This window comes from Rhinolophus hipposideros, assembly GCF_964194185.1.
Source record: "Rhinolophus hipposideros genome assembly, chromosome: 5".
Lineage (NCBI taxonomy): Eukaryota > Metazoa > Chordata > Mammalia > Chiroptera > Rhinolophidae > Rhinolophus > Rhinolophus hipposideros.
The window spans coordinates 27,868,391-27,929,338 of record NC_138051.1 but is presented as its reverse complement, the minus strand read 5'-3'; the positions used below and the strand labels follow the sequence as shown (position 1 = coordinate 27,929,338).

The 60,948-nt window shown below is 50.4% G+C and overlaps 7 protein-coding genes across 8 annotated transcripts; 3 read left to right on the top strand and 4 right to left on the bottom strand.

Annotated features, from left to right (window-relative positions):
• Window positions 1-2,868: 2,868 nt before the first annotated feature.
• DHRS1 (dehydrogenase/reductase 1) lies at window positions 2,869-10,706 on the bottom strand. Its single transcript, XM_081048481.1, has 9 exons — window positions 10,469-10,706; window positions 9,878-10,051; window positions 8,070-8,213; window positions 7,839-7,918; window positions 4,963-5,095; window positions 4,497-4,643; window positions 3,877-3,946; window positions 3,451-3,531; window positions 2,869-3,264 (listed from the first exon to the last, which is right to left on the bottom strand). Exons 2-9 carry the CDS (start codon window positions 10,025-10,027, stop codon window positions 3,128-3,130), a joined length of 942 nt encoding a protein of 313 aa, XP_080904607.1. The 5' UTR covers window positions 10,028-10,051; window positions 10,469-10,706; the 3' UTR covers window positions 2,869-3,127.
• A 70-nt stretch (window positions 10,707-10,776) lies between these two features.
• NOP9 (NOP9 nucleolar protein) lies at window positions 10,777-15,892 on the top strand. Its single transcript, XM_081050548.1, has 10 exons — window positions 10,777-11,131; window positions 11,322-11,780; window positions 12,470-12,580; window positions 12,826-12,967; window positions 13,081-13,273; window positions 13,894-14,034; window positions 14,438-14,563; window positions 14,725-14,961; window positions 15,164-15,269; window positions 15,617-15,892. The coding sequence occupies exons 1-10, from the start codon at window positions 10,885-10,887 to the stop codon at window positions 15,772-15,774; spliced, it is 1,920 nt and encodes a 639-aa protein (XP_080906674.1). The 5' UTR covers window positions 10,777-10,884; the 3' UTR covers window positions 15,775-15,892.
• A 130-nt stretch (window positions 15,893-16,022) lies between these two features.
• Window positions 16,023-18,627, bottom strand: CIDEB (cell death inducing DFFA like effector b). The gene is made up of 5 exons (XM_081050549.1): window positions 18,496-18,627; window positions 18,072-18,216; window positions 17,003-17,152; window positions 16,592-16,782; window positions 16,023-16,428 (listed from the first exon to the last, which is right to left on the bottom strand). The coding sequence occupies exons 1-5, from the start codon at window positions 18,534-18,536 to the stop codon at window positions 16,296-16,298; spliced, it is 660 nt and encodes a 219-aa protein (XP_080906675.1). The 5' UTR covers window positions 18,537-18,627; the 3' UTR covers window positions 16,023-16,295.
• A 3,940-nt stretch (window positions 18,628-22,567) lies between these two features.
• Window positions 22,568-23,770, top strand: LTB4R2 (leukotriene B4 receptor 2; the record flags this gene model as incomplete). The annotated part of the gene is made up of 1 exon (XM_081048751.1): window positions 22,568-23,770. Exon 1 carries the CDS (start codon window positions 22,628-22,630, stop codon window positions 23,768-23,770), a length of 1,143 nt encoding a protein of 380 aa, XP_080904877.1. The 5' UTR covers window positions 22,568-22,627.
• A 3,504-nt stretch (window positions 23,771-27,274) lies between these two features.
• Window positions 27,275-28,324, top strand: LTB4R (leukotriene B4 receptor; the record flags this gene model as incomplete). Its single annotated transcript, XM_081048511.1, has 1 exon — window positions 27,275-28,324. One exon carries the CDS (start codon window positions 27,275-27,277, stop codon window positions 28,322-28,324), a length of 1,050 nt encoding a protein of 349 aa, XP_080904637.1.
• Window positions 28,325-29,534: 1,210 nt separating this feature from the next.
• Window positions 29,535-44,870, bottom strand: ADCY4 (adenylate cyclase 4). Of its 2 annotated transcripts, none has more exons than XM_081048625.1 (26): window positions 44,715-44,870; window positions 44,226-44,430; window positions 42,784-42,981; window positions 42,492-42,653; window positions 41,708-41,857; window positions 41,169-41,317; window positions 40,982-41,093; window positions 40,165-40,292; window positions 39,848-40,006; window positions 39,451-39,583; window positions 39,104-39,277; window positions 36,681-36,724; window positions 36,455-36,541; window positions 36,186-36,255; window positions 35,732-35,829; window positions 34,944-35,028; window positions 34,713-34,850; window positions 33,992-34,102; window positions 33,559-33,743; window positions 33,269-33,353; window positions 32,643-32,801; window positions 31,197-31,343; window positions 30,786-30,893; window positions 30,555-30,669; window positions 30,131-30,255; window positions 29,535-30,048 (listed from the first exon to the last, which is right to left on the bottom strand). In XM_081048625.1, the coding sequence occupies exons 2-26, from the start codon at window positions 44,382-44,384 to the stop codon at window positions 29,896-29,898; spliced, it is 3,234 nt and encodes a 1,077-aa protein (XP_080904751.1). In that variant the 5' UTR covers window positions 44,385-44,430; window positions 44,715-44,870; the 3' UTR covers window positions 29,535-29,895. The 2 variants fall into 2 exon arrangements, with proteins under 2 accessions (XP_080904751.1, XP_080904750.1); XM_081048624.1 differs by having other exon boundaries at window positions 40,853-41,093; window positions 44,715-44,825.
• Window positions 44,871-45,837: 967 nt separating this feature from the next.
• On the bottom strand, window positions 45,838-49,831 carry RIPK3 (receptor interacting serine/threonine kinase 3). Its single transcript, XM_081048000.1, has 10 exons — window positions 49,641-49,831; window positions 49,301-49,441; window positions 48,879-49,188; window positions 48,261-48,406; window positions 48,081-48,127; window positions 47,704-47,871; window positions 47,509-47,594; window positions 46,922-47,269; window positions 46,709-46,805; window positions 45,838-46,179 (listed from the first exon to the last, which is right to left on the bottom strand). The coding sequence occupies exons 1-10, from the start codon at window positions 49,658-49,660 to the stop codon at window positions 46,031-46,033; spliced, it is 1,512 nt and encodes a 503-aa protein (XP_080904126.1). The 5' UTR covers window positions 49,661-49,831; the 3' UTR covers window positions 45,838-46,030.
• Between the last annotated feature and the right edge of the window lie 11,117 nt (window positions 49,832-60,948).

The following is a 60,948-nucleotide window of genomic DNA, read 5'->3' as shown; positions in this document are numbered from 1 at the left end:
CAGTGTCCCACGGGCTAACCTCAGAGGGGGCATCTCCTTCACAGCTCAGGTCCACGCTTCCTTTATGCTGGCTGCTGCTTTCGGGTCCTCCGTGGGAACACTGTAGTCCTGCTCTAGCCTCACCTCCCTTCCCACAGGTCCCCAGTCTTTCGACTCTGTCCCCTGTCATCTCTCCTCAGCCCACAGCTCCACGGCCATCACTTCCTGGATATGGTCTGGCGGCTCTTCTGATGCCTGCTTCTCCTTCCTCTGGTCCATCCTCTCTATACTGCAGTCCCAGTGAGCTTCCTAAAATATAAATCTTATCACACCTCTCCCGCTTAAATCCTCCTGTGACTGGCATTGTTAGTGCTCTGCACACATCCCCGTGGATGTCCTTTTCCATGTTTGTGGACAACGCCCCCTTCAGTGTGATTTCAAGGTTGACACCTTTGGCTCTTCTTGGAGGGCTGTGCTTGGCCTCATGAAGCTGCTTTACCCCTGGGCTACAGCGTAACCTGTGATTGACCTCGGCTGGGGCTACCTGAAGCCTTCCATTCTAGAGCGGTTTGAGTGGCTGGCTTGCTTGTCAGCCCCCACTCCCAACTCACCTACGCACTGGCCTCCCCTGGGAGCACGCCCTTAATAGGGTCACTCATCACCCGGCACCTAAGATGAATCCCTCAGTGGGAATCTATTGCCCACAATTTAAATTTCAATAATCTATCTTTACACATCTTTCTCTCTGGAAATATACATAGTCCACATCACATCTACGTTTCAGCCACACCACACTTCTAGCTGTTTTGCCATACTTGGTATCTTAGTACTTGGCTTTTTTTTTAATTAAAAAAAAAATTAAACCTCTTTTCTCCCCTTCTTGCCCCATTCTTTTAAGTCGCTGGTCAATATTATTTCTTTCAATTTTCTAATGGAGCTAGATGCTTCCTCTTGTATTCTCACAATACTCTGTGTAAACTACTATAGGACCCATCTCACCAAATTTAACTAATCTTCTCTGCTGCCTAGCATGGTGCTGAGCGCAGAGTAGGCATTAAATAAATGTTTTTTGAATGAATATTGATCCTCGAAGTGTCCTAAGACTCTACCATTGGGCTTCTCAGTCTTGCATCTCTTCTACGTCCAATCAGAACTTACTGTCTCCACTTCATTGTCTTGGAGCTCTGTACTCTACTGTTTATGTTGCTAAGATGAATTAGATCTTGCCAGAGGGAAGTAGGCGCTGGACTACAAAGAACACTGTTCCTTCTGGTTTCTTGGGATACCCAAAGCTCAAGGTCTAACTCTGTGTGGTGTGCACTCTTGGAGGCCCAGTTTGCTCACTTCCTTCACTAAGTGGAAGGTCTAAATGACCCCTAAGATCTTCCAGGGCTGAATGCAAGTCTTTTGTGGGCTGGGTCCTGGTCTGTCTTCTTCTTTGCTCTCCCAAAACCAAGAATGGCGCCTGGTGCCGAGGATGCTCTTAAATATTTGTTGAGAGAAGGAATCAACAATTTCAATAGCTACATATTGCATGGCACTAAATATATGTTATTTCATGTAATTCCCACAGTGGTGGAGTCAGGATTTATATGCAGATTTGGATGACTTTGATACCCATGTTTTTCCCATCATACCTTGTGGGCTTTAGGATTCGTTCCATCACACAAGGATTCGTTCCATTGATGGCTTTTAATGATGGCTGTGGAGGGCTGGAGGAGATCATGAGGCCCTTACTTTTCTTACTATAGAATATAGGCAACTGCCTTTGCCCCTCTCCAACCTCAGGGGATAACAGGGATTCAGGATGGTGTGTGGAAGCGGGTAAGAGTGTGATGAGAAAATCTGATCATTGTGATCTAAATGGGGTGCCTGGGCAAATGGTGGAATCTAGGTACATAGTTCCAGTCATGTGCTGATAAACCAGCTCTCTCGCTCTCTCTCTAAAAAAAGGGGGCCTGATTGGTAGCTTTTGTTGACTGCTGTGGTATATATACTCTCACTATGGCTGACTTCAAGTAACTAACATGGTCACTGACTGCAGAGTTGGCAGAACTACGCAAAATCCGCTCTCACAAGCCAGTGAGCCACCCCAGCACACCAATGGAACAGGACCTCGGGGCTGTCCCCAGAAAGCCACAGGAAGATCACAGCTGCTGTAGTCACTATTGGCAGCCTTGGGAAACCTCAGCTCTCGCCCCACCTTTTTTGAAGATTGGAAATCATCTCTGCTCCTCTGATTTCCAGCAGCCATCCCACTACCTCAATGGCCATCTAGGTTTCTGGCTGGAAGGCTCCCTAGGTAGTGGCCCTCAGCTCCTCTTTGGTATACACCCTCTGCTGCCTTGCTTCAGGCTGGGATAGTCCCCAAAGCAGGCAAGCCAGCCCTAACAGGGTCTTGCAATTAGTTCTTCAGAAAGTGATTCAGGTGGTATCACCCCCAGAGGAAGGATGAGAGTATGTCAGTGCCATCAGTTATTCCTCTGCCCCTTACTTGAATGTGGGCAGTACTTTCCTCCCAAATTCAAGGAAATCATCAATACCAAGGAAAGTGCCTCATTGGATCAGGCCTCACTCGGAGATCAGGCCCAGCTAAAGAGACGGTGCAATGAGGGGGCAGAAAAGCAGTGTGAGGGGGTGCCTACTTCTGGTCGGGGAGGGGCCGTGCTCCCCAGCTGTGGCATGAGAAGCAGGCCTAACAGCCAAAGAGCAGGCACCCCTGAGATGGACCGTTCTCCAGGGAAGCGCAGGAACAGCTATGGAGGAAAGGGATCTTGTCCCAGGGATGGAGTGCCTTGAGAACACAAACATTTTATATAGACTTTGAGTCTTTTTCTGAAGTACTTAACAGTTGGCCCAGCACAGAATCAGCACTTAAAAAAAAATGGCTGAAGGAGAAATAAGACCTTTATTAGTACCCAGAACATTTTTCAATACAAACATGAAAAGTAAAATGTAGGGGGCAAGGAAAACCAAGGCACAAAGAAGGACCTATAGGGCCCCCAGGGCTCACCAAGGACACACAGTTGAGGCCTTCTCTTTGTATCAAGGGTATGCGGGAGGCAGGAAAGGCTGTCTCATTCCACTGAGATAGGTCCAACCACCCAGCCCAAAAGACAAACAGAGGGGTGACGTCAGGCCAGAAGTGTTAGAACTTGCCACTGTACAGGGTCATAATCCATTTGGGCATACGGAGGAAACCAGGCATGTAGGGGGCCAGCCAGCCCAGGTTAGAGGTGTGGGAGAGAACGGAGCTCAAAGACAAATAGTCTTGGACAGGGCGGCCTGCAGACAACAGAAAGAGAAGGAGCATTAGACCCTTGTTTCCCACTCCTTGGACATCTTCACCTTGGCTGTAGAGAATGAGTGGGATGTGAGGGAGGAAGGAATAGGGAAAGAGTGAGAGAGAAGGAGTGAGCAGGAAAGAGAAGGAAGGGAGGTCCAGGCTGGCTGCTGGACCAGAGCTCTTACCATCCACATCCTGAAGGCCATAGCGTCGAGCGAGGTCGCAGGATGGCAGCACCTTCCCGCTCAGGCTCAGGATTTTGGGGTCTGTGGGCACACATACAGCTGAGGTGGCATGGGAGGGGTGCAGGGTGACAAGGTTTGGGCCTAATGGGACAGGGCACCCCTGAGATAGGCTTAGGAGCCAAGAACTGTTTCTCGCTGTTCTTAGGAAAGTTCTTGGGCCTCTGGCATCTGGCCACACCTTCTAGGGGCTAGTTCCTGAAGCTCCCAAACCTCAAATGGGGCATTCTGACCTCTGGGTATCCAGAAGCCAGAGAAAAGAAGCGTCTGTTCCTCAACCATCTCCTGAGCCAGGACCCAGAACTGGCTGCCACCACCCTGCAGACCCTCCAGGCCCTTTCTTGTTACCAGCTGCCCCAGCCTCTTCACCTGTTGCCAAAGCCACCACACATCTGCCACTCATTTCTGTGGTCTCCCCAGATGGGAAATGAAATCTGAGCTGAAACACAGGAGCAGAGAGGTGAAGGGTTAATTTCCCAGAGCACTGCCCAAGTCTCTTCTGTGCTTTCAGTTTCTGTTCCCCAAGATGGACCCTCATCACTGCACCTGTAGGACTCAGTGTCTCAGAAGGTGCTGGAGTCACTTCTCCACACATCGGGGTGAGCCTTGTACCCCGGCACCAGGACCCACTGCCTTTCCTAAGTGGAAGGACGTGGGAAGCCAACTCTGCCTGGACCTCTTGGTTAGAGCAGTGTTGGGGGTCAAGAGCATAGGCTTTGGAGCTGGACAGCCTTCCCACTTAGGGCTTCCGTGACCTTGAGCAAGTTTCTGAACCTCTCTGAGTTTCAGTTTCACCATATGTAAGATGGAGATATTGTCTCTCTTCGAGGATCAGCAGCTACAACGTGCGTATAGTGCTGGGCCACACAACCTGCCATAGTGAGCACCCAGGTACTCACCCCTCGCTGTTGCTGCTGTCTTGACATTGATGCAGAGGCTGATTCCCCTGCATTCTCTGCCACCCTCGCCCCCCCCCCCCCCTTGCCAACCTGCTTAATCTGGGGATCCTCAGCATTGTCATTCTTCTTCATATAGTCCTTCAGCAGTTCTGTCTGCACCAGCCCTGGCCACAGAGACACGTAGCTGACCCCGTGCTGCCGCAGCTCCTGGGCACAGTCAGCAGCCAACCTGTCGCACTGCAGAGGGGCAGAAGGTAGAGCGAGAGCCAGGGCACCTGGCCATGTCGTCTTCCTCCCCTGCCCTCCTTGCTTCTTCTGAGGATGTCCTAGTCCCCTGCCCTTCCAGGCACCCTGTCTCAGCCGCCCACATTCCCCAGAGCACTGCCTCCTCTGGCCGGCTGAGAGGAGCCCAGGCGAAGGAAGTGTCCACGGAGGGGCAGAGGGAGAGGTGATGGCCGGTTGGCCTTACCACTCTACGACTGGGGATTTACCTCCTGAGCTGTGGGTACTGTCACTGTCCTATACCTTCTCAACCCCCGTGCCACGGGGTCCTCACCGCAGCTTTGCCCACGCCATAAGGGACGTTGAATAAATACTGCAGCCCCCCAGCAGAGGAGATGATCACGATGAGCCCCCGGCCAGCTGGTACCATCAGCCGTGCCCCATACACCGAGCAGAAGTAGTGGCCTCTAGAAGGTGGGACAAGGAAGGGAGGGACCCTGTTTAGGGCTGGCCTGGGTGCTGTAGCCCTGGCAGCTTCTTGTGCCCTCTAGTGGCTCTAGTCAGCTGGGAGAAGGTGGCGTAGGGGCAGCCGCAGACCTGGGGAGTCAGGGGCTTGAGGCCACCTTCTGAGAGGAACACTAGTAAAATTAACCACCAAAGGATGAGAAATGGCATCTCTAAAAGATGTAATTGAAAAAAAAAAAGCACTGCCATAATAGCAATAACAAACCTAAAGCAGCTTGGGGAAAAACATAAGAAATATATAAGATCTACATGGAAAAAACTATAAAATTCTGTCTAATAAAAAGAACAAGTACAGACAATTTATTCAGAAGAATCAACATGTAAAACATCAGTTCTACTTAAATTGATCCATAGATTCAGTCAATTTGCATTATATCTCAATAAGACTTAGAGGAACTGACAAAATTATCTAAAGTTCAATGAGAATAAACACATTAGAATAGCCAGGAAAATTCTGAAAAAGGAAGAGTAATATCTCTGCCCCAACCCTGCCACCCCACATTAAAATGTACAATGACACAATATTTAAAAGAATGTACTACCAGTATAACAATACACAAATAGTCAATGAAACAAAATAGTCAATAATTAGATTCAAGTGTAAATGAGAATTCAGCAAATTATACAAGGGAACATTTCAAATCAATAGGGAAAGAGGGACCATTCAGGATATGGATTTGGGACAGCTGGCCAGTTATTTGGTGGGTGGGATGACTCTCTGCCTCATTTATTATTTCAAAATGCGTTCCAAAAGGACAAAATATTTAGACATAAAAAATGCACAAAAGCACTAAAAGAAAAATATGACAATGTGTTCATAAACTTGAGGTGGAAAAGGCTTGTCTTAGTATCACATCAAGATGGAAACTATAAAAGACTGACAGATCTGACATATATATATATATATAAATGTACATACATCTATACATGATAATATATACAGAGAGAGCTGAGAGAGCATGCATGCAAAAAAATGAGTAATGAATTGGGAAAAATATCTGTAAAACATATGATAAAGGAATTTATTCCACAAAGATCTCTTACAAATTGATGTGAAAAGAATAACTTAACATAACTCACAAAAGAATAAAGAGCCAATAAATGAATGAAAAAAAAGCTCAACTTCACAAATAACAAAGAAGTGTGAATTGAAACCACCTTTGGATATCTTTGGCCTGTCAGAGTGGCAAAGCTTGCCTGACTGTGTGGCCTGATATTGTCTAGCACAGTTGAGGAGATGGGGAAAAAAAATTCTCCTTCATTGTCAAGAGTTTATAAACTGGTGGGATCTTTTTTGGAGGACAGTTTAATAATGTTCGTTAAATCTTTAAGAAGTATATATTTTTCCCCCAAGAATTCCACTATTGCAATAGATAAGGAATTTGATAAATAAATTGATTCAAATATTTGATTCAAATATTTAAAAGAATGGTAGACTATACACTAGGCTATCAAAAGTAGCCATATCTCAGTCAAGGGAGGAAGGGGTGGCGATGAGGGGAATAAGGTCATACTGATTTTCAAATTTTTCCATAATTTTTAAAATAACACATACAAATTCGATAACCAGAAAAAATTTCTTTTGCATAGGAAACAGGACCCTCCAAATGAAAACAAGTAGAGAGAGTTTCAAAAGGAAGCCCAGCCTAAGGCCATGCAGAGGAAAGGTACAGTAAACGTGCATGTGAATGTGTGTGGGATAGGTGAGAGGAAGTGTTGGTGGGCTTCTATGGGCTCACCAAGTGTCCTTTACCTTGGAGAATTCATCAGGGATTAGGGGCCAGGGGCTGGAACTTTGTCTTGTAGGCTCAAAACCCTGACCAGCAAGAGGTGCTAAGGATGTGGGCACTGCCAATTGCCAGCTGTTTGGCTTTCTTTTCTTGCCTCTTGGCTAACCATCTCCCTCTGTCCTCACACTCTTTCTTCCACTTTTGAAATCACAACTGGATTCTAATCCTGCTTCCTTGCCACTAAAAGCCATGGGTGTTCTTAAACACCTTAGACACAGATTTACAGATAATATCTTGGTTACTCCCAGAGGTGCCTGGTTACATCCAGGGACTATAGTTTATGAGAGCGTACCATAGTTCCAACAATAATAAACACAGGCAATAACTGGTGTATATCATGCTGGAAGAACTCTAAACGCTGTGTTTCATCTTACTCCTGTGCCAGATGTATATGTAACCCTGTGACGTACCTGCCTTCCCAACAATGACCTGGGAGTGCCCTCGCCTTTGGGTCTGGAGTGAGGAGGTGCAGGCTAAGATGGCTGGCACTCACTCTTTCTTATTGGCCTTCTGTTGATCTGAAACAAAACAATTTCTTCCTCTAACAATTTTTGGAAATACCGGCTATGGGTGGTGTGCATTATTGAGGAAAGAAGGCTCCCTTTTGGGTCATGCATTTGGATGGGCAGAGAGTGAAGCAAGAGAGAGGTGAAGGGCAAGGTCATATGAAAATTACTGACAGAAACAAGACACAAGTTGACGTTCCAGATACAGATTTACCTGGATGGAACTTCTCCAGAGGTAAATGGAACAAATGGGACAGAAAGGTAAAGAAAGAGATGGGAGGTCAGAGGAAAAAGGAAAGGGCATATGGTGAAAGATCTGGGCCCTCAGCCTGACTAAGTGAGTGAGGAGAGAGCCCAGGCCCTTGCAGCAGGGCAAGGGGAACACCCACCTGAGTCCGACATCGTTGATATCATCCCAAATGGAGGCAGGGGTTTCCCAGAATGCCTTCTTAGCGTTGTCCATGATTGCCTGGAAGGCACAGAGATAGTGCTGAACTGGATGGTCTGAAAGCAGGAAGTATGAGGGGCTAGATAATGGAAGGAACAATGAGTGGGGATGAGGACTCAGGGGTCAAAGGGGGAGGTCAGGAGTGGAGCTGGGACCAGAGTTCAAAGAGTACCTGGACCCCAGCATAGGCATTGTTGACCAGAACATCCAGACGCCCATGCTGTTCTCGATCCACCTGCTCAAACAGGCTTTGCACTTCACTCTCCTGGCTTGAATCGCACACCACAGGCACACACCGGCCCCCTCGGGATTGAGCCTGGAGAGAGACAGAAGGGATATAAGTTCACAGTCACATATGAGTGCGAGACAACACAGCTGCCCTCAACTCCCAGCTTGAGAGCTGAGAAGGCCACCCCAGGAATCAAAGCCATCAGTTGGCAATACCGCCCTCTGATGTCTGTGTGAAGAATTGCAGGACTGCTTGATCCTCTTCACAGAGCAAGGTGGTTTGGGATCTCAGGGGTAAAATACACATTTTCTGAGGCCTAACACATGCCAGGTATTGTACTCTGCATGTGGAGGGTAAGGGACAAATAAGGAATGGATGTTGCTCTTGATAAATGAGTATATATCTTTGTTCTTGTCCTTGGTCACTTCCATTTACCTGCCTTTAGTTCCCACCCTTCACCACTCACGTGGAACCCCTGCTCAATTTCAGCCCTCTAACCCTCACTCCACCTGTGCCGGGTAACGAAGAAATCAGAGCTCTCAGACACAAACTATTTCTACTTCCCATTCTGCCTCAAGTCCTACAGATGTGCCCCATCCTTTAACTTCAGAGGAAGAAGATTACCTTGTTCAAAAACAAGCCTCCTATTCTCCAGATCCATGCTCTAAGTCCCACCCGATTACCTCCTTGCCTCTTAACTGCTCACCTGACCTCCAGTCTTTCTGCCTTAAATGAATTATTCATACTTCAGCCAGTATGAACTATCTAAAACACAAACCTATTTAAACTATTCCGGGATCACCATCTCTCAGAGAATAAAGCCAAAGTCTCTACCAGGGTCTTCCAAGACCCATTCCCTGTTTCCCCTTCAGCCTCTTACCTACCACTCCTGCCTTGTACCTATATGCTCTGGAATTCTTTCTCACAATATCCACTCTTTCACCATTGTGCATCTGCTCGAGAAGTTCCCTTTGCTGGAATGGCCTGTCTTAGCTTCTTTGACCTCTTACTTTTCAACACTCAGCTCAAGAACCACTTCCGCCAGAATGCTTTCCTTAACCACTCTCCCTTATCGTCTCAATGCCCACCCCTCGCACCGAGACTCTTTCTCACTTACCATATTCAAATTAATACTTACCATATTCAAATTAATACTTACCATATTCAAATTAATCACTTCCTATATTCAAATTACATTGAAATGAAACATTTCTGTTGCCGGTTTCAATCTTTAGTTGCAGGGGGCGCAGCCCACTATCCCATGCCAGAATTGAACCAGCAACCTTATTGAGAGCTCGCGCTCTAACCAACTGAGTCATCTGGCCGCCCCTACACTATAGCTTTTAAAAGCAGAAGTTACATCTTATTAATCCTAGTGCTTCACCCAGTGCCTAGAAAATCAAGTGTATCCAAGTATTTATTTAACTGAAAACCAGTAGAAAAGTCAAGTAAAAAATGTCCAGTTCAATAAAAGCTTGCTTAAAATAGAGGAAAGCACAGGTCCACAACTCTTTAGTTGCCATCCCCAAATCCCTGAAGCTCTCAAACAGAACGTGTTTTCATACAGCTCACTTGGTGGCAAATTTGACCTGATCTGAGGTTATTGGTGGGGTTCATTGATCTCACTTTGAGTAAATATTCAGGTCTTGTTGGGGAATATTACAGTTTCTGGTAATGGACTGGAGGCGTGGGTAACGGGAAGGGCTCCTTCAGGTGCTTTCTGCCCCTGTGGTCCCAGAGCAGGTACTCACATCCTGAGCAGCGACCCGCAGCGTGTCCAGATGTCGGCCAGTGATGTAAACGGTGGCACCTGCTTGACAGAGCTGCAAGGCGATGCCGCGGCCAATACCCCTGGAAGCACCCGTCACCACACACACTTGGCCCTTCATGGGAGCTGCCATGACTCACAAACAAAGGGGTAAAATCTGCGGAAGCAAAGACTTGTTCAGAGGGAAGCCTGCAGACTGTGGACGTGAAGGGGGACAATCATCGCGGTAGGAACGCGCGCCATGTTTGGGGTCCTTGGAGGGGAGAAAAGTTGCAGAGAGGGACACCTGGTGACAGGCCCCAGGGCAAGGCAGCCTGTCGCTTTTGAGAGGCCCGGAGTGAAGACGGGGTGGGGCTGTCCAGGGCGGGGCACCCACTGGGACTATCTGAGTGGGGCTGGCCGGCTGGGAGGTTCTGGAGCCGCAGTCCCTCGCGACGCGCCCACGTGGAGTCCTGGGCTGAGTGGACCTCCGGCCCCGGCCCTGGCCCAGTCATACCGAGCTCGGCTTCTGGGTCGGGGGTGAGCCGAGATCCCGTGACCCGGAGCCCTAAGTGTCGGGAGCTCGCTCCCTTACCTGTCACCTAAGCTGCCTCTGCAGTCCTCAGCCCACTTCACTCGCCAAGTTCTTGGAATCGCGAACTTTGATTCCGATCGCAGGAGCGGGGCGAGGTGACTACGGCTTAAATATACATGTGCGGGGATGCAAGTCCGCGTTCTGGCCGGGTTTCGGCGGGCGACGTAGACCGCAAAGTCTGAGACCACACCAAGTACTCCGGGGAGGTTCCGGGCGAGGCCAGGACGCGCACGTGGGGGCGGGGCGACCTGGGGACACACCCACTCCCGCCAGGCTTGGGCGGTCGCGGGGTTATGACGTATGCGCTGCGCTCGCCGGAGAGTCTGCGCTGTGTACGGAGTCCGCCCGCACCTGGCTGCGTGCTGTCCCGCTGCGGCCGCGGGAGCCTTCGCGGGCGGAGAGGGCCCAAAGCACCCATGGGGCTGGGTCCGCGCTCCCCCCATAAGTCCCGGCGCGGGTTCCCAGCTGGTGGCAAACGGGGGCGTGGGGCCAAGGGGTCGGGGCGTCCTCCATCAGGACGCCAGCAACAATCCTGCCCGCCTCCGGACGGGCGCTCGGAGCTGGCTGTAGATCCGCAGCCTCATCTGAGCCCCGAAGCGCTGGGGTATTTCCGCCGGGCTCTGTCGGCGCTGAAAGAGGCCCCGGAGAGCGGAGAAGAACGAGGTAGGGAGCATCTTCGGGGTGGCACCAAGAGAGGGACTTATTGGGCATAAAATCCGAGACAGGCAGGGAAATTTTGGTGGGTTCCCAGGGCTCATCTCCGTCCTCACTCCCAGCCCCTTGGTTAAATGATGGCACATAACCTTATCCTCCTCTTAGTCTCTTTAAACTACTTATGTAATTATCTTTCCAGAGCTGATGGTGCACAATGTTTTGAAGGAAGTGGAGGCTCAAGCCCTAGCCTTGGCCACAAACAGGACTGGCAGTGAGATGCTGCAGGAACTGTTAGGGTTCAGTCCTCTGAAACCTCTGTGTCGAGTGTGGGCTGCTCTGAACTCCAACTTGCGCTTTGTGGCCTGTCATCGATGCGGGGTCCACGTATTGCAAAGTGCTTTGCTGCAGCTGCCTCGATTGCTGGGGAGCCCGGCAGAGAAGGAGGCGGAGGAGGAGGAGGAGGAGGAGGAAGGGAAGGATGGTTCCTTGGAGACCCTGGAGGAGTTGGTCCTGGGACTAGCCTCTGAGGTGTGTGATGATTTTCTTTTCTACTGTGGAGACACACATGGCAGCTTCGTTGTCAGAACTCTGCTACAGGTGTTAGGAGGGACTCTTCTGGAGTCTGAGAGAGCCAGACACCGTGGCTCCCAGTCACCTGGTAAGTATTACAAGGGAAGGAAGCGGACCTAGAGGAAAGGAGAGTTTAGGAAATTCAGAAGGAGAGAGTAGCAGAAGACTAATTCTTATGGCCTTGAAGCATTAGCAGAGAAATTAGGACAGGGCTTTGCAGGCCAAAGACTGGTTTGCACAGCAGCCCCCAGTGAACATGCACAGGTGTGTTCAGGGGACAGCGACACATGACTCAGCATTCACTTGTATTCATACACATACTGGATTCAAGCAAAAGTTCAGGAAATAATACCCTTACTATATGCATCTCACTCTGATATTTTCTTTCCTTTTTAATTTTATTCTGTCCATTCCATTAAAAAGGTGCTGGTTGAGGCCCACTAAATTGATTTCATGATGCACTCGTAGTCAGTGACCTTCATTTTTAAAAACTCTGGGAAATAAGGTTAGTGAGTTTAGATGAGGCCTGATCTGGGAACACCTTGAATTCCTGGCTGAGGAATTTAGACTATTTCCTATGGATCATGGGAGAGCTGGTTGATGTTGCTTAGAAAAATTAAAATTGAAATGTAATCTTAATTCAGTCATCTAGCTGAGGAGAGATATTTAGTTGTGTACTGCCTCTCTAAGTTGAGTCCTTATTCATCTGTGGAATTCTTCTCCCTCCTGGATAGTAGTTTGTGATCTCATTGCTGCACACTCTTGATCTTCCTTCAGAAGCACAAAGGGCCCCAACTCGGGAAAGTAAACCAACTGACTTCGAGGTTCCCGAATCTTTCTTGAAGCGTCTTCAGGACCTGAGCTCCTGTTTTCTGAAGGACATTGCTGGTAAGGAGGGAAGTAGGAGAGTCTAAGATCTACTTTTCTAGAGGTGATTATCTTCAAACAAGGCCCTTATTTAGACCATCTTATTTATCTTCTTTTCAAATCTGATCTGATTTGATGTTGCAAAGACTCTTTATAGACCCTTTGTGTCCATAATCCCTTGTACCATGTTGCTTGAGGTTTGAGGTTGTACAGGTTGTCTGAATTTGGGGGAAGGTGCTTTTATTATTTCTGCTCTCTCCCCACAGTGTTTATCACTGACAAGATCTCCAGCTTCTGCCTTCAAGTGGCCTTGCAGATCTTACACCGCAAACTGCCCCAGTTTTGTGCCCACCTCTGTAATGCTGTGATTGGCTACCTGAGTAACCGCAGTTCCTCAGCAGATGGCAGGTATGGTCAGGGCCTCAGGATTAACCAAGGTTGATGGGGCTGTGTGAAATGAATGAGGAGATGTACGTATTTTGGATGAAGTGGAATTAAGACTACTTTCTCCTTGTCCCCAGCCCCCTTCTGCTATTTCTGCGGGATCAGACGAGCTCCAGACTCCTAGAGCAGGTGCTCCTGGTGTTGGAGCCCCCGAGGCTCCAGAGCCTCTTTGAGGATCACTTCCAAGGGCAGCTGCAGACCCTGGCTGCACATCCTATTGCCAATTTCCCTTTGCAGCGCTTACTGGATGCTATCTCTACTCCTGAGCTAGTGAGTTGAGAACTTGGCTGGGTCTGTTTCTGTACTCTGTTGTTTCTGTTATTTGGGCCTTATTTTATTGTGTGCCTGCCTCTGTATCTCTGACTGTGTGCTGGCTATTCCCCTTAAAAAGTTATTCCTGGGAGTTTCCCAGAGCTTAGAGTGAAGGTGTCTTCTTCCCAGAAAGGATGTGCTTTGGTTTCTCTAAGGTGCCAATATTCATTAGCAGCTTGAGGTTTCATGGCCCACTCAGATTGGGTACTCGTGTACAGATGCATGTGAACACCAGAGCTGTTGCCATAGCTTCTCTTTTCCTTTGCTGCTTAGTGCCAAGGTGTGCTCCCTGGGGTCTTGTGGGTTAGGAGTTAGGGTGAAGGGCAGGTTTGATTCTAATTCTCCTTTACCCTGAGAGTGTGGCCATTTAAAGTCCCCTCCCCATGTGGGGTGGCATCTCAAAGAATGTCCCGTTGTCCTGGACCTTCCTTATCCAGCCAAACCAAAGTCCTCATATTGGCAATGCTTTTATGTTTCATCTAGCATTTTTAGTTGTTTTGGGCAGGAAGATTTGTCTGAATAATTTAGCTCACAGTTACCAAAATGACAAAGATTCTTTATCCCATGTCTCCCCTCAGCTGTCCCCTGTGTTTGAGGAGCTGAGCCCTGCCCTGGAAGCTGTGCTGGCCCAGGGTCACCCAGGGGTAGTCATTGCCCTGGTGGGGGCTTGCCGCAGAATTGGGACTCACCAAGCCCAGGTCCTGCAGCTGTTGTTAGAGGTGAGTGGGTATTACCTGCAACTCATTTATGCCCTCGGTTCAAATTCTACCTCTTAAGACTTATCGAATCTTTAGTCTTTGTATCTCTGGCCCCAAGAAGCTTAATGCCCAGGGAGTTCACAGATAACAGGGGAAAATGAGGCCAAAGCCATCTCGTAGCCCTGTGATGAAAACTGTCTCTCAGAATGAAGAGAGTTTATTTAAGGAATAAATATTTACTCGATCCCTGTTACATGTATAGAGGCTGGGATACAGTAGGGCAAATGAGATCCTGTCCACATGTAGCTTACATTTTTATGGAGTTAGATATTCTCACTGCTCCTGAATGCTTTCCCCTATCTAGAAAATTGGGGTTAAAGATGAGGTAGTTCTCAGATTCGTTATGTTTTATTTTCACGTCTAGGCATTCCATTGTGCAGAGCCCTCTTCCCGACAAGTGGCCTGTGTGCCTCTCTTTGCCACTTTGATGACTTATGAGGTGTACTATGGACTGGTGGAGGAGGAGGAGACAGTGCCTACGGAGCACCAGGTGAGGTAGGGGAGAGGCCACGCCAGTGACTGACTGGGGACCAGGCCTCCCTGGGCTTAGGAAGCCTGTCATCACTGAGGGGAGGGTGGTGAGAGCTGTAGCTTCACTCAAGTGGAGGTGGCAACTTGGTGGCTGCCTCCTAATTTCCTTTGTCCTCCCAGGTTGAAATGGCCACAGCCAGGGCCCTGGGGGAAGTATCAGTCCTTGGGTCTCTACTGCTCCAGCATCTGTTACACTTCTCCACGCCTGGCCTTATACTTCGAAGTCTGGGTGCCTTGACGGGCCCACAACTTCTGACTCTGGCCCAAAGCCCTGCTGGTTCCCATGTGCTCGATGCCATCCTGACCAGCCCCTCTGTGACACGCAAACAGCGCCGCCGATTGCTGAAGACCCTAAAGGTTAGACTTCTGGCTTCTGTCATTATCCATTCAGAGAACACAAGCTTCCCCCAGAACTGTTCTTCAGAGTCAGAGAGAGGGTATGTAGTTCCCAGGCTCTTGACGTAGACGCTGAACTTCTGAAACTTCACTCTCCGCTGCCCTCCCCAACACATTTTTATGGACTGCCCTAGAGGGACCTACATTGCTTGTGTCACTGCAGGGACAATATGTGGCTCTAGCTTGCAGTCGCCATGGCAGCCGTGTGCTAGATGCCATCTGGGGTGGAGCAGCCTTGGGGGCCCGGAAGGAAATTGCTGCTGAGCTGGGTGAGTACCAGCATGTCTCTTGGGCCTTTCCAGACTTTTCCTTCCCTCACTCCAAATAGCTGGGTGGTGGGGGAGTAGATTTAAATTCTGCAGAGACTTCAGTTCCAAAGGGGGGGTCTTGGCCATGGTACTTAGCAGTCTGCTGTCCCCTTCCTCTCTGCTGATTGTGCAGCCTGTGCACCCACCCCTCCTCCCAGCTTCTGTTCTTTGGAGAGTGAGGGATTAAGTCTATCCTGAGGCAAGCCCAGGATCCAGGGAAAATGGAGAGACCTTCATCCCAAGTAGAATCTCTTCAAAGTGGGTGAATAACTGCAGCTGATACTGAACATGAATGGTTCCCTTTGCAGGGGAGCGGAACCAGGAGCTGATAAAAGATCCCTTTGGCCACCATGTGGCTCGAAACGTGGCCCTGACTACCTTCCTGAAGCGGCGAGAAGCTTGGGAACAGCAGCAGGGGGTGGTGGCCAAGCGGAGGCGGGTTTTGAATTCAATACTTGAAGACTGAGGCCTTGGGATCTGGAACTGGGTATTGATGGGGGAGGGGGCAGGGTGTGTCTATCGTGTCCCCTTCCCAGTTTAAATTGGAGTCAAAATCTTATTGGTAAACATTTTTTATATTTTTATTGGAAACATCTTTGTTATTCTTGGCGGCAAGGATACAAAGAAATAGAGATCTCAAGGTAAAGTCCATGAGGGCTGACTTCAGTGCCCTGGGAGCTCAGGGACGGGAAGAACTGGAAGGACGTCTAGAGGTAGCAGCAATCAGGGTGGGATCAAGATGCCTGGGATGGGCATGTGCCTTTCAGGGTAGGTGGGAGGCTGGCAACATGGCTAGGAAGGGACAGCATTCTTCAGGAATGGGTATAGGCTGGGGGGCTAAGGCATTATGCTGATGGGGTTAGAAGACAGTGGGAAACCAGGTGAATTATCTAGTCTGCACTGTCTGCAGTCCCCAAACCTGATGCCGTCATAAGCCTTACAGCCATCCCTTGGAATGAATTTAGGGGCAGAAGCTCAGAGCTCTTCTCAGTAGGCATGAAGGCGACCCTGCTGCTGCCACTGCCCAGCCCCTTCCACTACATGGCGAAGGGTGGAGGAAATTCCCAGCAACATCTGGCCCAGGCCTTGCAGCAGTGTGGAGGTCCATCGGAGGAGCTCCCTGAAGGGCAGAGAGGTGGCAGTCAGGTGGCCGGGAGGAAGCCATAGCGCTGGGGGCTGGGGGCTCTCCACCAGGGAGAGCGAATGGGGTAGGTGAGCACAGGAGAAGGAATTATGGGACTGCAACTGGAGGGATGGGGAAGTAAAACATGTTGGTCTCTGACCTGAGTACTTTCTTTGGGCCGAGTCCTCGAATGTCACAACTCATGGAGTAGAGCCCGTAGAATGTGGCTTTGATGTTCAGGCTCCCAAAGAGGTCTCTAGGGTTTTGCTTGTACACGTCAAAGGTGATGCGGGCGATGTCCTTGCTGTGCTTGGGCTTCTCCCGGCCCAAGCCATACGACAGCACCCCACTCTGTAGAGTAGGGTACCCCCATGAGTGCCTTGGACCCTCACCCACTGACCTGCACCACCAATCCCCATCAACCTTGGGACAGACCTACTGTCTATCCACTATAAGGTGTCCTTGACAACTCCTCACCTCTGCCCCCAAGATCAGGGTTAGGCAAGAGAAGAGGCTTGGGAGAGAGAGAAAGGACTGGTGGCCTGTTGCGGCTCCGCTATGGGCCTCTCACCCTGCTGGGACTCCAGCTCTGCCCGAACTCCAGCACCATCAGGCACGTGTCATCCTCCAGCAGCTGGAAGAAGTCCTCGCTCTCCACGGCGGTCCCGTCCTCCTCTAGCACCAGGGTTAGCACTCCACTTAGTGATAGGGTCTCCAGTGCCTGCCCGGTGGCAAGAAGCAGGAGGGAAATGGCGCTTGTCCTGTGTCCCTTCCGTCTCTAGCAGCCCAGCATCCATTGGTTGGCTGAAGACACTGGTTGCTATCCCAGCTCTACTTCCCAGCGCTTTGCCATCTCTTCAACTAGCTCCAGCTCAGTGTTTAGTTGTTGGGGGACCCTCACTAGGGGCAGACTGTTTTTTCCCATTTGCTCCTGCTTTGTCAGTGTCATCTTCCCCAGCTTCCCTCCAAGCCATTCCTGGGTTGGAATTGAGAAGCTAGCTAAGTAATCTTGAAGTCCATCCTTCAGGAATAGATAGATGTAGGCTAGGGGTGTAAGGCGTTATGCTGATGGGGCCTGACACGATGGAATCTTATTTCCAGTGTCCCACCTCATTCTCCCCCACCCTCATAGAGTGCTCCAGAACTGTTTTCAGTTATAATGACAACCATTTTGAGTTTTCCTTAGTGCCAGGTATCTATGTAGCACTTTATATTCATTATCTTCTTTTATTCCTTTCAACAATCCTAGCAGGTGTATGATTATTCCCTTTTTATAGATGAAGAAATTGACATTTCGATAGCTTAAATAACTTCCCAAGGTTTGACACTAGGAAGTGGCAGAATCAGGACTTGAACTTGGTCTGTCACACAAATTGCCATTCCATACTGACTTGTGAATTCTATCCCTGCCACCCTCCTTAACCACTACTTTCCCTACACCCAAAGAAAAGTCCACTCCTTGGAAACAACAGATTGACCCAAATGCAGCAGAAGTCATTGGGCTCACACCTCTGTTTGTAGTCCTCAGAAGGAGGGGCAGCCATCTAACCTCAGCCCTTTCTGGTGGTCATTCCAAGTTCTCAATTCTTGAGCCCCTTGGCTGTCCCTGCGTTAGGAACCCAGGGACTTGGCTCACTCACCTTGTCTAGCAGTTCCTGGTGGGTGGCAGCTGTCAGACCTTTCCGGGTGGTCCGCTTATGATTGCAGACACGGAAAGGTCGCTGGGGTGGTGGAACTGAGGTCCAGACCCTACGGCCAATCTCAGAGCTCATATTGGATACTGACCTGGTAGTTGGGGAGAAAGGACAAGAAGGAGTGAGCAGTTTCCTGAATGCACTGGGGGTGATGAGGGTGGGGTGGCTAGAGTTAGGGAGGGAGGGGCCTAGGTTTTGGATTAGAGTAGGGAGAGAGGGAGAGACCATGGGGTGGGAGTGGGGGGGTGGTGGTTCAGAGCTGGACAAGCCCACTGTTGAAAGTGGAAATGGAGAGGGGAACTCGTATTGGTTCACGAGTTTCCTAGGGGCTGAATGGAGTTGGAGAGTGGAGAGGAACATTAGAAATCACCTGAGTAGACCGCTAGGGTTCAGGGCAGAGAGGTACTCCATGGTGGAGGGAAAGAGCAGGAGAGTTCTGGACTGGGTGCTTCTCCGCTGTGCTGGGCTGAAGTGTTGATGTTTTCTGTTACAGAGCTGGGACTCAATCGGAGTGAGGTGGGGGATGAGTCAAGCCTGGACTCTGGCCCCCTGCCTGGCCTGTAAGAAGGGCAAAGTCCAAGGGGAGGGTGACAGGGAGGGGCCTAGATGGGGTCGAGGAGGAAGGATAAAGGCCCAGAGTTGCCTTACAAAGGCCAGGGAAGTTTTGTATGGGTCTGTCTCTGGTGGCAGCATGTGATGTGAGGGTAAATTAGAACTATGTAAGAGGATGGAATGTGAGTTCAGGTGTTTTTCTTTCTACGGAGGGAATTTCTAGGTATAGAAACTGCATTGTTATTTGTGCTGCCACCTACTGAAAAAGCCATAAACTGCAGCTTTAGGAAAAGGGATGCTGAGGGCCATCATGGGCGGGGCTTGGAGAAATGGGAGGTGAGGCACTGTGGGTGGGTGGGGTGTGAGGAGAGGATGCGTCCTGATTCATGGATCACCAGGATCTTGTCTGGAACTCTGGCATTCTTGCTTTCCTGCTCTGTCCTTTGTGGTGTAGGGGAGTGGCTGGTTCAACATTTCTGTGGCTTCGTTTAGCAGAACTGTCGTCTGCTCAGTCACACTGGATTAGTCATTTTCTCTCACCTTCTCCCTTTGCCACTCAATGGGCATGAAGGAAATGTGTATGTGGCGGGGCAGCCTTTGATGACATCAGGACTTTAGCTTTTGGTGCCCTGTGTCCCAACTCTGATTTCAGCTGCAGTTATGATGGACAGTTGTATGGAAGCTAACAGTGAACCCCTTACATGAGTGCAAGTCTCTCTGTTTTCCTGCCTAGGAGTCTTGTCTGAAGCTGTGGCAGTCCACTCAGCTCCCTGACAAGTACAGGCTGCAAGTATGTATAGGAGCGTTAAAGCCTTGTCTTTCCGGAGGCATTCTGTACACTTCCCAGAAGTTCCCGCTGCCTACTGAAGGAGCTGCACAACACATCTGATTGGCTTTCCTCTTCCCTCTCTTCTGCTCTCCCTCTCTTCTTTCCAAGCTGACCTCCCAAATACAGGATTACCTATGCCCATGCCCTTAACTCAGACAAACTGGTGTACTTGCTCCCTAACCTACCATGTTTCCCCGAAAATAAGACCTAGTAGGACAATCAGCTCTAATGCGTCTTTTGGAGCAAAAATTAATATAAGACCTGGTCTTACTTTACTAAAACATAAGACCAAGTCTTATATAATATAATATAATATAATATAATATACCGGTCTTATATTAATTTTTAATCTGAAAGACGCATTAGAGCTGATTGTCCAGCTAGGTCTTATTTTTGGGGAACACAATAGGTCCTTCCAAATCTATATCTCCCCTCCATCGTATATCCTCCTTAACTGCTATAACTCCACCAACGCCACTTTTATCCCCGCCCACCGGGCCTAATGTGGCTATGCGGAACTCCTAAGAACTGGCTCACTGACCAACGTGACCCCCTTAAGGCCATTGCACATTCCCACCTTGATAATTCCCTACATGGGGGAGACTGCACTCTAGGCACCTTGACCCCACAGGGCCTTATCATTCTAAACCTCACCCAGAGCCCACTCCCACACTGACAGAAGAGGGGCTTCGGACTTGTGATAGCAGGGGCAATTGCTACTGCTGCGGCTGCCACCCCTTGGGGTGGTTTTGCCTGTCATGAACACACTCTAAGGGAGCTCACTAAGTCCCTAGAAGACACTTCCCAAGAAACAGCAGATGCCCTGGCAGAACTCTCCAGGTCATTAGTTAGATTCACTAGCCAATGTTGTTTTCAACAAATGCCTTGCTCTAGAATACCTCTTAGCAGACCAAGGGGGTTTTGTGTGGTCATAACAAGACCTGCTGTACCTATATTAATAATTCAGGACAAGTTGAAACCAGTATCAAAAAGGGTTATGAACGGGCTGAATGGCTGCACAAATACAACAGTCAAGGGGCGACTAGTTCCTTGACCTCCTGGCTCCTGAGCCCTTCTTGGTTACTCCCACTCATAGGCCCCTTAATCACCTTGTTGCTCCTCTTACTTTTTGGCCCCTTCTTGCTCCACCTGCTCATTAACTTTATGCAAAAAACCATAGCTGAAGTTACTGGCAGGCAAATAGCTCTCACCATGCTCTTACAAGAGCACTGCTATAGCCCCCTCATCCAAAACTCTAACTGGGGATCCTGATCGACACCCCCACTGGGCAGGAAGCAGCCACAAAAGACTGACCACCACCCGTTTTCCCCCCAGAGGGTGAATTTGTTAGGCCAGGAGCAGAAACTGCCGTAGGCCTAGAGAAACTGTCGGGAATGTGCTGAATAGAAACCATCTTATCTTAGAAGCCATCTTGTCTTGCTCCCTGCTTGCTTGTACCTGCTGGCTTGCATGTTTCTCACAGGAGCCCATGATCGACAGACATGAACATTCCTGGACGATGGCATGGGAAGCAGGATATGGAACAAGAGGACATGGCCACACCCCCAAACCCCCAGTTATGATAAACAATGCAACGAAAAGCTCCTGAAGCACTGAAGAGGAACAGCTTTGTTTTCCTCCTCCTCTAAAACTCTATACCTCTCTTACTCAGGGAGTTTATGATCTTTTCTAACCTGACCTCCCACAGCTCAAACACGCCAAATAAATTCTAACAGACCAATTTTGGTCTTGCGTGACTCATTCCTCTGCCGGTACCTAATACCAAGGAGCCCCAGTTCTGGCCGTTGACTGGCAGGGGACTTGCTTTCCCCTTCCCTCCACGTTACCAATCTACAAGGTCCTCCTCATACTTCTCCATTTCTAAGCTTTGCCTGACCTCTCCACCCAAAGAAGGCTTCTTTGCGGTATGTCTGTACCATTGTACTCTTTCCTTTTTTTCTCGTCTTGTATCCTGGTGCCCCCCAGTAATGTGGTCTCTTCATGGTTGTGTTATGACTCCCTAATCAGTTTATACACCACTTACACCTCCATGTATCCCCCATTCCCCAAAGAACTTAGCACCATGCTTTACACTGACAGCTGTCATCGACAGCCCAGTGACAGCCCTGAGGGTGGAATGACCGGGGCAGGCCCCAAGGCAAGAGGTGAGAGAGGTAAGTCGCAAGCTGAGGGAAAAGGAGGCTCAGCAGGGTCAGGAGTCTGGGAAAAGGCAAAGATAGAGCAGCTGAGGGAGCGAGAATTTTGGGTCACCTCTGCTGAGTGCAGGCCAGGAAGCCGAGAGAGCATAAGGGCTGTATGGTTGGGAGGGTTGGGACCAGAGCTGAGGCTGGGATGAGTGCAGAAGCAGGACCCAGTGTTCCTACTCACTCACCAACATGACAAGGGAACCGTACGCCTTCAGCTTATCCTGTTTCCTGGGGAGGCAGGACCTCACACGCCTGGACGTGTTAGTGATGGGAAGGAGTAGGGTGAGGGAGGGGCCCTAGGAAAGGCCCCACCTTTCCCTCCACATTCTCGCCTCACCCTCTGCAAACCTAAAAGGCATAAGACAGGAGTAGGCACCTCGCCCACTGCTGCTTTATCTTTCACCTTCGTCAGGACCCTCATGGGAGCCCTCACCCTGCTAACTCCCAGCTGGGTAAGTAGATCTGCCCTGCACCTTATTTCCCACCACTCACTTTTACCCTGAGGTATAAGGAACGGAGCTGGACAAAGAAGGAGGGCCAGGCTAGCAGGGTGAAGGTGGAGATGGTGACAGCCTGGGAGTCAGGACTGGGGAGGTCAGCTGACTGAGAGAAGGGGATTTGGGTTCCAAGAAGAGGTAGTGTTTGAGTTGGGGCTGGGGTCTTGGAGGAAGCCAAGGCTCCCAGACAGAAAAGAATCAGAAAGGAGGGTAATGGGGGAGGTACTGTCCATTCTCATTTGGCCTCAGGGGTACATGGGCTTTTGCCCCACACCTGAATGCCCACTATGCCTCTTTCTAGCCCCCTGGAGGCACAGAAGGATGTGGGACTGCTACCGTCCCGGGGAAATGAGACGGAGGGTAGGAAGGAGGGTAGTGGGGGAGGCACTGTCCATTCTCACTTGGCCTCAGGGGTACATGGGCTTTTGCCCCACACCTGAATGCTCACTATGGCTCTTTCCAGCCCCCCGTAGGCACAGAAGGATGTGGGACTGCTACCGTCCCCCGGGAAATGAGACGCTGCTGAGCTGGAATGCCTCGCGGGCCACAGGCACGGTCTTCCTGCTGCTGGCGGCGCTGCTGGGGCTGCCCGGCAATGGCTTCGTAGTATGGAGCTTGGCGGGCTGGCGGCCTGCACGGGGGCGACCGCTGGCGGCCACACTCGTGCTGCACCTGGCGCTGGCCGACGGCGCGGTGCTGCTGCTCACGCCGCTTTTCGTGGCCTTCCTGGTGGGCAGGGAGTGGCCGCTGGGCCAGGTGGGCTGCAAGGCCGTGTACTACATATGCGCGCTCAGCATGTACGCCAGCGTCCTGCTCACCAGCCTGCTCAGCCTGCAGCGCTGCCTCGCCGTCACCCGCCCCTTCCTGGCGCCTCGGCTGCGTAGCCCGGCCCTGGTCCACCGCCTGCTGCTTGCCGTCTGGCTGGCCGCTCTGTTGCTCGCCCTCCCGGCCGCCGTTTACCGCCACGTCTGGAGGGACAACGTGTGCCAGTTGTGCCACCCGTCGCCGGCCCAGGCCGCCGCCCACCTGAGCTTGGAGACTCTGACCGCCTTCGTGCTGCCCTTCGGGCTGGTGCTCGGCTGCTACAGCGTGACGCTGGCACGGCTGCGGGGCGCCCGCTGGGGCTCCGGGAGACACGGCACGCGGGTGGGCCGGCTGGTGAGCGCCATCGTGCTCGCCTTCGGCTTGCTCTGGGCCCCGTACCACGCGGTCAACATTGTGCAGGCGGTCGCCGCGCTGGCTCCACCGGAAGGGACCCTGGCGAGGTTGGGCGGCGCCGGCCAGGCGGCTCGAGCTGGCACTACAGCGTTGGCCTTCTTCAGCTCCAGCGTCAACCCGGTGCTCTATCTCTTCACCGCAGGGGATCTGCTGCCCCGCGCAGGTCCCCGTTTCCTCACGCGGCTCTTCGAGGGCTCGGGAGAAGCGCGAGGGTCCGGCTGCTCTAGGGAGGGGACTATGGAGCTCCGAGCTATCCCTCGGCTCAAAGTGGTGGGGCAGGGCCCATACAATGGAGACCCTGGGGGCGGGGCGTCGAAGGACAGTCAGGGATGGCACCTTTGACACTAAACCCTACAACCAGGCCTGCTCTTCTCTATCCCCTTCCATCACCCCCTAGAGCTCAGGGAAGCACTCTGGAGAATTTGGGAATCCTTTTCTGACCACAGTTTGGCTCTGTCTGGGCAGAATTATTATACACCTGGGGCAGGCCCAGGTTCCTCCAAACTGAGGGATTTCAAAGGGTGATGGTCTATGTTAACGAATACTGTGCACTTGCAGGTTGGCATGTGCCCATGTGCCAGAGCTGCATACTTGTTCCCAATAGGTATTGTGAAAGACATTAGGCAGCTATTACACCATGGCTTAAGGGTGCTCCCCCTGGTGGTTCAGCATGCATGACTTGTACTGAAGCCACATGGTTTCCTTGCTGGGTCAGGCCAAGGCTGGGCAGAGCCAGCCTTCAGTGACATCTTGACCTGTCCTTCCCACTCCATGGGGCCTGGTTCCCTCAGGCCAACCCATATAACCACTCTGAAAAAAAAGAGAGAAAGAAGGAAAGGTATGGGCTCTTGGATGTGGAGTGGGGATGGAATCTATTCTCTGGGGTCTGTAAGAGCCAAGTGGGGGGAACACTGGCTCTGGAAGGTGAAAGTCAATCTGTAGAGGTTGAAAGGAAAATTTTCTTGACTGTTTTGTGGTTGGCACGGTGGAGGAATGGCCCTGGGAGACTGAGATTTATCTTCCTCTCTGAATACAACAAAAAGGGGCCTGAAAAAAGGGGCCCAGGAGCAGGTACTCATTTACCCAGGGGGCACTTGAGGGTTGGAGATGAGGGGATATGAGCAATGGTGTGGATATTTGGAGGACAGGAAGAATTTTTCAGGTTGGTGACACCTTTCCTTTCTCCTTTTTCTCTCTACCGAGTCTTGACTCTTCCCAAGACTGCTAGCTGTTCCTCACCCCCCCCCCTCCAGCACTTCCCAGTCTCCATTTTTCAGAATCTCTCTATTTCTAGGCCTCAAAACTGTTGTGGATCCTGACACTTTTGCGTTTGGGGATGTAGGATGGAATTCTTTTTAAGGGATGTCCACGTGCACATACATATGAAGGTCGGATGGTTAAGTTCGTGTGGTCACTAGGGTGACCAACTCATCCTAGTTTGCCCAGGACGTTCCTAGTTTTCGCACTAGAAGTCTCTTGACCCAGTCCCTTCAGCCCCTGGCAAACTTAGGTGCTTAGTTACCTGAGTTCTGCTCATGCTGACCATTACACCAGGTCTGCTTTAGTGACTGCTCACACCTCCCAGGCAGAGCCCAAGAGAGAGAGCAAAGGAAATTTAGTCCTCAGGGTCACACCAGGGCCACCAATCCTGGGGTTAGAGGTGGAGCTCTGGACTTGGGAGGCAGGTATGCTTAGAGTATGGTGTGAAAGAAGAAAGGCCATGGACAGAGATGGAGGTGGGGAGAAGCTTGGGGAAAGAGGTAAAGACAACCTAGTTTGTGTCAGAAGGGGCCTCGAATTGACCCTGGAGCTCTGAGCCAGAAGCTTTTATCCTGAAACACCGACTGCAGAGGCTTCTTCCTGTCCTCATGCACTAGGGAGGGTCCCTAACTTCCCTGTCTCATACACCCTCTGTGGTCAGAAAGCCCTTCCCCAACCCTGCCCTCAGTTCTTGCTGTGGTTTCAGCCCATTTCTTTTCATCATATCCTCTGCCTGACAGCTACTGGGTCAACTCTGCTCTTCAGAGAAAGTGGGGACGCTGCAAAGGGTAAGGGACATCCATGACCACCATTACACTTGGCATCTTTCCTGAGAGTGACAGAGTTGGAAGGGAAGCAGGAAGGCTCATGGTTAGATTGAAGGAAAGACTTTTCAGTCCTTAGCTTCTACATGAGAGTTCAAGAGAGGAGGAAGGAGAAGAGTGACACTCTTGGGTGCTGTTTCCCTTTCTACAGTCCTGGTTTCCCCCTTGGCAGGGCAGGTCTGAGGCACCACTGCCCCTACTCCCTCATGCCTTTTCCCTGTGCTCAGTCTCTACTTCCTCTGTGCGTTTAAGGTGGGACTAGACAGTCAGCTGGGGGAAGGTAGGAGAGAGGGGGTGCTGACCTCCTTGCTCAGTGCCCAGATCTTAAATCCAAACTCATGGGGCAGGGTAACCACATGGGCAAGCACAAGGCAAGCGGTGGGGGGAAGGAGAAGAAATTGGAGTTCTGTGTGATACTGCGGAGATACTTTGGACTTTGGCTTCTACCAAGAGAAGGGAGAACTGATTGCCTAGAATGTAACAAATCATTTTAAATGATAAGAGGGATGTGGGTGCTGGAAGAGGGCCCTCTTCCCCCAACTCCTCTCATAGCTTGAACCCAAGCCAAGGACAAGCTGACCTCTTTAAGTCATGAACTCAGAACCTAACCACAGCTCTAACCTGTACTTCCTATTAATCTAAAAATCTACTTGTTCACACAAAATGTAAAGATACCCAACATTCTGTGCCCTCAATCTGAGCCCATTTCCCCTCTCTAACTTCCCTCCCTCCTCCTACTGTATGACACAATTTATTACTTCGTGCAGTTCTCTAGTCTAGACCTGCATCTGAGGCCACACCCCAGCCTACTCACTCCTGCACCCCCCTTTCCTCTCGTTGCCCCTTCTTGGGCTCTTCTCATCTGGTTTCACCCCTGAGGGTCCTTCTTCCTGCTGGTCTCTTCTGGAACACAAAGACTATCCACCCTCCTAGTGTAGGGAAAATATAGGAGTTTCAGCCCCACCCTCAGGAAGATGTGTCTTCCCCCTCCCTTGCTCCATGGTACTTCCTCTCTGGCTGACTTTTAGCTGACAGCACCCAGACCTGGGGCCAGACCCCGGGCACTGGGACGGATCTGGAGATAGGCTACACCACCCTGCTCTGACCCTGGGATTGGCACCAGCTTCCAACCAGTAACCGGCAAAGCCTGTAAGTAAGGATCCTGGGAGGAGAGGAGGTGGTGGAGGGGCGGGTGCAGCCATGACAAAAAGTGAAAAGGAATTTCTGAAGAAAGCCTGACCAGGGGTAAAAGGACTCAGGAGGATTTGTTCTCTCCTCTCTATGAACTCCTCACTATCCGTGTTATTCCTGGTGGACCCTGGGCATCTCTGGGGAGAATGGGGAGGGGATTGGAGGGTGTCAGTGGGCCTGAGGGGACTAAGTGCAGAGGACAGAGGAGCTAGCCTTTTGAGGGGTGCAGCATTGGTAAGGAAATCTCCCCAGATTGGTTCTGGGTTTGAAGGTGTCCTGAGAGAAGGAGGCTGAAAGGGTCTGGAAATGCTACCTCTGCTGTTGCTGTATATTTTGCAATTGGGTCTGTTGGCAGGAAGGGGCCCCAGGGCCCAGTTAGGAAATTAGTCTTTCTTGTCAGTGGGATCTCCTACGACAGGTCAGTTGGCAGTGACAAGGGCAGGATATTGCAAAGGTGCTGCTGATCTTGGAGAAAGACTAGTGCACTCTCGCTAGGTTTGTCCATGCTGTCAGGAACGCCTTGGCCCCCTACCCTCATGTGTGTGTCCACCTCACTCTCCAGGTCCTTGCAATGGACAGGAACGTTACATCTGCCGCCGCACCCTCCTCAGGAGGTGCCATGTTCATCTCTCTGCTGACTATCGTCCTACTGTCAGTGGCTCTGGTGGTGGGGCTCCCTGGCAACAGCTTTGTGGTGTGGAGCATCCTGGTAAAGATGAGGAAGCGCTCTGTCACCGCACTGCTGGTGCTGAATTTGGCCGTGGCCGACTTGGCCGTGTTGCTCACGGCCCCCTTTTTTCTCCACTCTGTGGCCGGAGGTACCTGGATTTTTGGAGTGGCTGGCTGCCGCTTCTTCCACTACGTTTGCGGAGTCAGCATGTATGCCAGCGTCCTGCTAATCACGGTCATGAGTCTGGACCGCTCGCTGGCGGTGGCCCGCCCCTTTGTGTCCCAGAAGCTGCGCACCAAGGCGGTTGCCTGCCGCGTGCTGGTAGGTATCTGGTTGGTGTCAGTTCTGCTGGCCACGCCCGTCATCGTGTACCGCACCGTGTTACAGAAAAACAGGAGCGTGGTCTGCTTCCCGCAATACCCCAGTGAAAGACACATGGCCTTCCATCTGCTCTTCGAGGCCCTCACCGGCTTCCTGCTGCCCTTCCTGGTGGTGGTGGCCAGCTACTCCGACATCGGGCGCAGGCTGCAGGCCCGGCGCTTCCACCGCAGCCGCCGCACCGGCCGCCTGGTGGCGCTCATCATCCTGGCCTTCGCCGCCTTCTGGCTGCCCTACCACGTGGTGAACCTGGCCGAGGCCGGCAGAGCGCTGGCGGGCAGGGTCGGCGGGTCCGGGCCAGTGGGGCAGCGGCTACGCCTGGCCCGCTATGTGTTCATCGCCCTGGCCTTTCTGAGCAGCAGCGTAAACCCCGTGCTGTACGCGTGCACTGGCGGCAGCCTGCTGCGCTCGGCGGGCATGGGTTTCGTGGCCAAGCTGTTGGAGGCCACCGGCTCTGAGGTGTCCAGCACCCGACGCGGGGGCACCCTGGGCCAGACACTGAAGGGCTCCCCTACCTCCCCAGAGCCTGGGCCCGCCGAGAGCCTCACTGCCTCCACGAACCCTCTGGAATAAAGAGACCTGAACCAGGCCTGGGGCGGGGTGGTGGTGGAAGGACGCTGGTTTTCCTCCTGGCAGAATGCTCCTATGCTGGCCTGACCCAAATCTGCACCTCGAGAAGGTGCGTGGGGGTGGACCGGAAGAGGAGGGAGGGGAAGGGCAAGTAAGGGCTGAGTCAGAGCCTGGCTCCCCTGGGCAGCTTTGCAATTAAAACTGAAGTCTGAAATTGGGTCAATGCTGTGTGTGGAATGTGTGTATTATGGGGGTGCTCCTGGCTGCCTTAATGGGGGTCCCTCTCAATAGTTAAGAGGCATATGCTTTAGTTTCCCACGAGTTTCGGTTTTGGAAGGGACACAAAGACAGACATAGCAATCAGACTTGCACCTCTCTCCCCCATTCTGAGGCAGGTGGCCTGCTGATCATACTTAGAACAACACAGGTCTGCAGCTCCTGAAGGAGCTGACCCAGGAGGACCACCCACATGGGCTAATTAATCTCTCCAGGCTCCCTGACTCAATGGACTTTCTGAGAAAACTTAGCACTGCTGTGAGAGCTCCACCCTGAAGCCAGTGATAGTTACCATTGTTAGCATGACTTCAACTGCCTGCAAGTAACCATCCTCTTCCCCAGAATTTGTCACATCAGCAGTCTGCCAGCCCCCCAAACACACTGGCACAGGGTGATGCTGAGTTTCCTCTGTGACTGTGGCCATTCTTCTGAAATGAAGATTCCCCCAAATGAGAGGATGAGCCATTCTTTCCTAGGGACGGCTGTTGTCTTAGAGAGCCTCTGTTCTGAAAACATTTTAGGAAGATGATAATAACAGAGGCAATGGAGTATTTTTTGAATCTCTCCCAAAAAAGAGCAACGAAAATCCATGTGCAACCTCTACAGCAAACCTAGAGTGTCAAGATACCCTGATAGACCCCAAAATATGAGCAGGTGGGAATGAACGATGGATGTTTTAAAACCACATAGTATCAGACTCTGAGCAGAAGGATGCAGAAGGAAGCAAGGGGGCATGTGAGGGACCTAGAATTGGAAAACCCGCAAACCGACTAAAGGCCCTCACTGGAAAGCATTGTGGGTCAATATGAGAACAGCATCTGAAATGGGGAGGGACCTAATAGATTTCTCCAAGGCCTCTCACCCATGCTGCATAGTAGGCGCATAACAGATGTTCATTTGGTGCTTGTTGAATGAATAGAGTTCATATGACATATGACCTGAAGATTCCTTCCAATATTTGTGGGTGGGAGCAGAAAAGGACAAATCCTTGCTTTGAATCATGTGGCTAAAATTCTTCATACTTCCAAGGTTTACAAAATTGTGGAATCAGGTTGGCAGACAGGCAGGGAGGCTGAGGCAGTTCTCGTCCCGAGATTGTGAAAAAGAATCACTCCCTCTAATACACTCATGCTCACGCTAGCACACATGCTCTCAGTTTAGCCTAAGAAGAAGCAGTCCCGCTGCAAGGAAAGGAGAAGGTGATCCGAGCTATATCATTAGCTTCTGACATCAGTTGGCTCCAGACATACCAGCCTCTTTATTGAGGATCTTAGAGGTAGAGAAGAGGGAGTGGGATCTTAGCCTAGGGTTGCTGAGGGAGGTCCTGCTCGTGTCAAATCTGTGTTCAGGAAGTAGGTGCACAGCTGCCCTTTGCCTTTGACCTTAATGATACCCCGGCTATAACAGGTATAGCCTAAGGACTGCAGGGCTCGGGCGGTCTCCTCAGTCACCTGCAATTAAAAGGGGTAAGGGAATGTGGGGGTAGCCCTATCCTTATCCCCTACCCCCATGCCTCCAACGTGGCTCCCTTACTTGGATCTTGCCCAGGACTCCTGTACTCTCCATGCGGCTGGCCACATTCACTGTGTTGCCCCAGATGTCATATTGTGGCTTCTGGGCCCCTATCACTCCGGCCACTACAGGTCCATGGTTCAACCCTGACAAGAGATGTGGTAAAGAGGGGAGAGATTAGAGGAGAGACAGGGGAAAAGAAAGCTCAAGGAACTAGGGAGAAGGGCCTGCGGGGCCTTCGAGGAAAGGAGCATGGGGCTGGAGGAGTGGGCTTAGGGAAGGGAGTGGGTGCGCCTCATAGCTCCTACCCCAGCAGCTTCATTCCTCATCCCTGGAGGAAAGCCCAAGGGTGAGCTGGGGAGCATCTAACGAAGGACTTGAGGAGGGAGAGCTCTGGAAGATAAGGAGGAGGTAACAGACTGCCCCAGCAAGGGAAGGTACTTACCCACACGCAAGCGGAAATTGTTGAATGAGTGCTTGTTGATGACGTCCAGCTTAGACCCAAGGGCCACTGCAAACTCCACCATCGTGCCAAGGTGGCTACAGCTTCGCTCAGCATCCTGGCAATGGACCAGCCACCGGGATGGGTCAATGAGGGCAAAGGAATAAGGCCCGTTTATGGGCTCATCAACGAAAGCCCAGGTGAGAGTTGAAAGGTAAGGAAGATATGCTGTACCTGCTGTGCATCCTGTCCAGAGGTGGCATTTAAGCCGGTAGCTGCCATGTAGGTGCTGCCGATGGTTTTGATCTTCTCCACCCCACTGAACTTGGGCTTGGAAAGCAGCTGTATGGAAAGGAGGCTGTGTCCCCAGTCTTTCTTTCTCTCTCCCTCCTCTCTCCCCGAAGCCCAGCCCCAGGATTTTGGAGGCTAAAGGACCAAGTTGTGGGGTCAGGAATGGTGGCAGGAAGGAGAGTTGGTCATGGATGGAATTGCTGGAGATGGCAGAGCTGCGGGATCAGAGGAGAAGCAGGAAAGCTGAGGAGAGCAGGATGGGTCTCATGGCCAGGACAGCAAAGTGGAAGGAAGCACTGGTGGGGAATTTTAGAATCCCAGATATAGGATCTGGGGGACCCTTGGAATTGTCACCTCATCAAAATCAGCAATGATCTCATTGAGCAGCCGCAGACACTCTAGTCCCTCATGATTGATGTTGGATTCAGAATAAAACTCCTTGAAGTCTGGGATCGAGGCGAAGAGGACACAGACACACTCGTAGGACTGGTGGTAGAGATCCTGGGAGGGCAGGAGGCTGGGGTGAGCCTGTAGGCCATGTTCTCCTCCCTCCTGTCCCTGTGTCCACATGCTTCCCTCTCTGTGTAAGAAGGATTGGGCAGGAGGAGGGAGGCGGAAGGCCAGGTTACCCCAGGGATGTGATTCAGGAGTCAAAGATTGAGTCTCACGTGATTCAGAGACAGACAGAGGTTTGGGGTCAAGATCACGTCACAGTAATGTGAAGGGAGTCACTTCTACAACTGCGATCATGTCAGTGGGAATCATGTTTATATCCTCTCTGTTGCTGAAAGTTGTTAAGTTAGTTAAATCAGCTTATAAAGATAGCTACAGTTTGCAAAATAAAATAAAGCGATAATAGGGAAAATGGGGCAAAGGGAAAATGAAGATAATATGGTAAAGATGGAATCAGATTTGAAGTTGGTTCGCAAAATGGGTGCCATAAAGTCCTTGTTAGTTCTAGATTCTGGCTCTGAGATTTCTAGTAGCCAATGTGAAGACAGAAATGGGATCAGTTATAAGATTACCAGTGTCTACAAGAGAAGAAATCAGAAGCAGAGCTATTCCCGATCTTGAGAACAGAGAGCAGGTGGTGGGGTCATAAGGCTGTGACAGTCCATAGCCCTTGGACTGTTTCTTTTAACACCTTTCAATACAGGTCAAGTGCATTTCCATAGCAGAGAGTGTAAGGTGGTGGTGGTACAAATAAGATGGTGTATATGTGGGTGACCTTCTGATGGTTGAATACAGCAAGATATTTGAGGATACAGAGCAGTATCCTCAAGAGCAGTAGCATCCAATAGAAGTTTCTGTGGTGACAGAAATATTCTTTATATGTGATGTCCAATATGGTGGCCACTAACCACATGCATCCATTGACCATAGGAAATGTGGCCAGTGTGATTGAGGAACTGAATTTTCCATTAATTAATTTAAATTTAAATGGCCACACATGGCTAATGGCTACCGTACTGGATAGTGCTGGTCTAGAGAAATCAGTGGACTGTGTCCTCCACACAACTCTCATTAACACTCGACGAAGCTTCTGAAAGATACGGAGTGGTCATGAGTTGGAGAGGACGTTCTTTCCAAGAACTTGGAACGCAAAGATTCTATGTTCACCAAAGACAGAGACTAAGATCTCGTGAAAATGGGAGGTATGTGATAGGGACATGGAGGGGCATGGGGGGCCACCAGATCCACTATGGGGGAGCCCAGAGAAGCTGGGCCAACAGCCAAGACTTTCATCCTACATTAGTCCCTATGGCATCTGGGCCTCAGGAGTCAGCGGTGGGGAGTCACCTCGTTGCGCCGGTTCTGGCCAATGAACTGGGGGGCCACATGCGCAGGGAGCACGTTCTCCAAGAGCAGCCGAGTCAGGTTCTCCATTGTCTCTGTCTCCTCCCGCTCCTGCCTCAGCTTCTTCTTCCACAGGAAGTCCAGACGACAATAATACTCATTCTAGGGAGGGTCACCAGAGGACCGTGGGGAGACACAGTACAGGGGGATCCCCAGCTCCTGAGTGTTCATCCCCACTCCACGATGCTTAAAACCATACCCCCCTGCAGTTTAGAGATAAGGCTTAAGGTGGCACTATCCCTGGGGAGACTACCTTGTAACTAGATTCAAATTACAATGGGCAGAACTGGCAGCAGATTTTTTTCTTAAGTATGGGCTTTCCTAGATTGGAAGTGGGAGGGAGGAGGCAGGAGAGAATTTGAGGGTATTCTCCTCGAGGAATGAGGGATAAAGAAAGGGAACAGGAAATTTCACTTAGCACCTTCCAATGGTGCTCAACTGGAAGGACTGAGGCTCAACCCTGGCGACATCAGATTAAGGAAAGGGTGAGAGACACCATGTGACAAATACGGGGACCTCCACCTCACTCTTCATAGGGAGGCCCTGGAGGGCTGATCTGGGTGACTTACCTGCCGAGCCAAGACAAGGAGCGTGAAGAAGAAGATGAAGAAGGAGATAGCTCCCATCAGTTTGGGCTCCTTCAGCACCCCTGGCCTGAGGAGGCCACGGATCAGGGTTGTCCCTTGCCCTGCCCCTCCACCACAGTCTCCCCCTGTCCCCAGAGCCCATGGAGCCCTCACCCTCCTTCCCGCTTTGCCCTGTGGATGGTTCAGGACAGTGAGGTGAGCACAGTTCTGCCCTGTCCCATCTCGCCCCATCCCAGAAGGCCTGGGCACCTCCGTCCAGTGGCCGTGCGTACCTGGAGTCCAAGGGGCCCGGATAGAGGCGGGCAACGAGGCAGTCGGACAGCCAGGCATGGGAGTTCAGGAAGAGGGAGCAGGACGCCACCAGCCACAGCAGGAGCAGCAGCAGCTTCAGTTCGAAGCTCATATGCAGAAAGAGGGAGCAGGAAAGGAAACCCAGCACGCAGCAGTGCATGGAGTACTGTGGGGCCAAGCAGGCTGGTCAGGAGGTGGGCCATGTCCCACAGGCAGGGAGACACGTGAAGGCTCCTGTCCTGCCCCTCCCAGGTCCTAGGTGGGGGCAGCGGGTGTCATACACACAAACACACACCAAGGGCGACTCATATCTGTCCCAGTCCACAGGATGGAGTGTTTCTTCAACTAAGGAGATGGAGGAGGGTCCAAGGAAGGTTCTGGAGAAGGAGATTCAGAGCTGTATGGGACACTCACCGGAATGCTGATGAGAGGCATGGACCCAGGGAGCTCCCAGGAGAGGTTGAAAGCCATGGAGGACACATTGGAAGCCCAGAAGGGGCAGTTTGATGCTGCCGGTAAGAAGAACTGCAGAAGGAGATAAAGAGCTGAAGTGGGCAGGCAGCTCCTTGGGCACAGTGGTGACTTGTGCTGGGTTTCAGCTGACCCAGGGATAAGTCAGGGCCAGACTTCTCCAAAGGAGCAGATGCCACGATTTCTGGTTGGTGAGGGCCCTCACTGGTGCGGGGAGCGGGGATTAGGGGCGTGGGTGTCACGGGCGCTAGTCTGCCGTGGATCCACTGTGTCTTTTGCCAGTCAGTCCCACTTCCTGGGCCTGAGCTTCCTCTTCTTGGCTGGGGGATGGTCCTAAGGTTCCTTTCACACAAAGACTTCTAGGAGTGATTCTAAGTTGGGAAAAATCAGCCAAACTCCACTACAAAATCACAGTGCGTGAGCTAAGTAATGAAGATCTGCCTACATAAAAAAAAAGATAGGAAGGCTGTCCACCAAAGTGTTCACAATGATTACGCCCGGGTGGTAGACAGCGGGGGACTGTCATTTTTTCATTACTTGTCCAACATTTCCAGCATTCCTTGGCCCTAGTCTAGCTGTCTTCCCAAATCCAGAGGTCCCCTTTCAGACTCTGGCAGGTCCAGCACGCCCTAACGGGGGTGCATAGGGCCCCCTCTGCCCTCACCAGACTGGTAATGGCCATGGCAAAGACGAGGAGGATGGTGGCGGTGCTCAGCGTGACGCGCAGTCCGGGCCGCGTGGCCACCAGGCCGGATAGTGCGGGCAGCCAGTGCAGCATCTTGGGACCTTTGAAGACACACCTCTGCGGAAGGAGCATGGGAGCCTTAGTCACAGGGCGGGGCCGGGCTGTGGTCAGAGTCCCAGCTCGCTGCTTCCGCCCCATAGCCCACCTCACCGTCAGGTGCTCTGAGAAGCAGACGAAGAGAAGGAGGAGGAAGAGGAGGAAGGTGACGCTATAGGTGATGGCCAGAGCTGGGGGCCTAAAGGGAGACAACAGTGAGGCCGTGAAGAGCCAGAACAGGCTCCCTGTGTGGGGGAGGGTGCTATGCCATCTGGTTGGAAGACGTGGGGAGAAGTGGTCTTGGGGGTCTCAACTGGCTGCTGATGGGGTGTGGGCTGATAAAAGACATTACACGACATGGAAAAGCTGAAGGGTCTAGGGCAGTGTTGGTGTGGGACAGGAACTAATAAGGTAGGGAGAATAGTAGAAGGGGCCAGGGGGCCCACAAGAGTGGCTGAGGCCGCATCAGACTGGTCTCCAGGCCTTCAGGCCAACGCTCTTTCACCTGGCTGAAACAAGTTTTGAACAAGTTTTGAACAAGTCCTTGCCCCTCCTAGCAGTGGACTAGGAGTGAGGACCTACTTTCTACACCCACTTGCTGTGAGATTTGGGCTTCTCAATGGGTACAACACCTCCTTCATGGGAATGTTGTTAGAATCAAGGGACAGGCACGTGAAAATGCTCGGGATCACAGGATATCCACAATTCACGGGATACACCATAGTGAGATGGGGGCTGTGGTTATCACTGTTCCCCAGAACCCGTATTTCCATTTCCTCAGTGGGTCAGTGTCTGAGGCCAAGGGGAAGTCAGCAAAGGAAGAAAGTGGGCGTTGGGGATCAGAAAGAGTCAGATGGTCTGTTGTTGAGAATCAGGGCTTCCCTTACCTGGGGCTCTCTCACCTGTTTGTCACCAGCATCTGGATGACGAAGTTGGAGAGAAAAACCAGGAAGGTGCAGGCTGCATAGTATTTAAAGGCGGGGAGTGCGGAGAGTCGATACTGGAAGGGAGGGGGTCAGGGTGGAGATAGGGACACCCGTGCTGCTAGTAACCTTGAAGGTGTCAATCCCAGGCCACAAGAGGGTCCCCCAGCCTCACTGTCCCACCCTCCAGTTCAGTCCCAGGTAGCCCCTACTGGCTAGTTCTCCAAGGAGCTGCCCTCCTCTCTCTCATCACCATCCAGTAACTCAATCTACAGGGTAACTTTCCTTTTAGAGAGAGACACAAGCCTTTCATTCACGCCCAGGATCACAAATTGAGCAGAACTGGAGAGGAGAGTTGGGACCACAGCGACTGTATGCTCCCCAGGGAAAGGTTGGAAAATGCGGTGATGCCTGCCATACGGCCCAAGCCCACCTCTTTCTCCATCTCCTTCTCTCGGAAGTATAGTGTCAGTGGGTTGAAGTCCTTTGACTGCTTCCACTGTCTGGTGGGAGGTGGGAGGGCGGACAGTAAGCCCAGGAGAGGAAACAGCAGGGCAGGAGGGAATGATTGGGTGAGGCTTTCCCCAGGCTAGAGGAGGGAGGGCCCTCTCTCCCCTTCAGGTCACCAGGGCAACCCCACCCCCTCCCGACCACATGAGCCCAGGGCCTCCAGCCCTCCCAGCCCTCTTCTGTTTTCCATACTTTTGAGAGTTGAGCTGTTCGATGACCTGGAAGAACTTGGCATCCCCAGTGTCCAATTCATCGTCTAGTCCCCGGGGGGTACGGCTCCTGCACAGTGAGAGCCCACCCTTTCACCACCGAGACTTTCAAAAGCATCTATGTGAAGCAAGAGCAGCCCCCACCTCCCCAAGAATGGAGGTAGGTCACCCAGAAAGTCCCACTGTCAACGTTGCTTGGGCCTCCTCACCGGTCCAAGCTCCACTGGGGGCTGAAGGAAGCCAGGGCCTTCTCCTGTTGGGAGAAAACAGGGTGGGGGGAAGATGGGAAGATGGTGAGCCTCCTTGGGACCTCTCTGCAGTCTTTGACCGTGAGCACTTGACCTGGCTGTTTCTCCTGCTTCAAATGACTTCTCTCTTTTTACCAAATCTCATCTGCTCTTAAGGGAAGGTTCAAACCAAATTTGCTTCTTAAAGGTTCCTCCTGACTCTTCAAACTCCCAGGGTCTTTATACTCTGATTTCCTCATAGTTTTTATCACTTATGAGGCAACCCTGCATCTTCTATAGGCTTGAGGGGCTGTTGCTTCCTTGTCTCTCATTTTCCTTAAAGATCACACAAATTCCAAAGGCAGGGACTTTCCTATCACCCCGGATGCCAAAAATATCCTTGTTGGTGTGAGTTGGAATGACAATGCAGAACATTCAGACTCCCCTCTGACCTTTAGTGACAGTTAGGCTGAGCTGGGAGGTGGTCGGGGAGGAAAACAAACAAACAAAGAAACAAACAAAAATGGAGAAGAAAGGGAAAGAGGAAGAGAAACAAACTTGGATACAGTCATTTTCTTCTACACCCAAAGGGCTGTGCAGTGTGTGCAGAGATAAGAAAATGATCAGCAAGCGAAGGGAGTGAGGACGAGCAGCAAGGAAGAGGGTAAAGTGCTCTGACCACAGCCCAGGGCAAGATGTGTGGTGACCTTCTTCCCTGCTCCCCTGGGCGCCTGTGAAGGAAGCAGGGTCACAGGGGGCCCCATCATCCCCCTGGACCAGAACCTTGTGTATGTGAGAGGAGAGGGAGAAACAGACAGAGATTGAGAAGTATGTTCTAGGCATGAGCCCATCTATGCAGCTACGCCTGGGCCTAAGTTTTTTCAAACTCCCTACCTGTCCCCCTACCCCATGCCTTTAAGTTACTTGAAGGCAGGGAAAACATCTACTTTTGTCTTCTCAGAACTAGCCTAGTGCCTGCCACATAGTAGGTGCTCAAAAACTGTGGACTGATGACTGTACGAATGGGATCCACCAAGCACAAACGTGGCCCCACAACCCCAAAGTTCCACACTGTTTAAGAGTAAGCCAGTTGTGATTCTTAGGATTTCTAACATGGGACTGAGACCCTGAAACTTCAGGTGCTGAGAAGTGAATTTCTGGGTGGGTGAGGTGCTGCCTCAGGAGATGTCCCAAAACAAGGGGCTCCTCCATCCTGACACGTCTTAGCCTGCATCTTAGGGGAGGATTGGGGAGGTCTGGCATGGGTTTTTGTGGGCATCCCCACCACGGGGATTGCACCCAATGTGTCTCACATCCCTGGGCTTCCAGCAACACCCCACTCTACTCCACCCTCACTCTGGCGGCCTCATCCTGAAACAGTCTGTTGGGTCTTGGGTCCTCCTTCCTCTCCCTCCTGCCAGCTCCCTCCTGACCTCTCCCCTACCCCAGGTTGAGGCTTGAAATTAAGTATCCCCCCAAACAACTGCTGTCAATGTCCCCCCACTCCCCAGTGGTCATTGATCTCTGGTCTGTTTTCCTGCTGGATGAAAATGGAGGGGGATGGAACATGGAAAAAGTACTCTGGTGTCATCCCATAAATTCAGCAAGGTCTACCCAGTAGAGAAGTTTCTGAGAAAATCTGTAGAAAGGTAGCTGGGAATGCTGATCAGGCTTTGGGAAGATCAGATAAGATGGAGGAGAGCCGGCTGAGGAACCTAGTCTTAGGGCAAGCCTTTAGGGAGATACCCTGCGTTCTTGTATGAGGGTTCTACTTACTGGTCATCAAGCACCAACTTCAAGAGCCAGGGGTCCAGGCTCCTCCACTCGAAGGTGCTATGTATATAACCAGCTAATTGGCCCTGCCCTAGCTTCCCCTAGACAAGGGGCAGGCCCACTCCCTTCCCTCCCTCCCTCCCTCCCTCATCCCTGCCTGCTCCTGGGGACTTCCTTCTTCAAGGCCATGTGAGATTTTCACTGTCACCCATTTTATCTGCAGACAAGTGCTGGAGAAGAGGGGCAACAACCATTGCCCCACCTTCCCAGTCCTAGTGAAGCTTGAAGTCACAGGAATTGAGTTAAAAAGAGACATTTCCTGATGGGAATGGATATGAGCACTGGCTTCAGAGTCAAGAGGAAGTGGGGTACCAGGAAAAGAGCTTCCTGAGTGGAGGTTGGGGAGCAATAGACATGATGTCTGTGGGATCTTGTGTCTTCTCTTCAGTGCGCTCAGAAAGCAGTCATCTGTGCCCTTTCTCTGGAAAGAAGGGCAAGGACTGAGCCAGTGACTGGGGTGACCAAACAGGTTAGGACCTGGGGATGTCATCAGGTGACTCAGGGAGGCTGGGAATGGGCAGTGTTGGGGGGCGTTATGTAAGTGCTGGAGCTCATGAAGGAAGTGCACATACCGGGAGAGGAGTGGAGGTGGACAAGGGGCTCTCTACATGGCTCAGGTGAGCAAAAGGCTTGGCTGCACCCCAGGACTCCAGGTAGCGGGTCATCAGCAGTGATGGACGCATCTTGGGGCCTTCGAGAGTGGACAGCAACCCTCCTGCAGTGCCCTTCTCATCCTCCTCCTCCGCCTGGAGCATATAAAGGCTGACAGTCAAGATCACAAAGCCTTTCCCATTCCCCCCACCCCAACCCTGACCTGCCTCATGCATAGTAGGACCCAGGAACTCAATCTCCGCCATAGGAGAAGAGACCAGGCCTGTGGCTGTGGGTGGTTAGGGTGGAGTCCAGGCGGGGCTTTTACCCGAGGGTCGATGACCAGGTAAGTAGGCTCCCCTAGCTCTCGAAGGTATGGGTCCCGATGCTCCATGGCTGCGTCCTCCACAGCATAAGCTCCTGCCAGCAGGGCCAGGGTAGCCCGTGTGATATGGACTCGTCTGGAAAGAGGGAACCATGGGAGTCAGGGGGAGGGCCTCCAACCTCTCATTTCTTTCAAGGATCATTCCTGGAGGTCTGATTTCAAGGAAGGCCCTGTGCTACAAGAGGTGTCTCCAGCTCCCTTCCCTCCCCCCTAGGATCTCCCTGGGCCCCACACAGGATCGTGCTCATTGTAAGGAACTATGAAGAGGGCAGCAGCCTTGGGGAGGCCTTGTTGGTCTCTTGCTGCTCTTGCTGTAGCCTCCTGGAGCCCCAGGTCTCACCCTGGCACGCCACCCGCCTCCATGTGGTTGGCCAGTGTGACATCATGGGACCAGACATCATATTGCCACTTCTGTAGCCCGATGACTCCGCAGAGCACGCTGCCAGAGTGCACGCCCACACGCATGTTGATGTCCACACCTGTGGCTGCCCGCAGTTTCCTGAGTAGGGTGTGTGTTTGGGGGGGAAGACAATTTGAATGCTGTCTTCAGCCCTGTGCGGGCCATCTCCTCCCTCTCTCCAGGATGACTTCCACCACCCTGCTTGCTCCTATCCCACATCTACGCCTCGCTACTCCTGCCCGCCCACATGAGCTGACCTGATGGCCCGGCACATGTCCAGACCCATGCGCACGCAGTTGATCGCGTGATCTGGCAGTGAGAGTGGCAGCCCGGAGACACAGTAGTAGCAGTCTCCCAGGATCTTGATCCGCATGCATTCGTGCTCCTGGCAGTGTGTGTGTGCAGGGGGGAGGGGGTACCTGGTTAGAGGCCAGAGGAGGCAGGAGGCAGATGGGAAAAGTGGGAGCGAATGTGGTATTCCTGAACTTGTGAGGTTGGGAGTGTCTAGGTTAGATCTAGGGACTCTCCTTACTTGACATGGGGCTGACTGAGGTCTCCCATGCAGGTGCCTTTCTCAGAAGGGTTTCTCAAGGGTTGGGATGTCTGTAGCCCTCTCCGGCTTTGGTGTGTGTAGGGGTGTATCCTGATTTGAGCATATGAAAGTAGCCTCTGGTGTGGGAGTCCCAAGATTAAGGGGCTTGGGGGCATGCCTGGGGTCTGAGCAGGTGGCTGGGCCAGAGATTTCCCTTAGAAAGGCCTCCTAAGGTCAGACTATCTGAAAATCTGTCTAGATTTGGTTGCAGTATCCAGAGATGCCTGTATTGGGGCTCAGCATATTTGGGGTGCTGTGGTTGGGACATTTGTGGAGATGCTGAGAGATCTCTCCAGGTCTGAGGTGTGCGGTGAGCAGCTCCATATCTGGGGATGTTTGAGAGGTTTTCCTACTTCTGGTGATGAATCTGGGAGCCCATGTGTGCTCTGAAGTTGGACTGGGGTCTCATAAAGCAGGAATTGCCCCTGGAAGAGGCTCTCCAGGGTGTAGTGTTTGAAGCTGGGGAGGGAGGATCCTCTGACCTTGGCGATCTGGTCGAACTTGCCAAAGAGCTCATTGAGCATGAGCACCAACTCCTTCGGAGAGCACTCACTGGCGAGCCGTGTGAAGCCCACGATGTCAGCATACAGCACACTGGGCAGGGCAGACTGGTCAGCAGGGCCAGGGGCTCAGCCCACAACCCTCCTTTCCAGCCATCCTTCCCCATACCTGACTCCCTGGTGCCTCTTCACGTAGAGGCTGTGGAAGTTGTTGGTGCTCTCTGGCCGTGACCCCTGTCCAGCCTGCAGCCGTGCCATGATCTCCGCCTTCATCTCTCGGGCCAAGTAGGCAGGAAGGATGGACAAGAGAAGGTGTTCCTGGGGGATGTCACTATGAGCACTAACCCTCCTGTACCCTAAAGCCAAGAACCTCAGTCCCCCAGGAGCCCCCACCTCTCTCCAGTTCTATTAGACGTTTCTCAGGGCGCTCCCCTAGGTTTTCCCAGGGCTGATTACTTTTAGGGACTGAGCTCCCAGTACTAATGTCGAAATTAGAATCCCATACGTTTTAAAGTGCTTTCACAAGAGTTAGTTAGAGTCTCCCAGCAACCTTTCAAGGTGGGCAACAGCCACATTTGACAAAGGAGGAAATAGAAGGTCAGGTGACCCGCCCAAAGTCATTCAGTTTGTGAAGAAGCCTGGTTGTGTGATCTAAGTAACCCCTCACTCCGAGCCCGGGTCCCTCCCCACCTGCCAAGGCCCACTGACCTGGTGCTTCTTTTCGGTGTCCAGCCGCCTGCGCGAGTGCAGGGAACTAAGCGCCTCTCGGAAGGTGGCGCGCAGCGCGCGCTCCATCAGCGCCTTGTGGTACGCTCCCACCACGTTCCCGCACAGGAAGAGCACAGCGTTTGCTGCCAGCTGTGGGTGAGGGTCAGCCTCAGAGGGCGCTAGACCCAGGTTGGGTGGGGGGTACCTATGTATGTAACTGGAGGTGTTATCCAAAGAGGCTGGGGGAAGACACTACCTTAGAGACCTAAGTATTTCGAGACAATCGGTGCCACATTGTGGGATCCGTAAAGGGCGCTTCTCCTGCCCAATTCCCCCTGCTCCAGACTTTGGCTGCTGCACCAACATGGCCTCTTAGGTCTAGAAACCTTTGCACACAGGTCCCCCCTGCGTGGAATACCACTCCATCCACCCCCTGCCTTCCCCCCCCCACCCGCCCCTGCACAAAACTAGTTAAGCCTCCACGTTCGCATTCTTTGTGAGGGCTCCATCATCTACATCTGTCTCCCCCCCCCCACCCCCCCCCCTCCTGTTGAACTCCCCTGCCGGTGGGCCCAGAGCCCTCTTCTGGTGTTTGCAGGCATGGAGCTGCATTGGAGTACCACTCTGCGCGGGCACAGTCTGGATCTGTGATTGTGCCCTGCGCCCAGCGTTGCGCCTTGTTATTCATTCACAGCTCAGCAAACGGTTGGTGAATGCCCAGACGAACAAAGCAGCGCCCTGCGGAGCTGGCCCTGGGCGCAGCCCGTGCTAGGTGCCTGCTCACCTGCTGCAGCAGTGCGGGCGGTGAGTCTGGCTGAGGCCCAAGATATAGCCCGAGGACCAGCAGGTGTGAGAATGATGAGGCGAGGCCCGCGGCGGCGGCGTCCCGCATGCCCAAAGGCAACATGGCATACGTGGTGAAGATGACAAAGAGGAAAAAGGACACCTGGGGGAGGAGGGGAGGGCGGAAGGAAGTTGCAGGCCGACGCTGCTGCACGGCTTGCTGCTAGTGTCGTGTTGCGAGTTCGAGGCCCGTGCATGCCCCTCCCGCCTGCTCCACCTGCCGCCCCTCTCACCTGGTCCCAGGCGCTCACTACGCCCCCGGTGAACAGAAAGCCGTGGCCTAGTGCAAGCAGCGCTGCCCACACGAGACCTGATAGGGGACGCGTCCAGCGCTGCAGTCGCTGCTCGCGAGAAGCTAGGCCCAGCAGCAACGAGAAGCCCACCAGTGCCGAGAGCACTGTGGTCAGGAAGCCTGGGTCTGAGGACAGCTCCTGTGGGGTGGGACGTGTAAGGCAAGATGGGGATGTGGAATTTGGGGAACTCATCCAAGAAGAGGAAGAAAGGGCAGACAGTCAGGCCATTCCTAAAAAGTGTCGCAAACCCAAGTACAAAAAGGAGGCAGGGCACCTCCACAGGCCATTCAGATTAGGTTGAACCATATGAAATCACCGATAATTTGTTTTTAATCTACGGAGCCAGCAATCTCACGCGGTTCAGCCTAATATCTCACTTGTATGCTGCAGCGGAAACCGAGCCGTGGGCCATCTGCCCAGACAATCTGACTCCAACCCCATATTGTCCAGTTGTGAATCTGTGACCTTTCTGAGCCTCAATTTTCTTATCTGTCAAGTAGGAATCGTAGCGCTAACCTGGAGTCCGGACGCAAGTGAAAAATCCTAGCTCACAGAAGGCCTTTAGGAATGAGTGCATCCAAAGCTGGCCAATTTGCTGGGGATTCCCTGCCCCGACACACAGCTAGGAGTTTGGGGTCCCGCGAAGCAGTGCTCTGGCAGCAGGGGGCGCCGGGAACCTCCCTCTCCGCCTGGGCTGCGCTCCTGCCACCCGCTTCAGGGCACAGAAGTTCGGCTTGTGTCCCCGCCCTTTGTCCCACCCCTTCCTGGACTTTGAGGTGGACCAGCAAAGACTGGTCACATCCAGTGATTTTCCCACCTTGCCTCCGAAGAGTGAAAAGAAAACGTGGAGCAGGATGTTTCCAGAAATGAAATGGAAAACCCATTTTCTCCCCCAAAAGAAACTGGAAATGGAATTATCTGGGGACTAAATTAAAGAGAGATGGAGGGTGCCTTCTGGGCGTCTGCGGGTACAACTGCCCACCGCCCCTAAGAAGGGAAGAAAACCAGGAAATGGATTCCCACGGGGCCCTGTGTAATTTACCCCTGGAAAATTGGAAAATCCGGTGTTGGATTTATTCTAGAACTAGTAGATTACAGAAGCTCATAAAGTCTGTCAGTATCCTGGGAAATTAGAAGCATCTAGGGCTCAGTTATCTCCCTGTGCAGACCCAGAGACTGTGGCCCAGAGAGGTGGAGTGACTTGTCCAGGGTCACTATAGTTCCTAGCAAGGTTCAGCGCTTCTTTCCTGGGTCCCAGCAAAGAGAGCAGGCACATCGAAAAGAAGACCCCCCCACAAGTCCCAGCTCCGAAAATGCCCCCTAGGCAGTGACCCTCCCCCGCCGCCCTTGAGGAGGCACCCGGTGCCAGAGAGCCCGCTCACCCTGCCGCTGGCCCAGGCGACAGCGAGCAGCGCCAGGAGCGCGCAGAGCACGATCACCAGCAGCAGTAGCAGCAGCGGATACTGCTGGCTCAGGCTGTAGTAGGTCTCGTAGAAGAGGTCTTCGCTGGGCGGTGGCCGGGGACTGAAGAGGCGGGCCATGGTCCCCCCTGCGGCGCGCTGCACCGCCCCGCCGCGGGCACCCGGGCTGGGGAAGGCAGTGGTCCCCGTTACCGCCTGCGGCCCCCGCCAGCCCCAACTGTGTCCTTCTCGCCTGGTCCAAGCCCCTTCCACCTCCAACCCCAACCTCTCGGCAATCCCATCTCCTTGCAGGCACTCCCTGTGGCCTCCCAGTTGGCAGTGAGGGCACTGCCGCTCCTCCTTCCTCAAACCTGGATTGCGGAGGTGCCCAAGCAAAAGCCTCATCGCCAGGGCTACAGGATTTGGGACTGAAGCCAAAGGAACCCCGGTTCTCCCTATCTCCCAACTCACCGCCGGCGAGGCTGCTGCAGCTGAGTGGGCTAGGCCCTGGGAGGGAGCCCGGGGGGCTGGTTGCGGAGTCACTGCTCGCCGCCGCGAAGCTAGTGGCTCAGAGTCCCAGAGGACAGGCGCTTCCCTCCCGGTGCCGCGGCCCCCTCCCACTTCCCCGGTGGAACAGCCCAGCCCTTTCCCGTGCCGGAGCCGGATTCCCCAGGTCTCCTCCCCCACTCTGACTGTGTCTCTTAACACCACCGCCGTCTCCCTTCAGTCCCCTCAAGGGAGAAGAATGCGGACCACCGGAGGGATGCGACGACGGGGTGAATTGGTCGCCAAGTGGCAAGTGTCAAAACTGGTGGAACGCTTGGATGTGGGGAGACTGAGGAAGGGCTGGAGCGAAGGCTGGTGAGAATGTAGGGAAGTGCGCGGTACCAGATGGGGGCTAGAATCTAGATGAGGATGGGAGCAGGAGTTCATCCCCATGCCCTGGGGCCTGGACAGCAGCTGCTGTGGCTGTGTCTAAACTGTCAATGCTCCCGCCATCTCTAGTTCCATGGGAGGGGACACTTCTGTGTAGCTTTGTGGAGTCGGCTTTCTACTCCCAGACACGAACTGAGAACCAAAGGGCTTCTGCCTCAGAAGCAGCCTGCACATGAGTGTATGTGGGGGAGAGAAGTGATAGGATGGGTGCTGACCTCTGAGAAACTGGGGCAGGGTGTGTCTCTCATGCAGGGCACTAGACGGGCTGAGGTGTGTAAATTTCCATGGAGACCACCCCCTCCATGCCCCACTGGTGAATCTCTGTAGCCAAGGAGACAAGAGGGGTAGTGGGACCATAGCATCTACCCCCAGAGTTTGGGTTTAGGGTAGGGTTTTGCCCGGCTGTAGAGGAAATGTTCTGCCCTGAGATTACAGCAGCCCCAGGAGCCAGGCTTCTGGGATTCCTTCCTGCCACCAGCTGGGCCCTGACCTTGTGTGCCATGACACGACCCACCCCCAGTCCTCAGCATCCCGCTTCCGGCCTCGGTGAGACTTCAGTGCCGCCCCTCCCTTGATGTCAGCTCCCCAGCCTCTCATCCTTATCCCTTCCTGCCTCTGGCTGATGCCTTCGCCTCATGTGCGGTGCGGTGCTCTTGTTAAGATTCCACCACTTTATTGACTCCTGGGGCACAAAGTCAGTTTGGATACATGCCTCATGGTCCTCAAAAAAAGTCTTGGCTAGCTGCCTCAAGTCCAGGAGGCAGGTCAGACGCTTCCTCAATTCCTGCCATGATGATACCAGCTGGGTGGCTCAGTCCAGGAGTCCGGTTCTTTCCGCACTTCTTTCGAAGCTACTTGTGGGAGGTGTGTTGCCCGCCCCTATCCATATGGCTAGGTCGCCAGTCTCGCGTGGAAAAGGCAGTTTCTCCTTGTATTGTCATGTAGTTGTTGTTTCCGAACTGTATCCATTGGCTGTGATGGATGGCAACAGATGGGTGCCCTTTAAGAAAGAGAAACAGCAGTGGTGGTGGTGGGAAGGTTAAATCAGCACTTCAGAAGGAGCAACACGGAAGAGGGGCAGGAGCACCTCCTATTCACCCTGAGGAAATGCAAGGATGGGGCCTCCCAATGAAGGTGTGAGGTGTCTTCTGCAGGCTGCCCCTTCAGAACTGGGTGTGCAGAAGCTCAAGAGGGCTGGCAACGGACATCTCTGACCCTGATATTTGGGCCTTTTCTGCTAGGAGGCCCTCTAGCCTGACATAGCAACAATGGGATTTTGAGGTTCACAGAACTGGTGCTGGGGAGCCAGAAGGTCCAGGGGCAAATCCAGGCTTTGCTGTAATCTCAGTGGGATCCAATCCCAGTGAGTGTCAGTTTCTTCATTTATGAAGTGAGAAGGTTGAGGTAGATGGCTTCTAGCCCTTTCTCTTTCTCTCCTTACCCAAGGTACCCTCAATCTGTATGTGGACTAGAGGACGAAGCTGGTGGAAGAATTGAGCAGAGGAAAGGAAGGAATGGAGAGTGGGTACCTGGTATTGGATTTGGCCCCTGCTCCCTGGGAGGATTCGGTATTGGATTTGGCTCTGACTCCTTGGTAGGTCCGTTGGTGCCACCTTTCTCAGGCCCCTGTAAACAGCACAGCACTCTCAGGCTCTCTGTCCTGGGGCCTGTTTTCATGGCATACCCCCTTGACCCCAAATTTTCCCTGGCAAGGGGACAGGATTTGCATCCCTTAGTCTCACCTGATTCCCTTGGGGTCTAGCACGTGGTGGCCAAGCCGAGGTGGGGCTGGGCTTCTGGTTTCTGAAAAGTGAGGTCTCCAGATTTGGGGGGGGTTGGACTGCTGAATCAGAAGACATCCTTGCTATTTGGGCATGCTGAGTCTGTTCTCCCTGTGCCTCCATCTTCTTAGGAAGGTTTATACATTTTTCAGGAACAGAGCTGGGCAAACCTTTCAGATTCAGGTTTCGCATCTCAGAGACCATGGAATCAGGGCTTTCTGGGGTTTCCCCAGGGCCATCCATTTCTGCCCCTCCTGGGCCTGGCTCAGAGGCAGAAAACCTCCTGTGCTCAGACAGGAACTTCTTTACCTGCAAGGACAGGGGGACTTTGCTGGGTGTGGAGGTGGGAGAGACAGAGCAAACCCAAGGAAAGAGTCTCTTGGTCCATAATCTGTTGCCTGGGAATTCAGGGGTGGGGTGGAGAGAGTGGGGATGAGGTTCAAGGCATAAAGAACAGTGGTCAGTGGGGAGTCACTGGGTGACCACAGGAGCCATCTGGTGCTATCTCCGCCCAGCTCTTTGTGTGTGGGTTGGTGTTGGGCACTCACTATGGACACTGCAACATCCATCTCTGTACCAGTTACACCTGTATTCTGTACCAGGCGGAGGGCTTTCTCAGTATATTGTCTGCAGTCTGGAGAGAAAGCAGAGTGGGTGGCAAGTGAGCAAAACTTCTTTCCCAGGCAAAGACCCTGCTGACAGATCCAGGCCTGCCCCAGCTACGAGCTAAATGGCCAGCTCACCTTGGAATGAAGGCCTGTCCTTGGGCTCATTGCTGCAGCAGTCCTGCATTAACTGCGTCAGTCCTTCTAAGCCAGGAGTCTCAGGGCTGGGCTGGGGCAGCTCAGTCAGTGGGGGCCGGTTCTGCCTCTCACACACGGCTTTCTGCATCAGCGATATCTGGGGCACTACTGGGGTGGGGTGGGAGACATGAAGACAAAGCATTCAGGGTATGAGGGGCCACCTGCTCCATCATGGAAAGTGGCAGGGAGTGCAGTCCAAGGAAAGGTGAGGAGGGAACAGGACAGTCTAAGCAGGTAAGCAGGAAGAAGAGGGTTTGGGGACTTTCAGGAGGAAGGCACCTGGTGTTAAGGATCCCAGAGTCTGCTTAAAGCCTTACTTTCAGCTTCTTTTCCAGCTACCACTTCCCACAATAGGATCCCGAAGCTGCAGGAGACACAAAACTGGCAAGTTGAGGCCTGGCCCGACTGCTGGCAAGACTCCTCTCCCATATACCTCCCTCTGGAAGGGCCCAGAGAGGTGCAGAAATTGGGATGTGTGTTTGGTGTGGGTACCTTACCTGTAGACATCACTGGCCATAGAGGCCTTCCGGTTTACATCAGCCAACAGTTCTGGGGCTAAGTAGGCTAGGGTGCCCCCTGACTTCCCAGATCCTACCGTTGACCTTGAGCCTCCCAGAAATGTGGACAGGCCAAAATCTGCCAGCTGCAAAGGGAAGGGAAAAGGAGACGGGAAGGGGTGGACAGGGCCAGGTAGTTTCCAGCATCACCTTCTTTCCCCCAGAAGGTGCAGGCCTAGCCTTGTAAAGGGGGTGTGGAGGGTTAGGGGAATGGTAGGATCAGTGAGGTCCTTGGTTTGGGGGCCTGGGTCCCCTCTCCATGGGACTGGGTTAAGGGCTGAGTCTCGTGGGCTGTCAGCCATGGGTCTTTGGAGGGCCTCGTGGGGTGAGCCCCATAGTAGAAGTAACTGTGTCAGTTAGGGCTCTATCACTTGGTATGGCAGAGGCTAACGCTGCCGGGTGGGCCTTGACATTTGGGCAGCCCTGTGTGCAGAGGGAAATGCTGAGGGTATTCAGTAGGCAGGGCTGCAGCAGCTGCTCCGTCCCAGTGGGTGGGGCTGGAGCAGCTCTGGGGCAGGACCTGGTTTAGAGACTGGGCTGGGGTGTGGATGGGCTGACCTTGACGTGCAGGTCTGCGTCCAGCATGACGTTGGAGGGCTTCAGGTCCCGGTGCAGAAGCACAGGGTTCAGGCTATGCAGGTAACACATCCCAAGCACTAACTCCTGCAGCAGGCGGCAGAGGAAGGGCCAGGGCCGAGGGCACAGGGGCTGCAGCAGCCCTACCAGGGAACCATTCTCCATGAATGGGGTCACCAGAGCCGGCCCAGACAAGTTGTCCCACTCCAGCTTCTCAGTGACGCCCAGCAGGAGCAGAATATGCTGGTTACGCAGACTTGTCATAGCCTTCACCTCCCTGCATATCGCCTTCCTATACTCCAGGAGAGAGTTGGAGTCACTGCTCTGCTGCTGGGCAGATCCCTCCCTTCCCCATTCAGGATCTGCGGCACAGTGGCCTGCCTGCATGCAGCTGGGGCACTCACGAGTTCACGATCTTGACCGCCACCTCAATACCCCACGACTTGTGTTGTGCGCAGAAGACTGTGCCGAACCCACCTTCACCAATGTACTTCGGGTTCTTTAATTCCTCGATGGACACCAGGGGGGCTGAGGCACCGCTGGGCCTGGGAGAGGGGGCCTCATTCACCAGCTGGCCATGGCTTCAAGTCTGCACTGTTCTCTGCTGTGACCCCCATGACTCAGCAGGGTGGGTACAATCCACAGCCTCCCCTGTGGGCCCCACTGTCCCCCAGCCTCGGCAGGGCACAAAGCAGTCCCTGAGCTAGCCGAAGGGGTATCCTATGTGTTCCATTCTCTACTCACCATAACTTGTGGCTAGACATCAGTCTGGAAGGTGTGAGTCCACATGGATGGAGTGACTTCTCTGAGTAGAGTCTGTGGCAGAGAGGGTTGGGGGTGGGAAGAGAAGTCAATCTCTAGGCCACCTCACTGATTCCACTTCCTGGGTCTCTGTCCCTACCAGCACTGAACAACTTCCTTATCCGACAGGCGCCTCTACAGTCCCGCCCCAAAGGGGCAGGAGGGGGGGCAGGGTAGGCAGAACGGAAGTTTAGTGCTTATCTTTTCTAACTACTTATTTCCTTAAGCACCTGCTGCATGCCACAGCCCAGTTAGATGTCACTGGGCATTTAGGGTGTCATGGAAGAAGTCCTCACCTTCCAGGAATCCATAATCAACTCACTTCTACAGCCAGTGTCTCTCCCTCTTCCCACAGCATTCCCAGCTCCACTACCTGCCAGGCCTGGGCTAGGGCTGGGATGGTGCTGAGGAGGATTTCATGGTCCTGGGGCTCAGTTCCCCCACAACTGCCCTAAGATTATAGCTAACACTTCTGTAAAGCTTGTCATGTGCCAGGTACATATATGAGTTTATGTAATTCTCACATCGACCCTAAGGGCATAAGCACTGCTTTTATTACTTTTTTATGGGTGAGGAGAAGGAGGCACTGATAGTTTACCTTGTCCAAGCCAGTGAGGAACTGACTTCAGTGCCTGGCACTCTTATCATCACAGTAAACTTTCCTATTTTCACATAGGCTTCAGGGCTGTACCACTCAGCTAGTGGTGAAGGTGGCTGAGGAAGGTGTGAAGTGTCCGACGGTGTGATGAAAGGTCCCTGTCTGTATTCCTGCCCAGTTCCTGATAGCCACTCTTGCTGAGGCAAGTCACTGCCATTGGCAGTTGCTGAAACGGTGTATACGCAGTGGGAACACCTCGGGTCCTCCTTGCTCTCTCCCCCATGCCAATTCCTCCATGCAAATTCCTTGGTGAATATACATTCCCCACAAGTACATGCTTTGGACAAGGGCCTTTTAGAATTTAGGAGCTTAGGGAACCTTACAGATTTATGGTAGACAAAGGTTATTTTACCCGTGCAAGGCCCGACCATGGCTGGAGATTGTGGGAGCTAGATACAGCTAACTCTGGGCACTCAGTCCTTCTTGGGGAGACCCAACCCTGTGGGTCATGTGCCAGCTGTCACTGGAAGGTCTTCTCTTGGTGTGCACTTTTTAGTCTGTCTGGTGTTTCATGGGCTGTGCTGGTTGGAGAACAAGTGGTCAGCAGTTAATTGTGTTTTTTAGAGCAGCTGGGAAGTCTAGAATCCAACTCATGAATTCTGGTGGAGTCCATCCATGCGATTTTGGAGGTATTTAGGGAACTCTTTGATTATAGCCAGTTTAAAAGCCAGTACGTGGTAGGCACCCATAAATATTTGTTGAATTGAATTAATAAGTGAACAACCAAAACTTCTGGGGCTTCCTTAAGACTCTGATCATCCCTGCTGGAGCTCTATACTCACTGGGAGGAAAGAGGAGCTTGGGCTTCTTTATGCATTAGGGGCTCTCACCAGCACGGTTGACAGAATCCATCTGAAGTAGACTTTATTACAGAGAAGCGGTGGTATCTCACAGACTATAAAGGCAAGTGCAGCAGGGTCTCAAAAAAAGTCTAGTCAGGAGCTAAGAGCCATCAGAGATGTCAGCCCATGGTTCTGACATCTCCTTTGGTAGAAGACTCTGGGCTCTACATTGGGGCTCGCTTGAAAGGTGTTAGAGGGGTGTTTCTATGGTTGGATTTCTTTAGATTGGGACAAGATCCGGAGAATCAGGGGTAAGCCACTATGAAGCACAGGGTTGGGGACAGTCAGAGCCTGTCCTGCTGTCTGATTCAAAATAAACCAAACCCCTTTAGAAGAAGGGGAAGCAGGGATGAGAGTCTGGAGTGAGTGCCTGAGAAGATCCTCTGCTTTTGTTAGGCTGGCCCTGGCAAGGCAAAATTGATTCCTAGATTTTTGAAGCTCTGAACTTTTCTGAGGCCTGGTGTCCCTGACTTTAGCTATCCCCGACTTTTGGAGTCTACGTGGGTGTCTGTCATTCCTTCAGTTCTCTGCTCCTGATTATCTTTGCTTACCTTCAGCGCACCAGCACACGCTCTGGTTCCCTATCCTTGGTTGTTGCGGGTGGGGACAGAGGATGTGGTCTTTCTTCTTGGATAGCCTAGCCCTAACTAACTTGCATCTGTTGTTTGATTAAGAGATTCTAATCATAGACCAAATGGCATTAAGGTGATGGCAAAAAGGATTATGGAGAATTTTCATTTTCCATAGTGTTTGAATATTTTCTACTAGCTTATATTACTTTGATAAACAGTTAAAGAAGGCAGAAGATCATAATGTATACAAAAAATTAGTTATAAGGATATTAACTGAAATGTTATTTAAAATAGTGAAAAATAGAACCCTAAAATCCAATAATAAAAAAGACTGAGTGAATTATTCAACGGAAGACTATGTAGCCGTTAAAAAGATGCTCTTGACCTATATTTATTTATATGACGGTTGTTGATCGTATATCAAATGGAAAAAAAAACAGGTTGTAAAACAACTCGTATGTACCACATAATCACATTTTTGTTTGTTTTTAAAAATTCTTTTCCAGTGGTATGACTGAGTTCTCAAAAGCCTCCCATAGCAGAATACTTAAATGCTATATAAAACACAACAAACACATATGTTAAAAGTTCCTTAGTGAGCTCCCTCAAAATAAAGGCAATCTCCCAAAGGCATCCCCTGAAATCAACAAAATAAGACAACACAAAACAAAAGGTATATAGTGCGTAAGCAGAGAGTTCAACTAACTAGAAACCTAGAGCTTTGGGGACTGGATAAAGGCATGGGAAATTAGGGGAGAACCAGAGCATAAGCCTTAGGGCCTAGAAAGATGGAAGAGCTAAATGTGAGACACCCTCATCCCCGAAAAGCTGGGACCATCAAAGAGTCAGTTTTTCTCACTGGAAAGAAAAAAGTCTACTTGCTTCCAGAGGGAACCTATAAGGAAATCTGTCTAGGCTGTAGCACTAGATGTTAAAATGAATAAAAGTGTTAGTTTCCACGTGCGACCTGTTCTCTTTCCCTTTGATCGAATACACCATAAGCTGAAAATTTTAAGTGGCCCAGCAGAATTATTAATTCCCCTGGAGTCCAGCAGAAGCAAACTGAGTCCCTTAGAGGAAAGCATCCTCAATCCAGTCTTCTGGATTAAATTCACCCAAATATAAACTCACCAAAAAATTACTAAATATACAAGAATTCAAATCACTACGAAGGAGAGTCAGCAGCAACAATAATCAACAGTTCTAGATCTTTAAGGACTTCAGAATTTGGAATAATCAGATGAAGAATCTAAAGAAGTTATCATGAAATGTTTAAAGAATAAAAGATGGAGTGGAAAAAGTGAATAAGTCATAAGAGAGTATTAAAAAAACGCCCAGATAGATTTAGGGAAAAAATAGAACAACAAAAAATAAAAATTTGTATATAACCATTAAAATTAAAATTGCAATGCTTGGTCAAACAGAAGATACAGCTGAAGAGAGAAGTAGAGTGCTAGAACAGATCTGAAGAAGTTCCCCAGAATGCAGAAAGAGAGACAAGAAGAGAGAAGAATTAAGAGGCAAAGACTGAGGCAGTCCAACAATTAGCAAATTGGATTCCCAGGAGAGAAGAGAAAAAAAAAATGCGAGCAAAGAAATATTTGAGGAGACTCCCCGCTCCGGGCTTTCACCGCCCGCCCTCACTCCTTCTCTCCTTATTTCTCCCGCCCAGGCCCTGCCCCTACCCCTGGCCCTGCCCCTGCCCCTGCCCCGTCCTCTCCGCCCCTAATTAAAAAGAAAAAAAAAAAAGAAAAAGAAGTATTTGAGGAGAAAGTGGCTGAGAGTTTTCAAAAGTTGATGAAAGGCAGGAATCCAGAAGTATAAGAAGCACTATTTATACCAAAAAGGATAAATATAAAGAAATACACATCTAGATACATCTTAGTGAAACTGCAGAACAATCACGACAAAGAAACAATCTCAAAGGCTACAGAGAAAACATAGACCATCTAAAAATGAACATAACTAAACCGGCATCACACTTCTCGACAGCCATAGTGGAAACCAGAAGAGACTGGAAATGATTCAAAGTGTTTTTAAAAAGGGGGAAAATCTGTAAACAAAGAATCATATACCCAGAAGAGTTATTTTCTTCAAGAGCAAAGGTTTTATAAAAATACATGTTTAAATAAATGAAAACTGAGTTTACCACCAACAGTCTAAAGAAATTTCTGGTGGCTGTGCACCAAGAAGATAAAGAAAACTTACCCCAGATGGGACATGTAAATGCGAGAAGGAATAGCAGTTTCCACTAAGTTCAACCACAAAAACAATTAGCATCATATTAAACCCCTAGAAAGAAAGGGGATGGCTCACTGATTTAAAAAAGGATCTGCTGGAGACCACTTCAGAGATGATGGAGATGCCTGATCACTGCATTGTACATCTGAAGCTGAAGCTGAAGAATAATGAATGCCAACTATAATTTTATATATATATATATATATATATATATATATATATATATATATATATATATATTTACAAGAAGTGGAGTACAGCATTAAGAATAGAGACAGTGGAAATATAATGGCTGTGTGCGATGTCAGAGGGGTAGTGGATGGGGGAGAGGGGTTGTCACTGTGTGAGGGCTATAAATGATAAATGTCTAACTATTACATTGTTTTGTGCACCTGAAACTAATAAAAACAAAGTTAAAAAAAAAAAGGATCCACTACCATCAATTCCACTTCTGGGTATATACCCAAATAAATTGAAAGCAGGGACTCAAACAAATATTTGTACACCAATATTTATAGCAGCATTTACAATGGCCAAATGTCTATCTCTATATGTATATATATTCTCCACATTTTGTTTATGTATATATATTATGTTCCTAAGGCTGAATAATGTTCCATAATATATATATATATAATATATATGTTCCATAATATTTATTATATACATATAACATATATATGTATTTAACATATATTATATATATGTTCCATAATATATATATATATTATGGAACATTATTCAGCCTTCGGAATAAAATTCTGATGCTACAATGTGGATAAATCTTGAAGCTATCACACTAAGTTAGATAAGCCAGTCACAAAAAGACAAATATTGTATGATTCCATTTATATCAGTTACCTAGAATAATCAAATTTATATATAGAGAAAGGAGAATTGGTGACTGCCAGGGGCTGGGGGAGGAGGGAATGGGGAGTTAATGTTTAATGGGTACAGAGTTTTAGTTTGGGAATCTGAGAAAGTTCTGGAGATAGCTGGTGGTGGTGGTTACACAGCAATGTGGATGTACTTAATGCTACTTAAAAATGGTTAAAATGGTAGATTTTTTGTTATGCATATTTTCCCATAAAAAAGAACTGCAAAAAATATGATTCCATGTATGAGATAAGGAGATAAAAAGATTTATATTAATAAACATTTAGTTATTTTATTTGAACATTCAATTTTATTGGGGAAAAAGGAAGTACACACACCCACACACACTTAGAAAATATTTAAATGGACAAATAAAAAATATTTAAAGCAATGATGGCTGGTGGGTTTACAGGTGATTTTATTTTCTTATATTTTATACTTGTATTTTTTATCTATATTTTCTAACTTTCCTAAAATGAATCCATGAAAGTTATGTAGTAATACTACATTTCAGCCTCCTCTTTTTCCCTAGGACGTTGACAGAGCTGTAGCAGCTTCTCTGTCCCACCTGCTACTACCCTAACCCGGAAATCTACTCTTTGCTGTGCTTTCTTGATTTCTTGCAGCTCTAAGTTGGCCTGCTGGCATCACCTTTGATACTTGATTGATTAGCCCTTGGTGATCCATTGATGATAGGACTTTGATAAACTTGGGAGATGTGATTCCAGTCAAGAGCAAAGGTGCGAATTTCACAGTGTGAACTTTAGAACAGGCAAGGAGTCCAGACTGGTTGAGTGATTTTTTTTCTCTCCCATGCATTATTATTATCATTATCAACAATGATAAGAGCTAGTCTTTGTATACATTTTACACTTTTATAGTTCACAAAGCACTTTCACAATAAGTCATCGCAAGCCTGTAAGGTCAGACCAATTGTCAAGTTTTGCAGATGAAGAAATACAAAGACCTCACTCTTTGTTTGGATGTGAAAGACAAAGTAATAAGAACCTTTATTTACTGCGGCAGTGCAGATCCTGCCCAAGGTCGCAGGGCTGCCCTGCTCATCAGGGAAACTCTTATCTCTATTCCCAGATACAGAAAAACAAACGCTGACCAGAGAAGGAAAGGGTGCAAGTATAGGCAAATGAACTGTCACTTTTGGAGACTGGGCTGCACTCAACTTGGGAAAGTCACAAAACAAATCCCAGAGTGTTAGCAGAGAAGAGTTAGGGGGAAACCATTCCACTTGAAAAGGGGTCTGTGGTAGTGTGATTTATAATAAGAAATATATATTTGGTCTTCGACCTAGTTCCTGGCACAGAGCTCCTAAAACCCTTGGAATTTCTTCTGAAAAGATAAAAAAAAGGAGTCTTTTTTATGTGAATGAAGTGACTTTTGGAAAGCCCTTAGGTAACCAAAGAATAGGGCTGGTTGCTAGGGAAAACAATCACGCGACCGGAGAGTGCCAACGTTCAGTCTCATCATCTCTGGGACTGGAGGTTGAATCAATCGCGACCAGCCAATGATTTAATCAGTCTCGGCTCTGTGATGAAGCCTCCATAAAATCCCAAAAGGATGGGGATCACAGAGCTTCCAAGTTGGTGAACAGGTGGAGGTGCTGGGAGAGAGGCCCCTAGAGACAGCATGGAAGCTCCGTCCATCTCGTCCATCTGACTCTCTTTGAGTTATTGTCTTTTACAATAAATCTGAATTCTAGTAAGTAAAATGTTTCTCTGAGTTCTGTGAGCTGCTCTAGCAAATTAATTGAATACAGTGTGTGTGTGTGTGTGTGTGTGTGTGTGTGTGTGTGTGTGTCTGGGCGGGGGGAGTTGTGGGAACCTCTAATCTAGAGCCAGTTAGTCAGAAGCACAGATGACAATCCAGACTTGTGATTGGCATCTGAAGGGTAGGGGTGTCAGTCTTGCAGGACTGAACTCTTAACGTGTGGGATCTCATGCTAGTATCTCCAGGTAGATAGTGTCAGAACTGAGTTGAATTGTAGAACAACACCCTGCTGGTGTCTGAGAGTTGGTTGGTGGTGAGGCACTGCCCCACTACACACACACACACACACACACACACACACACACACACACACACACATTGGAATTGGGTCCAGAATTATTAGAATCCCACCCGCTGTGGCGCCTTCGTCTCTGTGCCCCTTGAGGTTCTTTTTGGGGAAGTTCCTTCCAGTGTGCAGGGCTTGCTGTTCTTAGTGTTCCAAGGAGGTCAAAAGCCCCTTTTAACATGTTTTTACTTAACAAAGCTGAGAGACTGATGCTTTCACAAAGAAGCACACTGCCACTTGCACCAGTGAACTGGAATCCCTGCTTGTCTTCTGTTTCTTCACAGAGCACATTTCAGAGTGGTGTCCCATTGGCAGAGCCAAGTTGCCTGTCTGCACACTCAAGGCAAGGGAAGCTGGGAAGGGTAACTTCTTTTTATTCTACCTTAGCACGACGAGACTAAAAAGATTTTTGAGCAGCCATAAATGATAAGTGTCTGCCATGTACTACAACAACCATAATGTGCCTTCTCTCAGTGTGGAATTCTTCGCTCTTTGCTTTCTGTGTCTAGTCAATGTTGAAGACATAATTTCTGTGTTTTCCCAGCTCCTCTCATCCTAGTGGGACAGGCCACTGCTTCAAAATGCTACTCCAGATGAATGTTCTGCTTTTTTTTTTTTTAAATAGGGAGTTGAGAATAGCTTAATGGTCAACAGTATAGGCTCTTAGGTCAGGCTACCAGGGATTGAATTCTGGCTCTGCAAATTACTAGCTGTTTGATGTTTAGCAAGTTACTCAACCTCTCTGAGCTTCAGTTAATTATACGAGGTGTGATAAAAAATACAGTGAACGTTTAAATTTTAAAAAATTACAGTAAAAGACACGTTACAATTAGTTCCCCTCAAAATACTCCCCTAGCTTTGAACACACTTATGCTATCATTCTTGCCACTTTCTGAAGCAGTTCTGGAAGCCCTCTTTCGTGAGTGTCTTTACTTCATCCTCCGTCATAACAAGCTCTGTGTCACACACACATTGTTTCTGGTATGACAATTACTGTCCAATAAAAACATTACAGTGTGTCCTCATCCACCTTATTCACTGGATTTGCCACTGTGCGAATTCTGGCTCTTTCCCAAAGTAAAAATGATTCAGGACATCAAGGCAGCCATGAAGACACAAAAGAGGACTTCCAGAACTGCTTCAGAACGTGGCAAGAATGATGGGATAAGTGTGTTCAAAGCGAGGGGGAATATTTTGAGTGGGATTAGTGGCACTATGTCTTTTACTGTAATAAGTTTTTTAAAATTTATACATTCACCGTATTTTTCTTATCACACCTCTCATACCTGCTGCATTGGGTTGTTGTGAGGAAGAAATGAAATAAGGCATGAAAGAACACAGCACATTTCCAGCACATAATATGTGCTTAATAAGTGATAGGCATTAATACAATAATCATTATTGTGTTTCCAATCTGAGGAACATTTCTAGTTCTCAATTTATCTGTAGTGCAGAGAATGATTTAACTACTGTTCAGTAAAATAGCTAGGTTTTCCTTCTGGTAAATTCCCAGCCCCACCCTTCCTCCCAGGATCTCATCAATGATTCACCCCTCAGGTATTTTCTTTTTTCTCTTCCAGGAATGTACTGAGGGAATGATTTGATTTGAGGAAGTCAAGCATATTCCTGCCTGTGGTCTCTAAGACAGAAGGCTTTAATCCTGGGTCTCTAGCTTCTCAGCAGAAAGGCACTAGAGTTGTCTGTCTGGCACAAAGGTGCTCAAGAAGGTTGAGAAGATTACACGGTTGACCCAAGGACGGGCTTTGGGCCTGCAGCAAGCTGCTTTTGGTGCCCCATGCCACATGTCCTCAGACCACCTTTGATTTCAGCTACAGCTGCTGTGGATGGTGCTATGACCCTGCCAGTGCCCCATGCAGAGGCCTTGTCTCTGTTTTTATCCCTCAGGTCACAGAAGTGTGGCAAGAGAAGAGAGTTAATGCTCTGAAGGCAATCTTTAGCCTGAGGAGGACACAGTCAGAGCCCCAGCCTCCTGTCCTTTGGAGGGTCAGTTGTGAGGTGCGTTCTAATGATCTTCAGCAGGGCTCTGACTGGACTGAGCCCCACATCAGTAGCTAGCCTATGTACCTTTTCATTGGCATTTTTCTCCTTCCCTGACTTATGTTTTCTGCTCCCTCCCACCTGATCCTTGGGACCACCCTTCAGGAAGTCTCAAGTTCTGGTCTCAGGCAATTTTCAGGAGAACACAATCCAAGCCCTCTGCCCAGTTTCCTCCTCATTGTTTCTCCTCTGAATGTCTTTGTGACTAGGATCCCTCCCCATCTGGAAGGAAAGAGGAAAGGAGGGGAAAGGCAGGGAACAAAAAGGAATCTAACTACCTCAGAGATGGAGCGTGATATGTTCTGGCATCTAGGATGGGGTCGGGAGTCTCTCATCTGTTATCTCACTCAAATTTCAGTCACAGATCTGTGAGGCAGATTATTATTAGCCCCATTTTATTGATGAAGGAACTGAGGAGGCTGTGAGAGGTTAAGTAACCAGTCCAAGGTCTTAAACAACACCAGTGGAGCAGGGTTTTAAAAACCCAGATCAATGCTCTTTCAGCTACTTCCCTTAATGGATGAAGTTCTTTGAAAGAGTCTGGAAGCAGGACTTTTGATGAAGTAAAACTACTAGTATTTTTTAAGTTAAATATGTTAACAGCTTTATTGAAGTGGAATTGACATTCAACAAACTATGCATATTTCAGGTGTACAATCTGATGAGTATTGATGTGTATATGCCTATGAAACCATCACTACAATTAAGATAGTAAACATATGTATCATACCCCAAATCCTCCTTGTGCACCTTTTCAATTTTTCCCTTCTGCCCTTCTCTGTCATTCCTCCTTTTCTGGCAACCACTAATCTGCTTTGTATCACTTTAGATGGGTTTGCACTTTCTATTTTGTATAAATGGAATCACGTAGTATGCATTCTTTTTGTTTGATCTCTTTCACTCAACGCGATTATTTTGAGATTCACGTAGATTGTTGTGTGTGTATGAATAGTTCAGTCCTTTTTATTGCTGACTAGTATTCCATTGTATCACACTTTCTTCATGCATTCACCTGTTCATGGACAATAATTTTTGGTTATTACAAACAAAACCCCCATGAATATTCATGTACAAGTCTATGTGGACATATGCTTTCAATTCTCTTTGGTAAATATCTAGGAATGGAATGGCTCAATCATGTGGTAGGTGTATATCTAACTTGTGAAGAAACTACTAAATGGTTTTCCACAGTGGCTGTACCGTCTTACATTCCTATTAGCAGTGTGAGAGTTCCAGTTCTTCTATATCCTTGGTATGCTCAATACTAGCTGTTCTGATAGGTATCACATTGTGTTTTTAATTTCCATTTTTGTGATGACTAATGATATTGAGCTTCTTTCCATGTGCTTACTTACCATCCGTATATCTTCTTAGATCAAGTATCTGCTCAAGTTTTTTGTCCGTTTTTTATCGAGTTGTTTGTTTTCTTATTATTGAATTTTCAGATTTTCTATATATTCTGTTTTTCTCTTTGGTGGATTGAGTATTTTTGGTGTTATCTATAAGAAATCTTTGCTAATCCAAGGTTATGGTGATTTTCTCTTGTCCTAAAAGTTTACATAAATGTTCTTACATTTATATCTGTTAGTTTTGTTTTAAAGTAGATCTACTCATTTTCGACGGTTCAGAAATCCCTGATTATGGTGTGTGTGTGTGTGTGTGTGTCTGTGTGTGTGTGTACTTCTTGGATTTCGTTTGACCTTTTCCCTTAGTTTTTATGGAAAATCATTTTGAAAGTGTTAGATTGAATCACCTTTGATAAGGGAACTGCAGACAGGGAATTTGTGTAGCTTAGGCCAGGTTTTGGGAGGAAAAGGGGGTCTTCCACACCTGCAGCTTTGAGATGGAGAAGTAACGCACGAGTTGGGTTTCCAGGCTGGAATTCCTGCCCGTTCTTGGGAATTTTTTTCGCCTTCTCATTTCCAATCCCAAA

What these genes read in the sequence shown, in the direction of transcription:
- DHRS1 (XM_081048481.1), bottom strand. Translation starts at nt 10,027, where the DNA reads ATGGCAGCTCCCATGAAGGGCCAAGTGTGTGTGGTGACGGGTGCTTCC. An exon ending in ATCAACGATGTCGGACTCAG is followed by an intron (nt 5,096 to 7,838) that starts GTGGGTGTTCCC and finishes CCCACCTTCTAG; the next exon opens with AGGCCACTACTTCTGCTCGG. An exon ending in TGGCCTTCAGGATGTGGATG is followed by an intron (nt 3,265 to 3,450) that starts GTAAGAGCTCTG and finishes TGTTGTCTGCAG; the next exon opens with GCCGCCCTGTCCAAGACTAT.
- NOP9 (XM_081050548.1), top strand. Translation starts at nt 10,885, where the DNA reads ATGGGGCTGGGTCCGCGCTCCCCCCATAAGTCCCGGCGCGGGTTCCCA. An exon ending in AGTTCCTCAGCAGATGGCAG is followed by an intron (nt 12,968 to 13,080) that starts GTATGGTCAGGG and finishes CCTTGTCCCCAG; the next exon opens with CCCCCTTCTGCTATTTCTGC. An exon ending in GGAAATTGCTGCTGAGCTGG is followed by an intron (nt 15,270 to 15,616) that starts GTGAGTACCAGC and finishes TTCCCTTTGCAG; the next exon opens with GGGAGCGGAACCAGGAGCTG.
- CIDEB (XM_081050549.1), bottom strand. Translation starts at nt 18,536, where the DNA reads ATGGAGTACCTCTCTGCCCTGAACCCTAGCGGTCTACTCAG. An exon ending in ACCAGGAACTGCTAGACAAG is followed by an intron (nt 17,153 to 18,071) that starts GTGAGTGAGCCA and finishes GCCACCGGGCAG; the next exon opens with GCACTGGAGACCCTATCACT. An exon ending in GGCCCAAAGAAAGTACTCAG is followed by an intron (nt 16,429 to 16,591) that starts GTCAGAGACCAA and finishes TCTGCCCTTCAG; the next exon opens with GGAGCTCCTCCGATGGACCT.
- ADCY4 (XM_081048624.1), bottom strand. Translation starts at nt 44,384, where the DNA reads ATGGCCCGCCTCTTCAGTCCCCGGCCACCGCCCAGCGAAGACCTCTTC. An exon ending in TCCCAGATTCATCACCAGAA is followed by an intron (nt 40,293 to 40,852) that starts GTAGGAAAACCT and finishes ACACACTGCCAG; the next exon opens with GAGCACGAATGCATGCGGAT. An exon ending in CAATTTCCGCTTGCGTGTGG is followed by an intron (nt 30,256 to 30,554) that starts GTAAGTACCTTC and finishes ATCTCTTGTCAG; the next exon opens with GGTTGAACCATGGACCTGTA.
- RIPK3 (XM_081048000.1), bottom strand. Translation starts at nt 49,660, where the DNA reads ATGTCTAGCCACAAGTTATG. An exon ending in ATGTCTAGCCACAAGTTATG is followed by an intron (nt 49,442 to 49,640) that starts GTGAGTAGAGAA and finishes CCCCTCTCCCAG; the next exon opens with GCCCAGCGGTGCCTCAGCCC. An exon ending in AGCTGGAAAAGAAGCTGAAA is followed by an intron (nt 47,872 to 48,080) that starts GTAAGGCTTTAA and finishes ACCCCACCCCAG; the next exon opens with TAGTGCCCCAGATATCGCTG.